Raw genomic sequence first — 71,651 nt, forward strand, 5'->3', positions numbered from 1 at the left:
TGGGGGGGGGCTCCTGTTCTCTTTATAGGGTGATCCAGAGCATGCACGAGTGGTTCCAGGTGGTCAGCAGGTGGTCTGGGTGTCTTTCCAAATGCCTGATACCCGGTCTGTCAGGCCCCAGGTCTGCCCGTAGAAGTGCCTGCTTGCTGATCCCAACATTGAGTATCACAATGCAATATCCAGATTGAAACCAGAGAGTTGGGGGTGGGGTGGGGAGACATTAGAATTTGAATGAACAAGGGTAAGGTGTATACATTAAAAAAAAAAAAAACATTGTACCAACATACTAGCCAAGCACAAAAGTCAAGGAATGGACAGAAGAGAGACTTTACTTCTTGAAGGAACTCATTGTACAGAAGCTTTGGTTACTTTTACCCAAAGTGGAAAGGTTTACTAAGAACTTTGATAGGTATTTTCTAGCCTCACAAATTTAAGAATATATTCCTGGCTTGTACTTTTAAGAAATGTATCCTTTTAAACTTTTTTGGTCTGATCACTATATATGCATAATATGATATACATAAAAAGTTAAAGAAGGGCTGGAGGGATGGTTCAGAGTTTAAGAGCACTGGTTGCTCTTTCATAGGTCCCGAGTTCAATTCCCAGCAACTACATGGTAGCTCACAACCATCTATAATGAGATTTGGTGTCCTTTTCTGATGTGCAGTGTACATGCAGGCGGAACAGCATACACATAATAAATAAAATTTTCTTTAACTAAAAAAAAGATTTATTTATTATATATATATACTGTTCTGCCTGTATGTACACAAAAGGCCCATGGGTCACTTTCTAACCAAAGTTAGTTAATAAGTTTATCAGCTTGAATATTAGATAGCTCATTTCTAAATTAAAAGGAAAGGTTTCATCCAGGCATGTGAATGACCTCTTGGGAGGCAGAGGCAGGTAAGTCCAAGGCCAGTCTGGTCTATAGTTCCAGACCAACCAGAAGTACATAGTGAGACCCTGTCTCAAGAGAGGTGGGAAAGACAGAGGTTTTAGCTCCAGTGTCCTTTCTCCCAACAGACATCTGAATAAAAGCGCTTCTTTTGCTCTAAGCCTCTGCAAGCCACCAAAGTCCAGTTAGACATCATGTTCTCTTGTTTATACCATCATTGATTTTACTCTCATTTACCATCGTTTTAAATCTATACTTTTTTTTTTTTCCTCAAGAGAAGACCTCTGTTCAGATGTCCATGTTGTTGACATTTTCATGGGAAATTCAGGACTTCTCCTTCAGATCATTTTCAAGCCTATGGTTATATTGAGTGAGTGAAGAGACACAAAACAGCATTCTCAAGTATCTACTTCTGGGACACTTCTGTGTGTAGCTCTGGTTCAGAGACTACAAGGTTTAGCATTGAAAACTACAGTTGTTTTTGGTTCATGGTGCCCACATTTGTATTTCAAGAATTCTGGAGACCAAGGTATGAGGGTCTTGAGTTTGAGGCTTTACACAGTGAGCTTTTTGCTAGACTAGAATATATAACAAGACCTTTATTTTAAAAAAATGATTAATAAATAAAAGCAAGGAAAAACATGAATTGTGGTCAAGTCATCCTTGACTACATAAGGATTTTTGAGGTCAGCCTAATCTACGCTAGAAAGTCAAAGTCTGTCTTAAAAAAAAAAAGAAAAAATAATAGAAGAGAGGGAGGAAAGAGGGAAAGGAGAGGAAAGAGAGAAGGAAGAAAAAAGAATAAAGGAAAAGAGAAGAGGCACCAACAGATGGCTCATTCAGTAGCACGTTTGTCCTGCAAGGATGAGGACCTGAACTTCTGATTCCAAACATCATGTAAGTAGTCAGGTCCAACAACACGTCTGTAATTTCAGTGTTTGAGAGGCAGAGACAGCAGATCCCTGGAGTTCACTGGCCAGCCACTATAGCGGAAATCATTGGATCAGGTTCAATGAGAGACCCTGTTCCAGGAACCAAGGCAGAGTAAAGATGTCTACAGTGAGCTCCTGGCGCCGCATTTAGCTTCGCACCTGGGTGAATACACCCAGATGAACTTATAGGTACCACAGATGCAGCATGCATGCAGATTAGCTTGAAAGAGGCCACAGACACTCACTAGCAGAACAGTCGCTTGGCATGTACAAAGTCCTAATTTCAACCTCCAGTACTGAAAATAAAGTTATCCTTTTTGTGTTCCACTGTCAGTATATTGTATATAGAATATATTTGTAGCACACCAATGAGGAGGTGGGGAGCAACTAATTTATTGGGATTACATATAATTATGTTTAACTTGGGAAGTCTACATAGTGAGAATAAAAAGAGTACATACAAAAATTGCACATAAGGCTGGAGTGATGGCTCAGAGGTTAAGAACACCTGTTCTTCCAAAGGTCCTGAGTTCAATTCCCAGCAACTACATGGTGGCTTATAACCATCCATAGTAATATCTGGTGTACAGGCAGAATGTTGTATAAATAATAAATAAATCTTTAAAAAAATTGCACATAAATATCAACATTTTCCAAAATAAAAGTTCAGTGACAAAAGTGGCATTAATTTGCATTTTTACAAAACCTTTAATGCATTTTCAATTCATGAGATAGCTGGATCTCTATCATCTATCACCTATTATTTATCTACTATTTATCTATCTATCTGTCACCTCTCTGTTTCTGTTTTGTAACAGGGGCTTCTGCTGCCCTGGGACCCTCTGTGTAGACCAGGCTGGCTTTGACTTTGTAGCATAGTATTCCTCTTGCCTTTGACTAGAAATTTCATTGAGTACTTTGGCAGAATAAGTTATCTTAGTTTGTTTCCTTTTGCTGCGATTAACACCATGATCAAAAGCAAGCTGTGGGGAGGAAAGAGTTCACTTGCCTTATAGATCACAGTCCATCATTGAGGGAAGCCAAAGCAGGAACTCAAGCAGAGCTGATGGAGCATGCTGCTTTCTGGGTTCCTCCCCGTGACTTACTCAGCCTCTTTTCTTAAACGACATAGGACAATCTTGCACAGGGGTGGCACTGCCTCCCAATCTTTAATCAGGAAAATGTCCCACAGGCCTACCTATGCTGGTCTAATGAGAGCACTTTCTCAGGTGACGTTCCCTCTGCCCAGCTGTCTGTGGCTTGTGTCGACTGTTGTTGTCTCTGACAACAACAAAAATCTAACAAGATCAACACAAAAATGTGGTTCTAGCATATTTATAAAAATGGCTTTGGTTTTATGAACTTCCCTGAAAACATCATGCAGATCCAAGACACATTCAAGTGTCTAGATCTTAAAAACATCTGAGAGCAGCCCTGCATCTCCTGCAGAGAGAGGGAGTGTCTGTGTGGGGCTGAATCAACCTGGGGAGAGTGAATGTGAGCATGAGCCACACTGACTTCAGGGTCCAGACGAAGGTTGAAATGGGTATGAAGAACTATGAAATTGTTCCCTGCAGTTTGAAACATTGATGTTGTAATAAAGTTTAAATTTTTTTTATTAATTAGAGTTTATTCACTTTGTATTCCAACTGTACACCCCTCCCTCCTACCCTCCAAATCCCACACTCCCTCCCTCTTCTCCACCCATGCCCCTCCCCCAGTCTACTGATAGGGGAGGTCCTTCTCCCCTTCCATCTGATCCTAGTCTATCACATCTCATCAGGACTGGCTTCTTTGTCTTCCTCCGTGGCCTGGTAAGACTGCCCCCCCCATCAGGGTAAGGTGATCAAAGAGCTAGCCACTGAGTTCATGTCAGAGACAGTCCTTGTTCCCATTACTAGGGAACCCACTTAGATACTGAGTTGCCATGGGCTACATCTATGCAGGGGTTCTAGGTTATCTCCAGGAGTGGTCCTTGGTTGGAAATCAGTCTCAGAAAAGATTCCTGTGCCCAGATTTTTTGGTTCTGTTGATCTCCTTGTGGAGCTCCTGTCCCCTCCAGGTCTTTCTATCTCCTCCTTCTGTCAGAAGATTCCCTGCACTCTGCCTAAAGTTTGACTATGATTCTCAGCCTCTGCTTTGACACGCTTCAGGGTAGAGTCTTTCAGAGGCCCTCTGTGGTAGGTTCCTGTCCTGTTCCCTGTTTTCTCCCTCTTCTGATGTCCATCCTCTTTGCCTTTCTGAATGAGGATTGGTCATCTTACCCAGGGTCCTCCTTTAGCTTCTTTAGGTGTATAGATTTTAGTATGAGTATCCTCTATTATATGTCTAAAATACACTTATTAGTGAGTATATACCATGTGTGTCTTTCTGCTTATGGGCTACCTCACTCAGGATGATCTTTTCTAGATCCTACCATTTGCCTGCAAATTTCATGATTTCCTTGTTTTTAATTGCTGAGTAGTATTCCATTGTGTAAATGTACCACAATTTCTGTATCCATTTCTCCATTGAGGGGCATTTGGGTTGTTTCCAGCTTCTGGCTATTACAAATAAAGCTGCTACTAACATGGTTGAGCAAATGTCCTTGTTGTGTACTTGAGCATATTTGGATATATGCCTAGGAGTGGTATAGCTGGATCTTGAGGTAACACTATTCCTAATTGTCTGAGAAAGCACTAGATTGATTTCCAAAGTGGTTGTACAACTTTACATTCCCACCAGCAATGGAGTAGTGTTCCCCTTTCTCCGCATCTTCTCAAACATGTGTTGTTACATGCTTAGCCATTGATCTTAGCCATTCTGATGGGTGTAAGGTGAAACCTCAGGGTCGTCGTTTTGATTTGCATTTCCCTGATAACTAAGGACACTGAGCATTTCTTTAAGTGTTTCTCTGCCATTCGATATTCCTCTTGAGAATTCTCTGTTTAGCTCTGTACCCCATTTTTAAATTGGGTTACTTGATTTGTTGCTGTTTAACTTCTTGAGTTCTTTATATATTCTAGATATTAGCTCTCTCTCAGATATAGGGTTGGTGAAGATCTTTTCCCAATCTGTAGGCTGTGGTTTTGTTCTGACAACAGTGTCCTTTGCTTTGCAGAAGCTTTTCAGTTTCATGAGGTCCCATTTATTGGTTGTTGATCTTAGAGCCTGTACTGTTGGTGTTTTACACTACGCTTTCTCCGACACCTTCCACACAGGTGATAGTCTTCTGAACAGAAGCCACACAGGTAAGTCATACCCTCCCTAGTGATTTGTATCTAAGACTCAGTGGGTTAAAGACAATCACAAAGACCAAACCACTTACTTCATCAAATCTATTGTATGAGCACAATCTCATCACATTCACAGTCTGCCCACATTCAGGGATCACACAATGAAGGTCATGCGAGGGTCATAGATTCTGACCACATTGTGATGGGACAAATGTTCCTGGAAAGCTGACCTCATGTAGCAGTCTGCAGTGTTCACAGAACACATAGAGCCCAAGAATGGATAAATGCAAAACCAGACAAGCTACTGAAAAAAAAAAGTGCAAATGTATTCAGATGATGGCAAGAGATAACAATTTGGCTACTTGGTAATAAATGAATGTAATACGATAGTAAATTCCTTTGTATATGTCCACACTATAGTCTCAGCAATACTGAGTAATCAATAAAGGTGTAATAATGTTCCAGACATTGCTTGGCTAGTGAGCCTAAAGCCTGGCTGCCCAGACCTCAGAATAAAGACATTATTTGAAGAAACGGTCTTTGCAAACAGAAGTTACGTTAAGATACTTTTCCATGTATGGTGGTGCACACCTTTAATCCCAGCACTCAGAAGGCAGAGGCAGGTAGATCTCTGTAAGTTTGAAGTCAGTCTGGTGTATTTAGTTTAGGGCAGCCAGGGCTACATAGTGAGACCCTGTCTCTAAAAACCAAATAATATGGATTGATTGATGATGGTGGTGATAATGGCATGCTTGCTGGGGGTGATCCTATGTTTCCCTGTAAAAGTATCAGGAGAAGTCAAAGAGAGAAGTCAGTACTTCTGAATAAGTAACTACAAAATCAGGCACTGCTTCAACAACCATCAAAAGTAGGAGAGAGCCAATGAGGTAAACACCAGAGCCTCGAAGGAAGGACCACCCCTCTGATAACTTGGTGGAGCACTATACTAAGGAATGGACAGATGTGGCCTAACCCCAGAAGCTGTGCGAACTGCTAAGACAGAATCCAGGTCAAAGCTGCAAGACAGAGCTGGTATTCTGCAACAAGTGTGACTTCTATGGGAAGTGACATCAGAAAATCCACGTTTTACATCTCAGGTCCTTTAACTCCACAACAGCAGTCCCGGCTGAGAATCCAGAGGCAGCCAGCTGACTGGGGATCCTGGAGGTGTGGGTGTCCACCATCTCTCCCCACCATGCACACTGGAGCAAAGGCAGGATCTAGGAGCTAGCAGACCTGTTTTTGAAAACATTTGGGGCAGACATGGCCAAATATGAGCCTTTTAAGTTTGTGAGATGGGTGGCCAGACGCCCTTTCTGTTCCCTGGGCCTTTCTAGATGACTGCAATGTTTGCAAGAAAAAATGCTATAGCAAAGGGATGTGCGCCAGGCTCCCAGCAATAGGGTTTTTCATGTCCAGACTCAGTTACCACCCCATTCCAGGGATGTCCTTTGTGGATTTCAGGCTCTTCCACCACCAGCACTGACTCTTTGGCATGATGGGGAGCAACAGGAAGAATGGGTCAAGAAAGTCACAGGAAAGTAGAAGAAATAAGAAGACGGGAGGAGGGGGCATCAAAATGCCTTGAGCTCTCCCTGGGTGCACTTTCCTTTGAAACTTAGTTTTAGACACTTTACACAGGGATCTCAGGCAAGCAAGTTTTTGGCTTTGCCATGCCTCCCTCCACTTCCTCCCATGCAACCTGCAAATTATAAGAGTTGGACCCAGTGAGTTCACTCATTCAAAGATCACTTCAGAATGTGTTAGATATGCTTGTTAATGTTATGATTTTTATTATTCTATTTTATTTTTATACCCTCAAATGTTTTTTTTTATTTAATTACTCATTCTGTTTATTGAATTGAGAGAAGGGAATACAAAGGACTGGGCAAGTGCTGTGCACTGACATGGAAAAGGTGTAATTAAAATAAAATTTAAAAATCCCAGTAAAGCAAAAAGTTACTGTAATCTCAACCAAACAAAAAAGACACTTAATATACCACACATTTATAGAATAAATGTCAACCAAATGTTACCAGAGTTCCTGGTTTTTGACAAACATTTGTTCAGATCAAATTAGTGAAAGAAACGCCCGTTTGCTTCTCCGAGTCACATTTCCTTGCAATAGTCTGCCGCTGATTCAACGTGGGAATTTAAACCCAGCCTGTATCAGGTAGGCTAGCTTAAACGGGGCTCCAGGAGAGAGGCACACATCAGCAAAGAGGAAGTGACTGAGCTTCAGTATTCTGCATTGTAGGGATATTCTTCCATGTTTGCTGTCCTGCAGCAACGAGTATGGGGCAAACGTTAGTGCTGTCTCGTAGTTGTTTGTTTGTTTGTTGAGGTATTTTGAGAGGATCTCATGTATCCCAGGCTGAACTTACAGAAAGGAGAACAACTTTGAACTTTATGATTTCCTACCTCTGCCTCGTGCCACCAGGCCTGGTTTTATTTTTTTTAATTATTTCTTTTATGTATTGAGATTATAATATAACTACATCACTTCCCTTTTCCTTTTCTTCCCTCCAAAATCTCCCATATGCCCTTCCTTGATATCTTAGGAATACACATATTTGTGTGTAACAGCAATGAAAGGAAAAGAAGCCATGAATTTGAAACAGACCTGGTTTGATGGACTATTTCGGTCCAACTCAAGGTTTCATACCCACCAGACAAGCACTCTTAGCTGAGCCCCTCCCCAGCCTAGGGAGGTTATATTACATGAGAACGTTCTTTCTACATGCTTTCCCAGGCTCTCCTCACTCCATTTCCCGGAGCTAAGACACATAAGCGGCTCCATATCAGGAACTTCCCCTTAAAATGATGAGAACATTTGATAAGAGGGCAGGGAAGTAGCCAGGTCGTCAGAATAAGGACATAATAATAGGTTACTAGAACCTGGCAGTTGGGCAGTGGTGGCGCACGCCTTTAATCCTAGCACTTGGGAGGCAGAGGTAGGTGGGTCTCTGTGAGTTAAGACCAGCCTAGTCTAGTCTGCAGAGTGAGTTCCAGAACAGCCAGGGCTACATGGAAAAGCCCTGTCTGGAAAAACAAACAAACAAAAAGAAAGAAAAGTGACACATAAAGGCTTCACAAATACTGTTTGATTCTTTCCATTTTATAGAAAAGTGAGAAATCATGTTGAAATCTACAGATTGGTTGCTGTATTATGGTTGCTGCATTAAACAAGGCAAGATAAGCCATGAGCCAGGATCTCTGATAAATCCTAGTTGTATTCAATGGATATTTGCTGTAACTGGTCTTATCACGCCTCCTCTGTAGATAAGGAAATGGGAGGACTGAAGTTTGGGTTAGCAGCCAGCTGGACTTACTTCTGAGTAGACCAATCCATTACCTCTACTCATTTATGTAACTTTCTCCCATTACCTAGACTGTGAACAAATGGCATCACAATCATGTCTCAAGCTAAATCCTTGACTTCTAAATGACAGTTCTGTCATTTTGAATTGCTCATACAAAAACAAAACCAACCAAGCAAAACCCTATTTGTTAACTTTTGACAAATTCAATTGGCTATTTTCTAGTGGCAGCCAGCTCCAATCATTATCCTTTCTTCCCTAGATTACCAAAGTAGGCTCCCTGTGACCACTCAAAGCAGAAGTCAGTGTGGAACTGTTAAGTAGTGTCAGATCATGCCAAGCTCTGTTCCTCTCCTGGCTCCTAAGTTCCTTCCACCTAAAATCAAAGTCTGTCTCATGGTCCATACCACCTGCATGCTCTTAAGCTTTAAGAGCTTTGAATTCATTTCTTCTCATAGGAGCCCTTACCTATTTGCTGCTGCTTCACTGGTCTCCTTTTTCGAGTGCCCTAAATCCACTACCTCAGGGCGTTTGCATCCACTGCTGTAACTGCCAAGAAAGGTGGTGCATCTCTTGCTTCTTTCAACTGTGACTTTATTAGCAAAACTGCCTCTGGGTCATTACATATAAAGTGTCAGTGACACTAGGATGCACTATTTCCTATACCTTTTACCTACTTTATTTTTCTCTGTGGCATTTCTTACTGTCTGGCATACATACTTAGAGCTACTTCAGATATTTTTGGAATATAAGATTGGGAAACATGAAGTTTATACATGAAGTTTGTATAAACAACTGGAACACAGCACATAGATAAGCAAGTGAATGAACGCTCTGGCCTCCTGCAAGGGAGCAGCCTGTTGCTTCTTAAAAATCTGTTGTTACAGGTAAACTTCAGAGAATTAGCATCACTTAGTAGTCATGACTTTCCATGACTCAAATTTTACTTTTACACAACTTCCAAAAAATAGTATTTGAGGGTAAAGGTTATCATCCTGGATGTCTTCCAACCCTTCCAGCTAATTCTCTTCATCTTCAGAAGGCTCAGGCATAACCCTACCCCACTTACTCAGGCAGCAGGAGGGCCCTCCAGTTTCTGTTGAAGCTGAGGATAGTGGACATCTCCTCATCACTCAACTGGAAGTCAAAGACCTGGAAAGACAAGAGTCCCAACACATCCTCAGCAAGGGAAGAGCTGGTGCCTGAGGCTGAAGGCAGCCCCTATGCACACACAGGTTTACACTGCATGCAAACCATTTTCTATAGGTTCAGTGTTCCAAAAATAGACCTTGGGCTTATAGTCACAAAATCTCAGTTTATACAGTGTCTAATCCTTGAGGGACACATGGACTCTTCCAGAAGGACATCCCTTCAAGCCCAGTCCATGCCTGTTCTCCAGCTAAAAGGTTGCTGTACAAGCCAGGACAGAATGCACTTGGGCAAGATAGTCTATGGCTCTTGATGTAAGTGCTCATGGGAAAACAAGAGTCTTTTTGGTGGCATAATATAATACATCTATGCTCAGAGCTGACAGGGTTTCTCTGAGCCCCATCCTCAGCCCATTTGTGGCTTACTGCTGATTCATCTCAGCTCTGTTGAGGCCAGCTCTCTTCACAAGAAGAGTTCACAAGATGATCAGAAGTTAGGGAATGACACACCAATAATCTGGGGATGGGATGACAGATCCTAATGAGAGTCTTCCTATCATACATACATAGCAGATGGTCAGCCGGGGCCTCACCTGGAAGTTCTCATATATACGTGCTGGTGTCACAGACTTGGGGATCACCACCACATTCCTCTGGATGTGGAACCGAATCAGAACCTGAGCACAAAAAGTGAATGCATATGTTCACTAAAAGAGGACTGTGGTGGTTTGAGGATGGCCCCACAGGTGCGCCCGTTTGAAAGCTTAGTCCCCAGGTAGTGGAACTGTTTGGGAATGGGAAGGAGGTGTGGCCTTGTTGAAGAAGATGTCCCCAGGGGCAGGTTTAAGGTTTCAAGGTTCATGTCATTCCTGGTGTGCTCTCAGCTTCCTGTTTGGGGTTGAGATGTGACTCTTGGATGCTGCTCCAGCACCATGCCTGCCTGCCTGCCACCATCGCTCCCCACCCGGACAAGTAATAGCTGCTTTCCCTCTGGAAATGTAAGCTCCAAATAAGCCCCTTCTTCTTGAAGTGTCTTATCACAGCATAGAAAAGACAAGGACAACCTTTGTAGCTCCCTCTAGCTCTTTTATCTCCCTTACTCTTGAGGGCAATACCATGATTTCTCTAGTTAGGAATGAGAACTTGGCAAAAAGCTAATGAGCAGAAGTGGTCCTTGTTTGCTACCAGCTGTGTCTCCTGAAGATGCAAACAGATTTACATTTCCCATTTCTTCCCCTCCAAGGGGCTAAAAGAAGGCAATACAAAGAATACAACAAGACTATAAAATGGATGGCAGGATTGGGGGGGGTGTTGCCATAGTTTACCTGGGCTGAGGTTTTCTTGTGCTTTGCAGCAATCTCTTTAATCTTGGGGTCCTCTAGCAGTGAAGGGTCCTCTGGCTTGGCCCTAAATGCAGAAAGAGAGCTGGAGTGAGTAAATCACCAGAGCTGTTACATAAGCATGACCTCCATTTCCATGACAGTATCAAGGCTGAGCATCACAGCCTTCTCTATATGCAGAACAGGCCAGGGAGCCACCTGGAAGCTTTGTGTCTTTCCTGTGGTCCCCTCCACAGGCTCTGAAGCCTCAGTCATTCGTAAAGGGTGCCCTAGCATTAAAAAGCAGAAACAAAGCACTCTTAAGAGGTAAGACATCCTGTCTCCTTTTTGTTTTTAAACATTGTGCCTTCTCACACCCCCTCCCCATCCCCCACTCCTGCCATCCTATTTGGATGTGTCAGATATACTGCTATAGGTACACTTTTTTTCCAGGTGCATATGAAATTTATACCAAAACTAACCAATTATTAAACAATAATTTTAAGAGTGATAAAAGAAAGTCACCACTCTGAAGCCTCACCAAGGCCTATCTGGGGAGCCCAGAGGACTGTAGGCTGTGATAGTGATGCCCTTGGAGTGACAGTACTGGATCAGTTTTTCCTGGGTGAGGTATGGGTGGCATTCGACCTGCAAGAGAGAACATCTCTGTCACTGGGGAAATAGGCCTTCCTGAGTAGCTGAGAGGGAATGCTAGACAACAAGAAAAGACCAATACAAAGGCCAGATACAACCCACTGACAGATGAGCTACAAACCAGACCCAGAGATCTGCCTCCCACCTCCCTGAGCATCCCGAACACTGATCCCTGAAAGAAGACTTGGTCCATTGGCCTCCCAGGGCTGAAGCAGGCACAGAGCAGGACCCTGCACCAAACAGAATGTACCTGGTTGGTCACTGGCTTATGTTTCAGTCCAGGCTTGTTCAGGAGCCTTTCAATCTGGAAGTGGTTGAAGTTGGAGACGCCCAGGGCTTTCACCAGCCCCTGGTCCACCAGTTCCTCCATGCCCTGTCACAGTGAGGAATATCATTTAGGTGGCTATAGGATACAGGGATGCTGGCTTGGGTTAGTCCTGAAATGAGAAGAATGGCTAAACATCCCTCCAGGTTTTAGGTAACCTGCAACACTAGCAGGAAATGTCAGTCCAGACAGCTGACAGCCATCAAGGGGCATATGTTACCAGGCGTGGATGCCACAACCATGAATGTGCGTTAACCCTGTGAAATGTACTTATTAAAATAATGATTTTTTCCCCCAGAATGAACAATTTAAGGTTTTGTCAAATAATGATATGCCTAATACTGGCAGCCACAAATTCAACATGCCTTTATGATTCATTTAGGAGAGGTCCCTGCAGAATATAAATGTGCAGTGTACTTCTTTCACTGAGCTGCCAGTCTTCACAGTAAGGCTGCTTGGGCTCATTTGACAGTTTGCACAACCCTGAGCACCAATACGGAAAGACCTTTAATTTTTCCCTGTTCCACCCTAGTCAGAAAGCCTCAAGAAAATATTCAAAAGCGACTACAGAACTACAGACAGCTTTTGAATTTTATTTTTCTACTGTCACTGTTCTGGGGATGGGATCCAGCGCCTTGTGCTTAGGAGGTAAGACTGCCACTGAACTGAATCCACAATATATCCCTCTAGACTTTCTTGTAAAAAGTTTTCAGTTACTCGTAGATGTAATTAATGATTTACCTGTCAAGAATAATTCCTTTCCAATATATCTCTAGGTGTTAACTTATTTATCAAGGAAATATAAACATTGATTCACCCCCGATTGGGGTGCCAACAGCAGATCAACAAAGAAGCCCACATCCTTTGGGGTTACCATCCAAGTCTCAGCTGTTAGAACAAACCCTTTAACTGAGCTTCTCACAGGACCATGAGTCAGGAGCTGCCTATAGGAGCAACTTTGGGGCTACTACATCTCTCTGCAACCATCAACGTTTTACATATCCACATTCGAGAGGAGGGGCCTGTGTGCTAGCTCTTGAGCTGTTCCAGAGCCCCTGGTGGTCTGCCTCCTGATCCTCATGAGTCCTCTTCCCACCCCCTTTCCATGAGGGAACACTAGTGGGCCCAGTCTTATGTTTACATGAGACTGTTCTGATTACAGGAAAGCAATGGCCATGCTATGGCCAGAGCACGGCATTCCACAACACTAGGATTGCCATCCACTCTAAAACACTGGCTGCTCTGCTTCGTTCCCTTCTCTTCCACTCTCATTCACTTTTCTCCTCTACGTATTGCTGCCTCCAGTTAAAGTTCAAAGTAGCAAGAGCCCTGTGGAGGTGGATAAACTAACCATAGAAGACTTGCATTTAATGTCATTACATCAGTTCCCTCCCCTCAGGAAAACCAGTAGAAAGACACAACACAAATACAGGGCTGCCAGGAAAACAGCACCCAAGTCTTTAAATCTTTATTATGGCTTAAAACTAGCATGCTCACCTTCTGTTGACATTTGCAAGAGGACACAGTGGCAGAGTTTTGCTTGTTTGTTTGTTTGTTTTAAGAGAAACACATCCATGACTTATTCGGCTTTTGAATGTTAATTACGCACATCAAGTATTGGTCTGAGTTCTTCAAAGGAACAGAACTGATAGTGAATTGTTTAATTTTCAAAAGAAAATACTTGTTTTTTTCTGATGTTTACATATACATTCACTGTTTGCCAAGCACTGTGCCAAAGGTTCTGGTAAGTGGACGAATGAGTCAGATCTGAGCCTAATCTTAATTGTATCACATCACCAATCCATAACCTGACCACTTCCCGATTCTCAAAATTATTGGTTTCATCATTTGCACCTGGAAAAAGCAACACTCCCTGATAGGCCTGGAGACTAATGTGCTGTGTGAGGCTTCGGATGTTGGCTCTCTTCATCCTTATCACACCCTCAAGGACATGTATCATTTGAATGTATAATGTGAGTATGTGCATGACATGAGTGCATGCAGGCATGCAAGTGCATGCAAGTGTGAAGAGGTCAAAGGACAACCCCATGTGTTGCGAGACAGGGTCTCCTTGTTTTTCATCTTGTGTATACTAGACTAGATGGGAAGGCAGAGGCTGATGGGTTCTGTGGCCTCCGGGCTAGCCAAGTATACACAGTAAGACCCTGACTCAAAACAAAAATAATAATAAAGTAGATGATTCTAGATAAGACCTAAATCCAAACATGGTGAGGAGTTAGAAGAACTAGAAAGAAACAGAGACAGAATTGCACACAGGCATTGGGCCTGTCCATACCACAGTGACAGTCTCGACGGCATGGCAGATGCTGGAACCTACCTCCCAGGCATCCAAGAACGTTATTTTGCTGGTGAGGATATTGCCTTGATCGTCTTTGGGGAATAGCTCCTTTCCAGGCTATAAATACGAAACAAAATGCCGGTTGGTTGCATCTGGTCCTATGAAGTGAGGCTCTACGTTAGTGAAATACCAAATATCCACACCTGCGTAGCACATGGTTGGCTCTGGAGGCCACATCTGCAGACATCAAACTTCAACAGCATCTCTTTCTCAACCTACTGTGGTTATGTAAGTCCTAAATTACAGAAACTGCTGGACCCCTTTCCAAATCTGCTATTATATGTCATAGACATGATGAGGAATTTCCGTCACCTTGGAAGGAAATGAATGCAGTGTATCTGCTATCTGGACTCACACAAACCTGGAGGAAATTTAAATTTCAAGATCAGTAGGCAAAGGCTAGATCTGAAGGATGTTGTTTGCTGAAGAGAATAACCATGTCCTGTCCTTGAAGCTTCTAGAAGGCCAAGAGCTTGGATAGCTACTATCAGAGTGGCTGTTTATGAGGGGAACATCCTGAGAATTCACATCCCTTCAACCTGTCAGCAACAAGCAGCAGCAAGGTTCCAGGCACTGGGTAGGGGTTTTGTTGTGTGGTTGGTTTTGGTTTTTTACCCAGCGTCCTCATGTCACCAAACTTGGCTTAGCCACTCCCTACACATGGTTCAATTGGCAGGAGTGCTGGACCCTGAAACACAATACACAAGAACATCCCAAGACGTTTCGAGATGGCATCACTGGACATGATCAGCAGGAAGCTGACAGGATCACATGCCCCCTTTATCACAGGCCCATCTCCGCAGCTATGGACTGAGAGAACAGCGCAAACCTGAAGTCCCTGCGGCCAGTGAATCAGATAGAGGTCCAAATAGTCCAGCTTCAGATCCGTGAGGGTCTTCTGAAAGGCTTCCTTTAGCAGTTTTCTCTCAAAGCAGGTGGGCCACAGCTGCAGAGTATGACAGCAGGGACATCAGGAAGAAATGAGAGAAAGAGCCACACTCTGCTTGACCTCCCTGCTCAGAGATTTGCAGTCTGATCTGACCTCAGGAGAGACTACTTATATTTAACCAAACTGCCTGATTAATGATTATATACACAATTAATATACATGATCTTTACGCAAGGTTCCTAGGGCTCAGTGACTCAGATCATTTCCTCACTGTTGAGGGTGATCTACTTTCCCAGGCTTGCAGCATCCTGTGCATTTCTTAGCTCACTTGGCATTCCGATGTTATTTGGGGAATAGTCCCATATTCCCAAGAAGCCAGGCCCTAATGGTGAATTAGGAGGAATTAGTGGTCACTCTGTACAATGAGTCTGTTTGTCACACCACATGCAATTTCCAAGTGAGTAGTATTCCAGCTGGTTACAGCCAATCAACAACCTCATACTCTACATGCCCCTCTCCTTTTTTAAAAAATAATACTTTATATTCACCCTTATTGAGATAAAAAGATATTCCTATGTAACAATAAAAAATGTTCTCTCTACATAGCCACCGAAAACATAGTACTGAGTGGTATGGCTCAGGGCCCATCCTTTTTGAAAAAAGATTTATCTTATTTATTGTTAATGTGTAGTGTGTATGTATACGTGTTTATGAGTGGGTAGCTGTAGAGGCGTGAGGAGGGTGTTGGATTCTTTGGAGCTTGAGTTACAGAAGTTGTGAGCTACCTGATGTTGGTGCGAGGAACCAGATTTGGTCTTCTGCAAGAGCAGTTAGCACTCTTAACCTCTGAGCCATCTCTCTAGCCCCAAGACCCTCCCTTGAGGGTACCCCTAGCTTCTGATTGGGCAGAAGGATCTCACTGACAGAGCATGAAATGCAAGAGTCCTGGAATCTCAAAGGAGCCATCCTTGTTATGGGAAAGGTAACATAGGAGGGTGGGCCAGCAGCAGAATCTTTTCAGTACTGCCTGGGAATCTGGATATTTACACCCACAGGTATTATTACAAAAGCAAGAAAGAAGTTAGGAGAGGGAGAGAGCTCTTGGTGTGGATCAGATCCTTCTACCTGCTTTGAAGTTATATCCGCCAAGGGGCTTACTGTACCTTGCTGACAATGAAGAGGTCCTCTCGCGTCACAACTTTCTCTTTGATCTTTTCTTGGATGGCTTCTCCAACTTCATTCTCGTTGTTATATGCATATGCACAGTCGATGTGGCGATATCCAGCATCAATGGCCACCTTCACAGCTTCCTTCACTTGGCCTGGGAGAGACTGAAAGCCAATAGAAAAGGCCGTTGGGTGTTCTTACATCAAGACCTCTTTCAACAGGCTCCATACAGCCCAGCAACACCAAACCACTGCATTGCTGGGGACACTGAGGAAGAAATCAAGCTTTTCAAAGGAGAAAAAAAGTCACTGGAGATGTTCACCCATTCCAGGCTCCATCTGAGCTAGAAGTTAGTTTATCTAATCCCCCTGATCTTAAAAGATCTCTTAAGACCTTGTTTCTGGGATGACAAATGGCTCCCCCTGCAAATTGCTAAAAGCCAAACTCAACTCTGAAGGGACCCAGAGGAATTTCAGTCCCAGACCATGATAAGAATGTGAACAATGACCACTGTATGATAAATCCGGGCTCTGCCATGTAGCAGTGTATAAGACTTCACTCACGAATTAAATACAATGAACATTTTTTAACCACTGGGTATACTGGCCCATGTGTGTAATCCCAGTACTGAGGGAAACAGCAGGCAGAGGGATTGTGAGTTTGAGGCTAGCCTGGGGGACATTGTCCTCAAAATAAAATGTAAATGCAAAAAAGCTTTCAAGGTCTCTACAGATAAGATCAGACTCTTTGATCAGATGTGAATACCACATCTTTATTGTGAAAACAACTCCCTCATCAAGGTCTCCATTTGATTTTTTAATTTCTGAGAGTTACTTCTGGAAAGAGTGCTTGACTTCTTGGTAGACAGTGAAATTTCTAATTTGGAGCAAATCCAAGTAAGATTTTAACGCAGTGCCAAAACAAAGAGTCCTCCATCTGTTCCAGGAACAAACGAAAAAGACAGAGCAAAGAATGAGAAAGCAGGGCACAGTGGCACACGCCTGGAATCCCAGCACTCAGGAAGGCAGAGGGAGGGGAATCTCTGTGAGTTCGAGGCCAGCCTGGACCACAAAGTGAGTCCAGGACAGCCAAGGTTGCACAGAGAAACCCTGTCTTGAAAAACAAACAAACAAGTACAAAAATGCCATTATTAAAGAATGAGAAAGAGGCTACGTCACCAGAATGAGAGACATGGGCTCCAAAAACAACTCCTGGATGTGGCTCCCACCTGTGATAACCTCTGGAGGCTGAGGCAGGAGGGTTGCGCAGTCAAGGCCAACCTAAGCTACAGAGTGAGTTCTAGGGCAACCAAAATTCAAGTTGTTAAGTTCCGTCTCCAGAAAACAAATAGAGGAAACAATCAGGCCACTGTCATGTTATCACCAAGGGAAGGAAATACATGCAAAAGCAGAGTTAGGAGATGGGACAGTGTCAGACTTGTCTCAACAGAGGCTGGGAAATCTGCTTCACCAGAAAATGGGATGGCCCTTGGGGCATTCTGCCAGGGAGTAACACTGCCAGGCAGGAGGAGGGCCCAGGCTCCGTGGTCTTCATGCTTGGAACCTAATGTGTGCAAGAAGCATGTGGAGTCTTGGTAAAATGCAGGTGCCGGTAGCCTGGGCTGGGGTCTGAGACTGCCTTTCCCGCAGGCTCCCAGGCAGACGCTGCACATGGAGTCCTTGCCCGTGGGCGGCAAGGGGAGTTGGGTCATTTGGAGCGTGTCCTGGCTCTGAATGACTCAGCCAGAAAATAACCAAAACAGTCAAGACTTATAAAATGTTGAGTGTCTTATAAGATCAGAGGAAAGTTTGCTAAGAGGGTAACTGCCAAGTCTGGAGACAGCTTGCAACCTGACACTTGTTAGGGAAAAGCCTGTTAGACCTTTGAGGTCTGAAGCAGCTCAAGAGCCAAAAGCAACTTGGGTCCAGGCTCCAGGGTTCCAACCCCCCACCTCCGCCCCTACCCCCAAACCCCTCCCGACTTGAAAGAAGCAGATACCCCAAGACTGTACACTCACCCTCCAGGTGCCCAGACCCACAATGGGCATCTTGGCTTTGGTACTGAGCTCCAAGAAGGTGGCCATGATTGCTGCTGGGATCTTTTTGAGAAAGCAAAGGTCCGTAGCCTGGTTAAGGGGACTGGTGGAGGCTTTATGCGCTGGGTGAAGAGGCAGTCTCTTGCTGCCTGAGCAAGCAGCCACACCCAGGGGCGGACACTGAGCAGGAAGTTTATCTCAGTCTTTCGTGAGAGTGAAGAGTGTGAGGGCAGGTTAATCGTAGCCCAGTGGGAAGTCTCCCGACGCACAGAATGAATTACTTTGGGAATGCTACTTAGAGGTTTCAGAGCCTAAATAACATGGGTAAAAGATCCTTCCAGCCCCATCTCTAGATTTGTTTGGGTTACCACAGTGCGTGGAGAATAGCGAACCCTGTAGGTATTCCAAGAGGCTGAAGCAAGCAAAAGTTTTCAGAGGCAAAATCAGGAGGCTTATGTAAGTTATTTTGAGATAACTGTTGTTGGTCACACACACACACACAAAAATCAAACGACAGAGACGTGTGTCTGAAATGAAAAGACAGCTGGTTCACGGGAGAGAAACAGGAGGGAAAGAGCATGGAGGAGAGGAGAGAGGGAGGAGAGAGAGAGGCTTTGAGCAAGACTATAGTGTTCTGGGAGTGTCTATTTTCTAAGCATCTTTTTAAAGTTTTACTTATCTAATTGCTGGATGATTTTGTGAAAAACAAATTTCTCCTGTTAGCCACCTGTTAGTTGATAATATTCTTTCTCTCTCTCTTTCTCCCCTCCTTCTATAATTTGAGATTTGTCCAGCTGTAATTATATTGAGCTTTTACATTTTTTGTGCCTACATTTAAAAACCAGACTCTTTTGATTATAAATATTATATATCATTATGGAAAATGTGAACAAGAAAGACAATTATAAGATAGAAATGTAAAACAACTTTATTCCTGTCACTCAAAATCTCATTGCCCAGTGCTATTTTCTCAAATTATTTTTCTGCATGTATTAGTTTTTTTGTTCTGCAATAACATTTTCAAAGGTGACATCATAAGAAAAGCTTTTCTACACACTTATAGTAAACCATTTAAAAATTGTTTTTATGCCAAACAGTTTCATATTGTGTTCTATTTTGAGATCATTTATTCTACCATTTCCACTATTCTTGGGTATATAATTGATTTCCAGCTGGTTTCTATTTTGTATAAATAATATTTCAAGGTATATCATTGCAATGAGGCATTGGGCTGGGTGTCCTTAGGACAGATCTTTAGAAATACGAATATATACTCAAAGGAAATTTATTTCAGTTCATCATGTGAGGTCTCAGGCCAAACTGTTATTTTTTTTCTAAATGGGAATTTCTCTTTTGTCATTTATAGAATAATACGTTCTCAGCTGGGTCTGGTGGCTCACACCTGTAATTCCAGCACTCTTGGAGCCAGAGGCAGGCAGATCTCTGTGAGTTTGAGGCCATCCTGGTCTACACAATGAATCCAGGATAGCCAAGGCTGCACAGAGAAACCCTGTTTCAAAAAACCTAAAACTAAAACCCAAAAACAACAGAACAAAACAACCCCACAAAAAAACCAAAAAAACCCAAATCAAACCAAACCTGTTGGGATCCATAAGCCGTCATCTCTATGGCCAGCCCCAAGGGACCTGACCAACCAGGTATCAGGCATCTGTGAGGCCACCTAAGGACCACCCGCAGACCACCTGAAACCACCTGTGCATGCTCTGGGTCACCTTATAAGAGAACTCACACCACCTCCTCTCCTCCCTCTCCCTCTCTTTTCTTCTTCCCCTCCCTGTCTTCCTCTTCCTTCCCCTCCCTCTCCCTTTCCCTTTCCCTCTCCCTCTTCCTCACCTTCTCTCCCACCCTCCCTCCTACCCTGCCCAGAGATAGTCTATGTGACCCCCTCCTCCTTCCTTTAATAAACCTCCCACATGGAACCAGTCCTATGGCATGATTTGTGAACCCTCTGTGTAACTTTGCTGCACAATCCTAACCAAACCAAACTAAGCCAAAACAAAAAGCCATTCTCACCCCCATATTTACAATTCTTTAATAATCATGTACAAATGTTCTTGACTTTTACTTTATTGATATTACAAAAACAATCATGCTCTCTATAAAGAGGAAAGACTCAGAGTAAACAAAAGATTTTTCAAGAGTTGTAAAAGAACAAACATTGTCATATTTCCCGTTTAGAGATATTTATCATTAACAACATTGGGGTACAACTGGAATACCACGCTGATTGGAGAAGTCCCAGCTCAGAGGAACACTGTACCCCATTTTCTAAGGTGAGACTAGGACAGAAATATCAAGCCCAGGATGGAAGCCCTGACCCAAGGATGCTCACAGTGACAGTGGCAGGTAGCCAGGTGTGTGCCTAAAGGCATCTTCAGTGCCCAGAACACCACAGAGAGGGGAGCTGGGTTGTCTGGGGAAGCTGACTGAGGACAGACACAGACTGCTTAGAAACATTCAGAATCAGCATTGTTAATGTGGCAGTGTACACAACTTACCATATTCAAAAGAGACAGAGACAAGGCAGAGGCTCTATGTCTCAGGATTTGTTGGTCATATGGACATCTTAGTTAAGCTGTTTATAGCTGGAATTAGTTCATAAGATGACAAACTTGAGGTAGACATCACAATGAAACCCAATTCACACTGTAACATTTTTTAAGGAGTTCTCATATGCCATTGAAACCCACCGACACCTGGAGAGAGAAAATCCTAAATACAGTAGATTTTAATCCATACATAAAGGGAAGTAAAAATGAAATACAAGTGTCAGCAGCAAGCTAGACTGAAGAAGCTACATGGATTTATCCTAAAGATGCTGTACACTTTTTCATGTTGGCCAACTAGGCAACATTGTGGATGAGGGAATGTTGCAGGTCAAAAGCCAGTTCTTTAGGCTGCCTGCAATTAGTTTTTCAGTCAACTTTTTGATCTGACCTAATATCCAGACTTCTAAAACACCAGCTATCTCAAAGCTTGGTCTACTTCTAACATCCCAATGTCAGCCTCAGAATGGACAAAGCCATGTCTAACTCCCACGGAAGAGAACCCTCTGCCTTGCTGTACCCCACATGCCTGAGGCTTCCACCAGCACAACTGACAAGGTTGACTAGTGGGTTGCTCCTTAGGCTTTTCTCTTTCCCTTTCTCTTTTCCCTTCCTTCCCCTTTCTTTTCTTTCCTTTCCCATGCAGCCAAGGCCTGCCTCAAACTCATATGTAGACGAGAATCCTGCCTTTCTGGTATTGGAATTATAGGTGTAGACTGCAGAAGCTTTTGTTTCCTGCTCTTCTAATTTCTTAATCTCCAGAGTGTTCCAGGCTGGAGACATGGCTCAGTAGTTAAGACCGTTCTGCACCCACATTGGGGATGGGGAGGGACTCATGACCACCTTGTAACTCTAGTTCCAGGGAACCCAACATGCTTTTCTGGACCTCTTGGGCATCTTCACGCTTGTACATATATCCACACAAGTACACATAATTACAAATCAAATACTTTCAGCCTTTCCAGATTGTCATTCCATAGTATAACCAGGTACTGCTAGGGGACTTTTGTCCCATTAGTAGTTTGGAGGCTCATTTCTGTTTTCCTAATTACTATTCCATAGTCACAAGTAACAACACAGTTGCTCATCCATTTCCTTCTAGAAGCACTTAGAGCGTTCTTCCAAGTTGATTTTGGCTCGCCATGAGTCAGCAATATAACCATGCTGACTGTTGGAAGGCTAGTTAATGTAAAAAGGAACTTGCTCACTGGGGAACAAAAACAAGGGGGACTTTTTGGCTTGTTGGGTGTTTCCAGAGCAGAGGAGAACAGGGTGTTGGCTGTAAAAATTGTCATTCAGGGTTCAGTTCAAGTGAAACTGAAACAGTTCTGACCTGACTGGAGCTTGCCCTAGTAACCCAGGAAAAATGATGTGGGCTTTGCCATGATGTGACGTCATTTTGGGTTGACACAGCAAGGTATTTCTGTGTGTGGGTTGTGTGTAAATGGTAGTTTTGGTTTTTTCTTTTTAAGATTTTATTTATTTAATGTATATGAATGTTTTCCCTGAATGTATGTCTGTGTACACATGCATGCCTGATGTTCTTCGATCCCCAGGGACAGGAGTTACTGATAGTTGTGAGCCACCATGGGGTTGCTGGGAATCAAACTCAGGTTGTCTAGAAGAGCAGGCAGTGTGCTTACCCCCGGAGCTGCCTCTCCAGCCCCACATGCTGAATAAAGTTTATATATATAAAGTTTAACAAAGTATTGCTTAGATACTTTCTAGTTTCCTTAATTTTCCAATTTACTCCTGGTTCATAGTTGATTTTTAACTTGTCTATTGTTGTTATGTATGTGTGCACACACATGCATGAGTGTGAGTCTATGTGTGCCAGAGTGAACACGTGAAGATGGCAACTTTCAGGACTTGTTTCTCCCCTTTAGGCTTGCCCAGCCAGGGACAGAACTCTGGTCTGGGAGAATCAAGAACTCCCCATGTCTAAATGCTGGTGGCCAAGCCTGACAATGCGTCAGACATCATTATATCCCTCACTTGCTGGGAACGTTTGTCCTGCCTCTTTGCAAGAGCTTAGTCTGTTGGAGGGGGAGTCTCCAACTTCAACACGTGTGCTCAAACATGCGTGTATTTGTTAAATACATGAGTTTAACTGAGAAATACAAACCAAAAATAGCAATAGCAACAAAACCATAACACAATAGATTTCTCATATTTAATATCACCTTAGAACTCAGGAACGTTACAGAAAACTAGAATGACAGGAAGGCCTGACAGCTCCAGCAGTGTGCTTTGCAGACAACTCTTCACTAGACAGCTAGCTCTGATGCTGTAGGACAATACAGAAACCTGTGGGTGAGCCTCCTCTCCTAACTATAACCATGCAGTTTTGCTTCGTCGTCATCTTTTTGTTTATTTAAGTGAGATTTGCCACGGCCTGGAAACTCACTACGTAGCTCAGGTTGGCCTGAGGCTCCTATCTCAAGTCTCCTGTGTGCCAAGATGATGGCTGTGAACCATAGTACAACTTCCTTCATCACCAAATCTGGTACCAACTAATCTGCAGTTATAAGGAATGGTCTCAGAGGCTGTTCCAAATAAGGTTGTCTCTGAGGGTGAGTGTGGCCGAAAGAGCTCCTTAGACATTCATATCATGAGTTGTTTGTCTTCTGTCTTTGGGTAGGATTGTCCTATGTTCATTTATTCAGTTTTTCACTGAAAACAGGCTGAAAGGAAAGCTCTGGCGTGTCCCCAATTGCTGTCCACAGCATGGACTGCCCAGTGACTGAACAAAGGGGAACAGGGACTGTCTCTGACATGAATTCAGTGGCTGGGACTATGATCACCTCCCCTTGCAGGGTGCAGCCTTACCAGGCCACAGAGAAGGACAGTGCAGCCAGTACTGATGAGACCTGATAAGCTAGGGTCAGATAGAAGGGGAAGAAGACCTCCCCTATCAGGGGACTAGGGAAGGGGCATGGGAGTAGAGGAAGGGAGGGTGGGACTGGGAGGAGATGAGGGAGGGAGCTGCATCAGGGATACAAAGTGAATAAACTGTAATAAATAAAATTTTTAATAAAGCAAGAATGTGAAGAGAGAATGAAACAAATAGGTTGACCTCTGACTTTTGGTCCTTGAGACTTCAGACATGAGACCAGCGTCAATGTTTGGGTTCATGGAGCTGAAACTGCTTGTAAATAGCTCAGAGGTGAGCTAGACAGTGCTCAAGCTGATAAACCCAATAAAGGACTCACATTAAGCAGCTGCCTATGGGCAGGGTTCCCTAAGAAATCCAGGAAAAGATTAGTAATCAGCTAATGGAAACAGCGTGACAGATTCCTTGGGTGAAATGTCACTTATGCTTGCCTGCAGAGCCTGATTGCTTATATCTGACATACCTACTCCTGGGAACTCTGATGGGGATCGGAAAGTTCTAGGCCATAATTGAGGATAGTTATGCATCCCTTTAATGAATGTCATAGGGAGTTCAAGGCCAGCCTTGGGCTACAAAATAAATGAGTTCTAAGCCAGCCTTGGCGACTTATTATGATCTGGTCTTGAACTTACAAATAATTTAGAAGAGAGTTGTTGATGCTGAGAGCTTCCTTCAATGTGCCAGGCCAAAGTTCAGTCTTTCCTACTGAAAAGTTATTTTTTACATATGCCAGCATATTAAATGTTGAACACAAAACAAAACAAAAAAGTTGTAAGACATCTGTGAAGGAGTGGAGGGACCGTTGGGAATGCTGGGCTGCAGATAATGGACAACTGTTACACACTGCTCAGCACCCCTGCAACCTCAGAGAATCAAAATCCAGCCACTTGCCTTGGTGGTTAGAAGATGCACTCCAGTGTGCGTACACAAAGCAAATTCCACCAGGGGCCCCTGCCTTTCACCTACCCTCTGAGAAGTGGGACGGGCCAGCCAGTGGGTTTGAAACGACCAATGCAGAAGGCAGCTATGGAGGGATCTGCCTCAAGACAAGCACCTCACCTGAGTGCTAATCATTCTTTGCCTACAATGCAGTGCACCATTTTGGGACATTTTTGTTTTGTTTTGTTTTGTTTTGTGTTTGTTTGCTTATTGAGACAGGATCTCTTATGTAGCTCTGGCTGTCCTGGAACTTGAATTTATGGAGATATGCTGTGCATCTTATCATGGGCTGAGACTAAAGGTATGTGCTACCACCGCCCAGCAGGGACAAATTTTAAGCAGTCTAAGGTGAGTAGGTGCGTCTGTCTTATCTTGGAAAGCAGTATTTGTTATTTGTTTGTTTGGAGAAAAGGCTGTGGCTCACTACATTTATCCTGAGATAATAGATACAACCCTAGAAGGAGCAGGAGGGTGTGGAAAGCAGAGCAGTGGCCCTCCCAAGATTCTTCTGTCCCAGGCTTTGGCACCAATGAATACTTTAGGCTGTATGATAGCAATTCTGTTTGCAGTTGGAATTACAACTGCAGATCTGCTAATTATGATAAGAGGGGTGGCCCCCTGAGCGAGTCCACAGCCGAGGAATGCGGGTGGTGGCCTCTAGAAGCTGCCATAGGCAAGGACACCAGACCAGGACTTCCCCAAGCTTTCAGAAAGAAAGCCAGATGCATTTGAACTTCTTTCCTCTTTTGGTGCTTAAGTTTGAATCCAAGGCTTTGCACATTGCTAAACAGGTGCTCTAGCACTGAGTGACACTCCTGCTTGACACACTTGTTTGTTTGTTTGTTTTGTTGTTTCCTTTTCCAAGACAGGGTTTCTCTGTGTAGTCCTGGCTGTCCTGGTACTCACTTTGTAGACCAGGCTGGCTCTGAACTTACAGAGATCCTCCTGCCTGGGCTTCCTCAGTACTGGAATAAAGGCCTGTGCCACCACCTCTGACCTGACATGTTTTTAACCCAGGAGAACCACATCAGACTTCTCAGAAACCTGTGAGATACAAAAATGTCCTGTTTCAGGTTGTTAATTGTGAAATGATTGGGTGCAGCATCCACAGGACACTGCTACGTCGATCATGTTCAAGGGTGGAGCTGTAGGAGGGGCTGGCAAATTAGTCTGTAACTCCATTTGATTTATATTGTAATCATGTCTGCTAAATAATGGCTGCTAGAATATAGAAAGATTAGCTAAGATTAGTGTGTAGATATCTACATTAATATTAATGATGTAAATCTAATTAATATTAGATGTAGAGTCTAATAAAAATTTTAATGTTGATATCAATAATCAAATTCAGAGGAAATTGGATAAGGATCCTGTACTTTATTATTCTTGTAGGGTAAAATAAACTAAGGGAGATTAAGGTTGGTTAACTGGAGAGTGATGACTGCCCTTAATCACTTCTCAGATACATTGCACGAGGTACAGACAGCTGCAGATTAGCAAGTTGCAGGTCTGCAAAATTGCTGCAGAATTATCAGAAAGTTGGTGTGAGTTTCTTAGGCAACTGGGCTATCTATTTGATAGCACACCCTCTCCGGCTGTTGGATGTTTGGGCCTATATGAACATTTTGATGTCTGATTGGTCAATGTTAGGAGGCTCACGTTTCCCGTCAAGCTAAGAGTGGTTTTGAGAGATCACTGCTCTGCCCCACTTACAGCTCATCCTGTCTGCTTCCTGCTTGCAGCTGCAGACGAGATCTCAGTTTCCTGCTCATGTCAGCCACATGCTGCCTTGCTACCCTGTCATGAAGGACTCTCATTCTCTGGAACTGTAAGCCCAAAATGATTTTCTTCCATGATTTGCTTTTGGTCATGGTATTTTTTTTTAACATATATTTTTTTACAGCAACAGAAAAGTAACCAATACACAGATTAATCTTATAAAATGAAACATAATATTGGTACTGGTGATCAAATTTGGGGACTATTGAATTATAGATCATGTGGGATATTATCTGTTAGAAGAAAATTAAGAAGACTAAGGCTGTTAAGTGTACATTGATGATTTTCTTTTCAATTCTGGAGATTGAAGCTGGGCTTTGCTCAGACCAGGCAAGCATTTTATCAGAACTGTATACCCAGCACTGTCCTTTTCTGTTTTCATTTTGAGACAGGGCCTCAGTAAGTTGCCTGTGCAAACCAGACTTAAAACCTTCTGCTTTAACCTTCCAACTAGTCAGAATTACAACGTGCCATAATGCCTGGCTTAAAGTGGTTCTTAACCACTCAATAGATGGTACAGATAATGTACATATAGCTATAGGTCAGGAAATATAAAATTTGTAAAATTACTATAAAAGTATGGACAAGTTTGTGTGGAATTGTTGGAAAATTCAACAATTTAAACAACTGTTAGATTTAAACAACTATTTAAATCCCTTTCTGACTATTGAAATGTTTTCAGTCTGTATATTCATTTAATTTTTTCCCCCTTGGGCTGAAGTGATGATTCAGAGGTTGAGAGCAGTGGCTGGTCTTCCAAAGGTCCTGAGTTCAATTCCCACCTACCATATGGTAGCTCATAATTATCTATATTGAGATTTGGTGCCCTCTTCTGGCCTGCTGGCTCGCTTGCAGGTAGAATACTGTATAAACAATAAATAAATCTTTAAAAAAAATTGTTTTCTTTGAAACGGGTTATCACTATGTAGCCCTGGCTTCCCTGGAACTCATTCTGTAGTCCAGTTAGCCTTGAGTTAAAAGAGATTCACCGCTTCTGCCTCTCAAGTACTGGGATTAAAGACGTATCACCAAGCTGTGCACATCTTTCATCCCAGCACTAAGAAGGCAGGGGCAGGAAGATCTCTGTGAGTTCAAGGCCAGCCTGGTCTACAAGGTTGAGTCCAGGACAGCCAGGGCTACACAGAGAGATCCTGTATTAAAAAGACATGGACCACCACACCTGGCCCCGTGTGGCCATTTTTATGTCTGTTGATTCAGTGTTAACAGGTTCACAGGTGCTGTCAAACTAAGAGTGATTTTTTTTTTCATTGTGAAAAGAGATTGATAGGTCCAGTGAGATGACTCAGTAGGTAGACGAACCTGCCATCAAGGCGGTAGCCCGAGTTCAATCCAAAAGATCACACGGTAGAAGGTGAGAACCAACTCCAGTCAGTTGTTCTTGGATCTCCACAAAAAGGGCACACACACACACAAACACGAGTAAATGAAAATGTAAAACAAACAAACAAACAAACAAATTAAAGGCCGTGGGCCTACCTTGGGCTGTGTCACTAGAATAAATTCCAACAGTCCTGGAATTTGCTTCAACTCTTATTTTCTGAATTCAGAAACTGTAAACCCGTAATAACATGCACGACATGGACCTATTGTCAAGACCCCCAGAGGAGTCTCACGTGGGGCTGATGGGTTGTCGTGTGGTCACGAGGTGCAGGCCTGGCCTCCCTGAGCACCTGAGAACCGAAGCCTTGCTCCCCATTCCTTGGAGAGCCGTGGTTGCGGCACAACAGCCAGCACCGCTTTCGTAACTGCAGAGAAACTTCACATGAGTATATGACAGTGCAGGGTGACAGGGGGAGGTGATAGGACACCTCTCTGTCTTCCTTGTGCATGTCTCCAGATACGCAAAAAAGATCTTCAGGTTAGCTTTTTAATCATTGCTCCAGTCAGTAGAAGGGGAACTTTGTTGAAGTCTCATGGGGCTAGGATCCCAAGAAAGGCTGTGCAAGGCTTTATTTGATTTCCATCTAGTAGCAGGGATTTGTGTGGCCTCCCTCTTTGTGGCCGTTGATGACACAGAGTACAGGCAGCCCTAATGCTTTCAGCAGTTTTGTTTCTGTGCAAGCTACTAGGCAGGGGAAGGCTGGGTGACGCCACTGGGTAAGCAGAGCTCTGCATGCTGCGGTCCAGGAGAGTGCGTCTGTCCCAAGCTGCTTGCAGACAGGCATCCGGCTGCCAGTCCCCCGGGGTGCCTGTCTTGGATTTTGGCTTTGACATTCTCTGTGACATCCCCAGGCTTGATCTCCACAGGAATGGTGTTGTCTTGACAAACTCTGAACTAAGAGCCCACCCTACCCACTTGCTGAAGCTACCTCAGCTAAACTGGAAGGGAAGGTTTTGGCAGTATCAAGAAGACAACGGTTTTGAAAGAGGGTAGGTGGCAAAGGACGGAGCAGCGTCATTCTTTTGCTCTCTACAGGGAGGACGCTGTTTTGTTTGCTCACACCCGGTGGGGCCTCAGTGAACACTGTGGCCTCCATGCTGGTTTGCACGGTGAGGGACTCTGATTACAGGAGAGAATCTTGCCCCCTTTCCTTGCTTGGAGTGGACAAGGCCGTCTCCAGGTGGTGACCTGAAAACTCCACCCTTCACCAAGTGGGCGGGTCTATTGTGTGAGTGTAAGTCGTGACCAGCAGAGGGCAGCACAGACCACACAGCGGGCTTTCCAAACCCATAATGTAATCCATCCCCTGGGGTCCTCCTCCCTGGGGTCAGAGAATGAAATTAACCGCTCAGAGCACCATCTGGAACCCAAGCCCAGGCTGACCAGAGCAATTTTCAGATGCTGACAGATGTCTTCGAATCCTCATCAGCCTCTGTTCTGTGGGCCTCCTCTGCTTCTCCAAGCAAGGTTAGAAGCTGGCAGCCCAGTGGCATCGGAGTGTGGCAGAAAAGCGGGGCTTCTGTCCTGGACCTGCCGAGGCGGAATCTGGATGCTTATGACGTTCCTAGGTGACTGCTGTTGATAGAGGGTTTGAGGGGTTTGTCGTGACCACCATCACCTCTAGATGCCTGATACCCACAAACCTCCATTCCTGATCTCCACCCTCTCCCAGGCCTGCACCCTGAAGCAACACAGGAGAATGTTCTGGGTGGTTTCAGGCTCCAAGAGAGGAAGGCCAGCTGTTGGTGTGGGCTCCAGTGGGAAGGTTGACATTTCTTTTGCAGGGGACTCCCAAGGCGTCGCAGAGAGCTTCCAGCCATCCCCCTGTATTTGTCATTCGGTGGTGGCTGAGCAAAGGAATGCTGGGGCAAGATGCCTGGGGGGGGGGGAGAAGGAGAGAGGGGAGGGGTGGGAGGGTGGATTGTATAAACCAGCAAGTGCTAGTTTGTATAAGTACATGACTGTGATTTTTCAGCATGAAATGATTGTTCTCTTTATTGCATCTGTTAGGTAGCTGTTTGAAGGAGTAGAAAGAAATGTCACTTCTTTTATGGGTTAAGAACAAAACAAAAACTTTTGCCCAGAGTGACATGTCTCCCTGTTCAAATCCTAGGTTCTAGGGGAAGTTAGTTTGCTGTTGAGAAGGGACAGCACACCGGTGTGTCTTGGGTGGGAACTGAGTGCTGTGGATTCTTTCTGAGGTCTGAATCCTGCAGCCAAGGGCCTTCGAGTGTCACCCAAGTTGTAGTGGCTGGCATCCCAGAGTCCTCTGATGGTCCTTGTGGGGTCCTTGTGGAAGAGGGGCTGCGCTGAGGGGCTGCGCTCAGCAGTGCCAGTGGATGACTTGGGCTCAGAAACAAGCTGCTTTGCAGGGGAACAATTGCAGCCCACAAGGAGAGGGCCCCTTGGCTTCAGGAAACAGGTAGAAGGCAGGGCCTGCCCGCAACCCACAGACTGTCCACTCTGCCCCGCCCCCACCAAGGCTTTGATCTTCTTTTCCAGATCAGAAGAAGCTGTGGACCTCCAGCTCCCTGAGATAGGTGCTTTTCTAGCTCTCCCTCCCCCAAACCCGCCATTCGCTGCCTTCTTTCTCTGTCTCCTTCCCCTCCTCCACCTCTGTTCCCTGCTCAGTTCCGCTGTGTGTTTCAGCTCAGCCTCACCAGGCACTCTCTGCTTTTCTCGGCGCTAAGAATCAGCCGCATTAGCACAGGCCCTGTGCTGTCTGCCCAGGCTCGGCCTCGGCCTGCATCTTCCACAGTCCTGTTTTCACTGCCCCTTAGGCTGGCTCAGATCTCCCGAGCCCAGACCAGGCCCTGTGGGGTTATGTTGTGCAGGCAGCTCAACTGTCCTGGCCTTAGGGACCTTTAGGGTCCTGACAAGGTCCTGTGTCAGTACCTGCATCCTGTGACATCAACTGGAACTGGTACTTAGGTTTAACCTGTCTGCCACTCCCTCTCTTTCTTCTCTTTGCTCTCTCCTTTCTCTGTCACCCCACCACCCCCGTGTCTCATGTCTGAGTACCCTTCCTCCAGAATCCTGTTAAGATCAGTTGAGCCAGATGCATCCTGACTGCTGCCTCCTCCTCCTGTGATTTTCCGTTCGCCAGTACTAAACTGCTCCCAGGCTGTCAGTCTTCACTTAGGCCCCAACTCTCTTCTGCTTTCCTCCCCCCAAATAAACTCTTTCATAAGATCTGTTGTGTGCATGGCATTTTTTTATATAAATGTTAACACATGGATTTTCTACTCCCTTCTTCTAGTTTAACCCACAGAGAACTCAGACAATGACTTTTTGCTTGGCCAAACTGGCCAGGCTTCTGAACACCTTCTAGGTCTTTCTGAGAACTTCCTTGAGAATCCAGTTTGGCAAAGAACTCTGTGGAGTCAGTTCAGTTAGAACTCCCCGTCCTTCATATCTGCACACCCTCCATATCTGATTAGCTTCCCACTCTCCACCATCCCCCCAGGGCTCATGTCTGAGTACCCTTCCTCCAGAATCCTGTTAGATCAGTTGAGCCAGAGGCATCCTGACTGCTGCCTCCTCTTCTTAGTGATTTTCCATTCGCCAATATGAAACTGCTCCCAGGCTGTCGGTTCTCATTTGCTCACTGTAGACAGTGTTGAGACAGCTCTCTCTTCCCACGGGTAGAACCTTGCTCTGGGTCCCTATACCTTTTGAAATGGTTCTGAATAAAACCTTCTGTTGCACTGTTGCACACTTTAGCATGTATCACTAAGATTTTCTTTGGCATTATTTACCTTTTTTGGTTTTGTTTTGTTTTGTTTTCTAGACAGGGTTTCTCTGTGTAGCCTTGGCTGTCCTGGACTCAGTATATAAATCAGGCTGACCTCGTACTCACTGAGATCCACCTGCATCTGTCTCTAGGATCAAAGGCTGCCACCACCACCTAGAAAATTATTCACATTAAACTGAGTGGTCTGTGGACCCACCAGCTACCTCTTCAGTGTACTTCCTGGAATGCTAGTGCTGATCCCCTTATCTCACCTCCCCTCTCTCATTCTCCTCTCCCTACTACTTCCTCCTCCTTTTCTCTCTCTTTTTTTTAATTTGGAAGGTTTTTTCCCCCAAACTTTCCACTGATTCTCTGTGACCTTCACACCATGCATGCCAGCCCCACCTATCTCCCTGAATCCTTTTATCTACCTTTGCCTTTGGCAACATCCCCCCAATAAAAAACAAACAAACATATAAACAAATAGCAAAATACCACAAAGTATAGAAAACATCTCCTTGTGGGAAGCTGTCATAGTGTGTGCTGCAGTATATACCTCTGTCCACACAACTTCACTTTTAAAAGTTCATTGCAGTAAGTCAATGGCCTGGTTTACAATCTCTTGCTTCTGTGACACCATCAGTATTGGATCCTCCTCAGCTCTTCTCCTGGTTATCCAGCTATTTCCCTGTGTTGTGGAGATCCTGCAGCTCTGGATCAGCAGGACTGGCCTCTTCACTGATGGCAATCTTTCTCAGATGATGTAGATTTTGGGGTGGTCCAATCCCTGGCTCTGGGGCTGGGTGGTAGCCAAGCTGGTCACTGGTTTCCTTTATCTACACCACCAGGGTGCACTCACTGTGTGCTAGGCCACACAGTACCTTCCTGAGTAGGAGGCAGGGTCAACTCTCATGCCCTCAGGGCCTTATTCTCATTCATCTTCTTTGTTGTCTTCTTTGCTTTTGTTTTCTTGCACAGGGGGGCAAATGCCCTCCCATTGAGCTTTGAGTTGAGTTTTTGAGGTTGAATGAGTGGAGAAGGTTCAAGAGATGATATTCTATTTTGCTGTCTTATTCTGTCTCTGGAGGAGTCTGACAATGGGGAAGTTGTATTGGAAAAAGAATGTTGAATCTGTCACACAACACCAGGTTATTGGCCTTTTTATATATTTCCTTCTGAATTTTCCCACCTGGAAAAAAGTGCTGGGCATAGGAGAGGTGGTCATCCAAAATTTCAAATGAAATATATAGCTCAGTGTCATCAATACTATAAGCTTAGGGTCTTGGAAGTATAAGAACACAGGAAATGGCTGATACTATTGACACTGAATTATTGATAGGACATCAAGAACATCTGGTGATTTCGCACAGCTGTATATTGAGGCTGGCCTCAGCTTTTAGAATCTAAGAAGCCTTTGTCAGTATGAGCTCATCTCTTATAATCAAGTTGAACTTAACTTCTTTGTAGATATAAGAAAAATTCAGAGACTCATTTTTAGTGTTTGCTACATTCAACATTGAATGATGACAAAATATCATCAAGACAAAGGAAGGCTTCTGGCACTCAAGGTGAATCTAAGCTGTGGCTCTTGTTCCAGTTACTCAGATTTGCAACTGTTGGTTGGCATTGAGCAAGGCCAATGACAGACTCTTTTTGCCAGGAACAGAATGCTGTGTTTCTAGATTCCTCCAGGGGGCCTGGACAATGTAATGTGTAGCAACTATAGAGCAAGAGCCTGTCTCAAAAAATTGAAACCAACCAAACAGCCAAAAACTAGATTTATCTAACTTCTTGACTCAGTTTGATCATCTACAAATAAATGGGTGTAGCCAGGTGTCATCTACATTCACTAACCAGATTACAGTCCTTAGAATGTTTACAAAGCCAGTTAGAGGTCTCAGCAGGTGTCTTGGTTAGGGTTTTATCGCTGTGAAGAGACACCATGACCAAGGCAACTCTTACAAAGGCAAATGTCTACTTGAGGCTGGCTTACAATTTCAGAGGTTCAGTACATTATCATCAAGGCAGGAAGCATGGCAGTGTGCAGGCAGACATGGTACTAGAGGAGCCTAGAGTTCTACATCCTGATCCACAGGCAGAAGAGGGAGACTGTGTCAAAAAATGGGCATAGCCTGAGCATGTGTGACGTAAAAGTCTGCCTCCAGAGTGACATACTTCTTCCAACAAGGCCACACCTCCTAATAGTACAACCCTCTATGGGCCAAGCATTCAAACACATGCATCTATTGTGGCTCAGCCTGGCAACCCGAGTTCAGTACTCTATGGTGGAAGGAAAAGAACCAGTTCATGCCAGGTGCCCTTTGGCCTCCACATGCAGGCTGTGGGACCTGCATACACACACACACACACACACACACACACACACACACACACACCACAATAAACATTTTTAGAGAAATGTTTGCTACAAAGGGAAAGTTTATAGGTAAAACCAGCAAAATTGGACTCAAAAAAGTTGACAAGAAGTAGCAAAATAATTTAAATTTCTTGAATAAAATTCTTGCTGGGAATAAGAGTTACTCGAGGAAATAGGCATCCATGTTTGCCTAGACTTTGGGGGAGCTTCCAGATCATAGGAATTTGATCTTCAAACCAGGGAAGTCCCAGGAGAAACAGGATTTGGCCCCTTTATTAGGACATGAGATGCCCAAATAATATTATATGGGAAAAAAATAAAAAATATGGAGTGAGAACTAAATAGTCACAGAAATAACTTGAAATTCAATAAATAAAAGTTATAATTTTTTTTCAGGACAAGGTTTCTCTGTATAGCCCTGGCTGTCCTAGAACTTGCTCTGTAGACCATGCTGGCCTCGAACTCAGAGATCTGCTTGCCTCTGTCTCCTGAGTGCTGGGATTAAAGGTGTGCACCTCCATTGCCCAGCTAAACAATTTGAAGAACTGCATGCCATGCCGGGCTTCTGAACACCTCCAGCTCCCTGTAACATTGCTATTCAGGCCTTATCATCTAAGAACATCACACTCAGTTAGATGGAAGACTGGCCAACAAGCATATAGTTAGGCCTTTTTTTTTATATATATGTAAAATCAGGGAGTTCTCTTATCTCACTGTCTTCTCCACTGACATTGCTGTCAGAGCTTCTCTCTTCCTGGCCTACATCAGAATGGCATCTTTGCTGAGAACTTTTTATACTTCTGGGACTACAGGTGTAAGCCACCATATCCTGCTATAATCTCTTTAATAGAGATACGGATTGCGGGTTATGAAAGCATAATTGAATTGATGCAACTTCATCTTAAATATAATTTTCAGTTCTAGGGGCCACATTTGAAAAGAGATTTTGGTTAATTTAAGTACAACTAAATAAAAAAAAACAATCACTAATTGATCAATGAGGCCACTATGTTACATTTTCAATGTATTTTTTAAGAAATATATATTAACCTGAAGAAAACCTGGGAAGACTTTAAAGTAGTTTATGAATATTCAAACTGCTATGTTATAGAACAAAGAATGCTATAGTGAGATATATTCTAGCAAGAAGAAGTGAGGCAGTAAGGAAAAGTTAATAAAGCAAAAGGAAACTCCACCTCCTTTCCTGGAGGCCATGTCAGTCTGCCCTGTGCCCTCCAACTTCCCTTAAAACACAACCAACAGCCGTAAACTGCACCCCATCCTCTGAGCTCCATATTCTGGCCTGTAACTCTGTCTGCTTTCCCAGAGGCCACATCCTTCATCAGGGACCCAAGAAGACCTCTGCTTTTCCAGAAAGGAAAAAGAATAGTCACACCAGTTCTAGGGACCCAAGAAGCTACATTGGGACCAAAAACCCCAGAGGTCATGCAGGCTACAAAACCCCAGTGGAGACACCCTTCTGGACCTGAAGACTCACTGGTCACCGTAGCCACTTAGGCCAAAAGACCAGAGAAGAAACAGAAACCGAGGGGGTTGGGGAAAACATCCAAAAGTCACCAATCTAGCAAAGATAAACTAAAAAATCAGTATGTAAACCTATAACTCTAAAACATAGATAACTAGAGGCCTAAGAACACAATCACTAAAATCCTGACACCACCAGAGCCCAGATGTCCTACTACTGTAATGGATAGTCCATTACAGTAATGGATAATCCAACACAGTGAAGCACAAGAAAGTGACCTTAAATCCAATCTTATGAAGATGTTAGAGGCCTTTAAAGAGAAAAGGCATGAATCCCTTTAAGAAATTCAAGAAAATACAATCAAACAAGACAAGACCAGAAAATAGAAATAGAAAATAAAGAAAACAGAAGCTGAGGTGTTGGTATACTATTCTTTTGAAATGTATACAATTTACCCTTGTTCATTCAAATGCTGATTTTTCTCCCCCACTATCTGGTTTCAATCTGGACATTGTATTGTGATGCTTAGAATAAGAATCACCTGTCTCAAGTTTGTGTAAACATACCACCGTTTGTTCTCTATATTGTCAATTAAAACAACCAGCCACAATGTTGAGCAATTGAGAGGATAGGGTGAGACATCCTGGTCCAGAGTAGGAGGGAGAGGAAGGAAGCAGAAGGAGAGGAGAGGAGGAGAATCTGAAGGAGAGGTCTTAACTGTGGAGAAATGAACTGGACCTAAGATATCACCAAAAGCAAGTATAATGGGTGAATCTGAATGGTAGGGAACTATGCAGGCTTGGAGGTTTAGGATGGAGTAACTATTGCCCAGCATTGTGCTCTCGGTTAATTGGACCATGCACCAACCAAGGTCCATGCATGGAGATAATCTAGAACCCCTGTACCACTGTAGCCCATGACAGTTCACTGTCGAAGCAGGTTCCATAGTAATGGAAACAGGGACTCTCTCTGACATGATCTGATTTGCCTGCTCTTTGATCACCTCTCTCTGAGTGGAGAGCAGCCTTACCAGGCCACAGAGGAAGACAATGCAGCCACTCTTAATGAGACCTGAAAGACTAGGATCAGAAGGAAGGGGAGGAGGACCACCCCTATAAGTGGACTTGTCTCTGTGTGGTAATTTGGTTATACAGCTGTTTAGGAATAACTGCTGCTTAACTAAAAGATATATCAATAGTAAGTATTATAACCAACAACACTGAGGAAATCCTAAAGAAGAAAATCTAAGTAAGCTAACAGGAACTACAGATGCAAGCATCACCAAAAGAATAGAAAAGATGGAAGAAAAAATCTTAGATGTAAAGGATATGATAGAAGAAATTGTTACATTGGTCAAAGAAAATGTTAAATCTAAAAAGTTCCTGACACAAAACATCCAGGAGATCTAGGACACTATGAAAAGACCAAACCTAAGAATAATAGAAATAGAAGAAAATTCCCAGCTTCAGGGCCTAGAAAATAATATCAACAAAACCATTGAAGAAAATTTCCCCAACCTAAAGAAAGAGATTCTTGTAGATGTACAAGAAGCTTACAGAACATGGAATAGATTGGACTGGTAAAGAAAATCACCTCTGGCCACATAATAAATATTAAAAGTTGCAATGGAAAAATCCCAAGTCACATATAAAGGCAGACCTGTTACAATTACACCCAACTTCTCAATAGAGACTCGTAAGAGCCACAAGAACCTGGGCAGATGTGTTGCAGACTCTAAGAGATCACAGACTACTATACCCAGCAAAATTTTCAATCAGTATTGATGGAGAAAGCAAGATATTCCATGACAAAACCAAATTTAAACAATATCTATTCACAAATCCAGCCCTATAGAAGATACTAGAAGGAAAACTAACCCAAGGAGGTTAACTACACTCAAGAAAACATTCAAGAAATAAATAATTTCACACCAGCAAAACCAAAAGAAGGGATACACACAGAGACACAAACACATGCAAACACAGACATACATGCTACCACCACCAAACTCAAAATAACAGGAATTAACAATCATTGATCATTAATATCTCTCAACATCAAATAGACTCAATTCCCCAATAAAAAGGCATAGGCTAAGAGAATGGATGGGAAAACAGGACCTATAATTCTGCTGCATACAAGAAATGCACCTCAGCAACAAAGATAGATATTGCTCAGAGTAAAGGGCTCTAAAAAAGATTACCCAAGCAAATGGACCCAAGAAGCAAGGTAGTTTAGCCATTCTAATATCTAACAATATAGACTTTCAATTAAAATAGATCAGAAGGACATTTTCATACTCATCAAAGAAAAAAATACACCAAGATGATGTCTCAATTCTGAATATCTATGCCCCAAATTCAAGGGCACTCATATTTGTAGGAGAAACATTACTAAAGTTTAAATCACACATCAACCTCCAACCATTAATAGTGGAAGACTTCAATACCCCATTTTCACCAATGGACAGAAACTAATCAGAGAAATAATGGAGCTAACAGATGTTATAACTCAAATGGACCCAACATCTATCTAGAGAACATTTCATCCAAACACAGAAGAATATACCTTTTTCTCAGCACCTCATGAATCTTCTCCAAAACTGACCATGTTCTTGATCACAAAGTAAGTCTCAACAGATAAAAAGAAACAAAAACAAAACAAAACTGAAATAATACCTTGTATTTTATCGGACCATCATGGACTAAACCGGATTTCAAAATTTCCCTAACTTAAAGAACAGAAACAACAGAAAGCCTAGAAACTCATGAAAACTGGACAACTCTCTACTCAATGACCACTGTAGAAAGAAAGAAAGAAAAAAAAAAAGAAAGAATTTAAAGACTTTCTAGAATTCAATGAAAATGAATGCACAACATACCCAAATTTATGGGATACAAAAAAGTAGTGGTAAAAGGAAAGTTTGTCACACTAATGCCTTCATAGAGAAATTAGTGAGATTTCATACTAGCAACAAAAAGAAGAAAAACATATTCAAGAGGAGTAGATGGCAGTAGATGCTCTAGAACAAAAAGAAGAAAACACACTCAAGAGGAATAGATCGAAGAAAATAATCAAAATCACGGATGAAATCAATAAACTAGAAACAAACAGAACAATACAAAGAATCAATTAAACCAAACACTGGTTCTTTGAGAAAATCAACAAGATAGACAAACCCTTAGCCAAATTAACTAAAAGACAGAAAGAGAATATCCAAATTAACAAAATCAGAGATGAAAGGGGAAACATAATGACAGATACTAAGGAAATCCAAAGAATCATTCAATCTTACTTCAAAAACCTATACTCCACAAAATTAGAAAATCTAAAAGAAATGGACAATTTTGGTAAATACCACTTACCAAGGTTAAATAAAGATCAAATGAACAATTCAAACAGACTTATAAAAACCCTAAGTAAATAGAAGCAGTCATTAAAAGTCTCTTAAAAAAAAAAAAGGAGCTCAGGGCCAGATGGGTTTAGTGCAGAATTCTACCAGATTTTCAAAGAAAAGATAATACCAATACTCCTCAAATTATTCCAGAAAATAGAAACAGAAGGAACATTGCCAAATTCATTTTATGAGGCCACAGTCACCTTAACACCTAAACCACACAAAGACTCAGCAAAGAAAGAGAATTACAGACTAATTTTCATCATGAAACAGATGCAAAAATACTAAAAAAAAACAACAACAACAACAACAAAAAACACTTGTAACCCAAATCCAAGAACACACCAAAAACATCATCTATCATCATCAAGAAGGCTTTATTCAAGGGATGCAGGGATGGTTGGTTCAACATACAAAATATATCAATGTAATTCATCATATAAACAAGCTGAAAGAAAAAACATGATCATCTCATTAGAAGCCAAAAAAGTCTTGACAAAATCCAACACCCCTTCATGATAAAAGTCTTAGAGAGATTAGGGATACAAGGCACATACCTAAACATAATGAAGGCAATATATAGCAAGTCGATAGTCAATAGCAAATTAAAGGGAGAGAAACTTAAAGCAATTCCACTAAAATCAGGGACAAGACCAGGCTGCCCACTCTCTCCGTATCTGTTCAGTGTAATACTTGAAGTTCTAGCTAGAGCAATATAATACCTAAAGTAGATCGGGGGACACAAGATTGAAAGGAAAATGTCAAAGATCACTGTTCACAGATGATATGATAGTATACAGAAGTGACCCCCAAAATTCTATCAGGGAACTGATAGCCGATAAACACCTTCAGTAAAGTGGTTGGATACAAAATTAACTAAAAAAAAAAAAAAAAAAAATCAGTAGCTCAAACTATATACAAATGATAAATGGAATGAGAAAGAAATTAGGGAAACAACATGTTTTACAATAGTCACAAATAATATAAAATATCTTGGTGTAATTCTGACCAAGCAAGTGAAAGACTTGTATGACAGGAACTTCAAGTCATTGAAGAAATAAGTTGAAGAAGATATCAGAAGATGGAAAGATCTCCCGTGCTCATGGATTGGTAGGATTAACATAGGAAAAATGACCATCATACCAAAAGCAATCTACAGATTCAGTGCAATTCCTATCAAAATCCCAACACAATTCTTTACAGACCTTGAAAGTGCAACCCTTAACATGGAAAAATAAAAAAATCCAGGATATCAAAAACAATTATGTACTATAAAAGAGCTTCTAGAGGCATCACCATTCCTGATTTCAACTGTACTACAGAGCAACAATAATAAAAACTGCATAAAAAGTGGAAAGGCTGATCAATCAAGTAAATCTACACAACTATGGATACTTGATTTTTGACAAAGAAGCCAAAACCATACAATGGGAAAAAAAAAAAAAAGATAGCATCTTCAACAAATGGTGCTGGTTTAATTGGAGGTCTGCATGCAGAAGAATACAAATAGATCGATATTTATCATCCTGTAAAAAACTCAAGTCCAAGTGGATCAAAGGCCTCAACATAAAACCAGATACAGTAAACCGAATAGAAGCGAAAGTGGGGATGAGCCTTGATGCATTGATACAGGAGATAACTTCCTGAACAGAAACACTAATAGTTGAAGCACTAAGATCAACAATTAATAAATGGGACCTCATGAAACTGAAAAGCTTTGGTAAGGCAAAGGACACTATAAAAAGGACAAAATGGCAGCGTACAGAATGTGAAAAGATCTTCATTGACTCCACATCTGACAGAGGGCTAATATATATATGTAAAGAACTCAAGCAATTAGACATCAACAAGCCAAATAACCCAGTTAAAAATAGAGTACAGAGCTAAACAAAGAATGTTCAATAGAGGAATATCTAATGGCAGAGAAGCACTTAAAGACATATTCAACATTCTTTGTCATCAGGTAAATGCAAATCAAAACAACTCTGAGATTCTATCTTATACCAGTTAGAATGGCTAAGGTAAAAATCTCAAAAGACAGCTCATGCTGGTGAGGGTGTAGAGTAAGGGAAACACTCCTTCATTGCTAGTGGGAATGCAAACTTATATAGACACTTTGAAAATCAATTTGCCACACAAAGAGAGCAACAGAACCAAGAAATCTGGGCACAGGGGTCTTTTCTGAGACTGATATTCTAACCAAGGACTATTCAAGGATATAACCTAGAACCCCTGCTCAGATGTAACCCATGGCATCTCAGTATCCAAGTGGGTTCCCTAGTAAGAAGAACAGGGACTGTCTCTGACATGAACTCAGTGGCTGGCTCTTTAATCACCTCCCCTGAGTTGGGAGCAGCCTTACCAGGCCACAGAGGAAAACAAAGCAGTCAGTCCTGATGAGACCTGATAGGCTAGGGTCAGATAGAAGGGGAAGACGACCTCCCTTATCAGTTTACTTGGAGAGGGGCATTGGAGGAGATGAGGGAGGGAGAGTGGGATTGGGAGGGAATGTGGAATGGGGCTACAGCTGGGATACAAAGTGAATAAACTGTAATTAATATAAAAAATTAAAACAAAAAATCAATTTGGTGGTTTCTCAGAAAAATCAATAATAGATCTACCTCAAGATCTAGCTATGCCACTCCTGGGCATATACCCAAAAGATGCTCCCCCATACAACAAGGACACTTGCTCAACTACTTTTATAGCAATTCTATTCATTATATAACTAGAAACTGGAAACAACCTACATGTCCCTTAACTGAAGAACAGATAAAGAAAATATGGTACATTTACACAATGGAGTATTACTCAGCTATTAAAAACAATGACATCATGAAATTTGCAGGTAAATGGATGAAACTAGAAAGGATCATCCTAAGTGAGGTAACCCAGACCAGAAAGATAAACACAGTATGTACTCACTTATAAATTGATACTAGCTGTAAAGCAAAGGATAACTATGCTACCTACATTCCACAGACCCAAAGATACTAAGTAACAAGAAGGGCTCAAATGAATCTCACTGAGAAGGGAAAATAGAATAGACATTGTGGGTGGAGAGAGGGAGGGGCTAGACAGTGATGAGGGTGGATATGGAACAGGAGGGATCAGGTTGGGGGAGGATGGAGAAAAGACTAGAATAGGACAGCTTTGGGACATGCTAGAAACCTAGGGCAATGGAAACTCCTAAGAATCTATGAGGGTGATTGTTGGGATCAGTAAGCAGGCACTTCTACGGACAGCCCCAAGGGACCTGACAAACAGGCTATCAGGCATTTGTGAAGACACTCTGACCACCTGGAATTACCTGTGCATGCCCTGGGTCACCCTATAAGAGAACTGGAGCCCTCCCCCCCTCTCTTTTACTCCCTTTCTCTTTCCCTCCTCCTCTCTCTTTCTCTCCTCCTCTCTCTCTGCAACCCCCTTTCCCCTAATAAACCTCCCACGTGGAACCGATCTCGTGGTGTGATTTGTGAACCCGTGTGTAACCTCCACAGGCGCACATTTCCCAACATTCCTACATTTCCCAACATTGGTGCGTTGGTCCTAACATTGGTGCGTTTTGGCCGGGATAGGTCCCCTCCAGTAGACACACGGAGCGGGTAATGCCGGCACCCTGCCGGGGCTTCTGGAGACCTATTTTTCTCCAAATCCGCCCAAGATCTCCACTTTCTTGCTACCAGTTTGCTGCGGAGGCATCCAACACTGGCTGCATTGGTGGTTCAGTGGTAGAATTTTCTCCTGCCATGCGGGAGGCCCGGGTTTGATTCCCGGCCAATGCGCCAATGTTAGGACCAATGCACCAATGTTGGGAAACGTAGAAATGTTGGGAAACGTGTGCCTGTGGAGGTTACACACGGGTTCACAAATCACACCACGAGATCAGTTCCACGTGGGAGGTTTATTAAGGGAAGGGGTAAGGGGTCGCAGAGAGAAGAGGCAGAAGAGAAAGAGAGAGAGAGAGAGAGAGAGAGTAAGAGTAAGAGAGTAAGAGAGGGGGCGAGGGGGAGGGATCCAGTTCTCTTATAGGGTGACCCAGGACATGCGCAGGTAATTCCAGGTGGTCAGAGTGTCTTCACAAATGCCTGATAACCTGTTTGTCAGGTCCCTTGGAGCTTTCCGTAGAAGTGCCTGCTTACTGATCCCAACAGTGATCCTAACTAAGACTCCTTGTAATAGGGCTATAGAGCCTGAACTGGCCATCTCCTGTATCCAGCTGGACTTCCAATGGAGGGGTTAAGCCTCCAACCCAGCCACAAAACCTTTGACCTTCATTTTGTCCTGTCTACAAGATGTGCAGAGGGTAAAGATACAGCAGAAACTGATGGAGTGGCCAACCAATGATTGGCCCAGCTTGAGACCATGCCATGAGAGGAAGCCCACTCCTTACACTATTAATAATACTCTGTTATGCTTGCAGACAGGATCCTTGCATAATAGTCATTAGAGAGGCTTCACCAAGCAACTGATGAAAACAGATGCAGAGACCCACAGCCAAACTTTTGGGAAATCTGTGGAAAGAAGGGGAGGAAGGATTGTAGGATACAGAGGGGTCAAGCACACCACAAGAAAACATACAGAATCAACTAACCTGAGCCCATAGGGGGCTCACAGAGACTGAATCACCAACCAGGGAGGATGCATGGAACTGATCTTGGCCCTCTGCACATATGTAACAGTTATGTAGTTGTATGTGAGCCTGCCGGCAGAGTCCAACAGTTCTTGAGTCAGGAGTGAGGATTGAAAGAAAATTAATAAACCAACACACTACACATGGGATCTGTCCAAGAGGGCTTCCAGAAAACTAGTCACCCTGGGTTATTCCAATAATCCCTATTCTAGTCAGAGCAAAAGCACCTCAGTACAATGAATGGGTTTACAGAGAAGTCAAGCTTGTCTACCTTGACCATCTGACTGTGTGATCCTCACACAAACAAAAGGTGTGAACTTGACAAGACAGCCCACGTGCTGTCTCAAACAAAAGGAGGTGGACTTGGCAAAACATCCTGCTTATCATTGACTCCAGGTGAAGGCCAGGGTGAAAACAAGTCTTTCCACTGAGGCTCAACAACAAAGTAGCCTGACAGACCAATGGCTCCCTACATAAGTGGGACTCCTAACAGAGGGAGCAGGGGCTGTCTCTGACTCTGCTACCTTTGGAATCCTTTCCCCCTATTGGGCCCCGTTTTCTAGCCTCAACAGAAGATGCAACTAGTTTTACTGCAATTTGATATGCCAAGCCTGGTTGATATCCATAGGAGGATTCCAATTTTTTGCTTTATTTTTTTTTTCTGTGTACTCCTGGCTATCCTGGAACTCTGTAGACCAGGCTGGCCTCAAACTCAGAGATCTACTTGCTTCTGTCTCCTGAGTGCTGGCATCAAATGTGTGTACTACCATGGCTCCGCTTTTTAATTTCTAAAACCCTTCAGAATGTGTGGCAAAACTTATGACCTTCCTCCACAAAACAATGCCTTTCCACACTCACTCACATTTATGTTTGCATACCTATACACACACACACACAAACACATGTAAACACACACTAAAATACAATTTTAAATTAAACTTATAGGATTATTTCATTTGGAATAGGGATGGCTGTACTCTCCTGCCTTAACTTATGAGCCACTTTGAGTAATTTGATCTTTTTGTCTGATATGTAAATGCACCAAGAAGCTTCCACTTGCCATATGATGAAGTCAATGGGGTTTGAGTCAATGATTTTTATCAGAGACATCCCTCTGATGTCCAAGATAATGATAACTACTTAGAATACTCAGTGTTTTAAAAAAATAGATAGTAGTGGTGCTGAGAAAGATTATTTACACAATATTTCCCCCTGGTGTGCAAAGCCAGTGAGAGATTTATTTTTAATAGTAACATCAGTTTTTTTAAGGTAATATTTTTTCAGTTCAGTCTGTAGAGAAGTGAGTCCATTTCTCCTATTGTTCTGTAACACTGGGTATGCGAGGTCATCGTTTGTTATTTAACTTTTTTCTTTTAATGAAATGTTAAACATTTACTAGTTGTCATTGTTTAACAATGACAGACCCATGGATGACATGTTAAATATTATATCCCAGATCCTTGTTTTAGGAAAGGAAGAAGATAGCAACAGAAGAAAGTTCTGTCACTTTGGATTTATGAGATTTAAAATATATTTGGGGAGAAACCTATATCTGAAGCATGGTTGGAGCTTCTCTGTCAGTTGATTGAACAGAAAGAAGGGACCTAATTCCTTGAGAAACTCATCATCAAGAGAGACAAGAAGGCTGGAGGGATCATGGGCTAAGCATGCTTGCTGTGCTTGAAAGGACCTGGCTGCAGTTCGGTACCCATGTATTCTTTCTCTGGCTTCCATCATGTCCCTGTATGCATAAGCATGCACATCACACACAGACAAACACATAATTAAAAATAAAATAAGTCTTTGTTGTTGTTTTCGACACAGAGTTTCTCTGGGTAGCCCTGGATGTCCTGGAACTTGCTCTGTAAACCAGGCTGATCTCAAACTCACAGAGACCTGCCTGCCTCTAGAGGGCTAATATCCAGTATATATAAAGAACTTAAGAAGTTAAAAAGCACCAAATCAAGTAATCCAATTAAAAAATGGAGCATGGAGTTAAACAGAGAATTCTCTGTAGAGGATTATAGAATGGCAGAAAAACACTTAAAGAAATGCTCAACAACCTTAGCCATCAGGGAGATGCAAATCAAAACGACCCTGAGATTTCACCTTACACCCATCAGAATGGCTAAGATCAAAAACTCAAGTGACAACACATGCTGGAGAGGATGTGGAGAAAGGGGAACCCTCCTCCACTGCTGGTGGGAATGCAAACTGGTACAACCACTTTGGAAATCAATCTAGTGTTTTTTCAGACAATTAGGAATAGTGATTCCTCAAGATCCAGCCATACCACTCCTAGGCATATATCCAAAAGAGGCTCAAGCACACAAAAAGGAAATTTGCTCAACCATGTTTGTAGCAGCTTTATTTGTAATAGCCAGAACCTGGAAACAACCCTGATGTCCCTCAGTGGATGAATGGATACAGAAATTGTGGTACTTTTACACAATGGAATACTACTCAGCAATTAATAACAAGGAAATCATGAAATTTGCAGGCAAATGGTGGGACCTAGAAACGATCATCCTGAGTGAGGTATCCCCAAAACAGAAAGACACACATGGTATATACTTACTTATATAGACCTATAAGATAGGATAAATATATTGAAAACTATACACCTAAAGAAGATAAACAAGAAAGAGGACTTGGGGTAAGATGACCAATCCTCACTTAGAAAGACAAATGGGATGGACATTAGATGTAGGAGAAAACAAGTAACAGGACAGGAGCCTACCACAGAGGGCCTCTGAAAGACTACCTAGCAGTGTATCAAAGAAGATTTTAAGACTCATAACCAAACCTTCGGCAGAGTGCAGGGAATCATATGAAAGAAGGGGGAGCTAGTATGACCTGGAGAGTACAGGAGCTCCACAAGGACCAAATATATCAGGGCACAAGGGTCTTTCATGAGACTGTTTCTCCATCCAAGGACCACATATGGATATAACCTACAACCCCTGCTCAGATATAGCCCACAGTAGCTCAGTATCCAAATGGGTTCTTTAATAAGGGGAACGGGGACTATTTCTGACATGAACTCAATGGTGAACTCTTCGACCTTCCACCCTACCCCCACCCCCGAGGGAGGAGCAGCCTTGCTAGGCCACAGAAGAGGACATTGCAGCCAGTCCTGAAGAGACTTGATAAGCTAGGGTCAGATGCAAGGGGAGGAGGTCCTCCCCTATTAGTGGACTTGGAAATGGGCAGGGAGAAGATGAGGGAGTGAGGGGAGCATTGGAAGGGAATGAAGGAGGGGGCTACGGCTGGGATACAATGTAAATAACCTGTGATTAATATAAAAAATAAATAAATTTAAAAAGAAATCAACTCGAAGGGTGTCTTTGGATTACAGTTTCAGGTTACAGTCTATTGCTCTGGAAAAGTCAAGCCAGGAACAGAAAACACAGTCAAGAGCAGAGTGTTGTAGGTGGTGATTAATATTTACTATTGGTTTATCTTCTAGTAAAGCTTTCTGTTAATCTTAACAGCTGTATAACCAAATCACCACACAGAGATTGGGTTTTTAGTTAACCTAGAACACAATGCTGGGCAATATTTACTCCTTCCTAAACCTCCAAGCCCTCAGCTTCCTAACATTTAGATTTCCCACATTATACTTGCTTTTTGTGAAATCTTAGGTCTGGTTCATGCTCCACATCCTCCAAGATCTCTCCTCCAGCTCTGCTCTTCTTTCGCACCTTCTCCTCCTTCTCCTCCCACTCCTCTCCTGCCTTCTGGCTCCTCCCCTCTTTCCTGTCCTCTGGCTCCTCCCTGCTCAACATTGTGTCTAGTTGCTTTATTTTGTTCCTGTTTACACAGGAGTTGAGACAGGATGCTTAGAATGAGTATCACAATGCAATATCCGTATTGAAACCAGAGAGTTGGGGGTGGGGTGGGGGAGAAATCAGTATTTGAATGAACAAGGGTAAGGTGTATGCATTAAAAAAAAAAAAAACAAACAACATTATACCAACAGCAGAGAAAGAATAAGTGCATGGATACTTGCTTGGTTACTGCTTAGCACTCGGCTAGTTTTTTCCACAGTTATATCTTCTAGGGCCTAGCCTATGAAATGAGGCCATCCAGAAGGGACTGGGTCTTCCCACATCGTTTAGCCATTAAGATAATCATTTACAGACATGTCCACAGGCCAACCTGGTCTAGAAAACTCTTTATTAAAATGCTAGGTTGTAACCAGGCATGGTGGCACATGCCTGTAATCCCAGGAATCAGGTGGCGGGGGGGGGGGGCAGAGGCAAGTATCTCTGTGAGTTCAAGGCCAGCTCACTATACAAAGTGAGTCCAGGACAGCCAAGGCTACATAGAGAAACCCTGTCTCAGCAAAACAAAAACAAACAACACCACCAACAACAAGATACTAGGTTGTGTCAAGGTGACAGACTCAGTCTCAAGTTATACCTCCTGAGTCCCAAAATTATGTTCTCCAGTAAGAAAAGGGGGAAGCTTTGTCCTTGGCCTCATTTCTTTGGTGAACAAGAAAGCTTGCAACTGAATGACACAAACTGTAAAGAAACAATCTAGAAGGGATTTTTAGAAAATTTCCATAGCCTGTTCTACCTAGTGAGTTTTCAAACCAGCCAGAGCTTCAGAGTGAGACACTGTCTAAAAACAAACAAAGGAAAACCAAAGCTCAATGTTTACACGCTTATGTGGCTGCATCTTAAAATCTAATAAGAGATAAAGATGGAATCTGAATTCCTAGAACCCGCATAGCACCTCACAATCATCTGTAACTCCAGTTCCCAGGGTTCTGACATTTTCTTCTGGCCTCTGAGGGTACCAGGCATTTATGTGGTACACACACAGACATACATGCAAATAAAACACTCAAACACATCATCATCATCATCATCATCATCAACATGAACAATACAATAATGATGTTGGACTAGCAAAATGACTTAGTGGTTAAAAGTGCTTGCCACCAAGATTGGTATTTTGGGTTTGATCCCCGAGCCCTGCATTGTGAAAGACAGAAACAGACTCTTGAAAGTTGTTCTATGACCCCCACACACACATGCACGCACACGCACACACACACACACGGGGGGGGGGGGGTGAGAAGGAGGAAAAGAAAATAAATATAATTTAAAAATGTTTAAAGAAGATCGATCTCAAAGAACTGCCCACACCCAAGCTCTATCATGAGATGTCCATATTCATTCTTTTCTCTTTTTTTTTTTAGATTTATTTATTTTTATTATTTATATGGTACTCTGCCTTCATGTACCCCTGCATGCCAAAGAGGACACCAGATCTCATCACAGATGGTTATCCTCTACCATTTGGTTGCTGGGATTTGAACTCAGAAACTTTGGAAGAACAGGTAGTGCCCTTAACCTCTGAGCCATCGCTCCAGCCCCTCATTCTTTTCTCTTGACTGTCACTTCTCTCAGCTCCACAGAGCTTCTCCATGTCTTTTTTTTTTTTTTTCCGATTAAGAACCAACCCCTAGGTTTTTTTTTTTTTTTTTTTTTTGCCAGGAAAGTAGCAAAATGTCCACTCATGGGACAATTTTGAAAAATAAATGAACTGCAATTTACATGCTATATTGCAGTCTCTGGGTTATCATAAACACACATCAACTTATTGTTAATGAAAATAACAATGCAGCAGTAAAAAGTATGCAGTTACTTCATTAGTAGTAGAACACTTACATACACACAGTTAACAAAAATACAAAATACACATCTAATGGAGAACTTGCGGGCATTAGAAATGTATTTTTCTAACAGAAATCATCAGGAATAGAAATTATTTGTGGCTAACCTGACAAATAGTGAAGTTGGCCAGACTGTTTTTAATAAGGATCCTTTCTGTTGTTTCCGAGTAAGAGAGAACATGTCCCAAGTCCATCCATGTGCCTCTAGGCCTCTGTACACTCAGCGCTTTCCTTTGGTGTGTGTTCTATTCCTTAACAAAAACGTCTTGGAAAAAAACGATGACTCAGAGTCCTCATTCTGATGAAACTGATGACTCTCACAACAGCCAACAAGACTTCTTTCATGAGTTTCATTCTCAGAGTACTTGAAAGGCCTCCTAGGAGGCTGAGATAGCCCACCCCTGTTCCCACGCAGCCTTCCTTCCCTTGCCCCATGTTAACTCTTACAGTGCTGTGATCACACCAGGAGAAGCAGCGAGAGGTGAGGTAAGGTGGGGCACAAGATCTTGGAACATCTGTGACAACGAGCTGGAGGATGACAAATAGTGCAAGTGTGCTGGCTGGCAAAGCGTCAGCCTCCCCGGCCTCACCTAGGGTGACAACCACCTGCAGAGGTCCTCTGTGGTTTACCCACAGTCTCCTTGGGGAGGCAGGATAGCGAACATTTTGTCTTTGTAGATCTACACACTGCTTTTGAACTAGAAAATTTCCTCCACATCACATCAATGCCTTAGCAGTCAGCCAGCAACAGAGACTACCACACCATGTTCCTCATGTCTAAAAAGCACACATCAGAATGTGAATTTTATTCTGGAAATCAGGCATCATGAATTGGGGAGTGGGAGCCACACACTGAATCAAAGTTCTTTGCATATAGTGTAATAGGGCCCAAGGATGGACAGGAGCAGTCCTTGCTCATTGCTATACTCGGAAAAGCTTTGGGAACCTATGTTTTTCATCCCTATACCTCTGCGCTCTTCAGGACTAACTTCTCTGTCTCCCAAAAGGTAACACTTTGCTAAGTGACACAGTTAAGAACTCTTGGGTATTCTATTGGCACACAGCCTTCATCTTTTAGACCCTCTGATAGAGAGTTGCCTTGCCCAATGTCACATTTCTTCCAATGTGACCCACATTCAATGCACAGTAAATTTCATGGTTTGGTGAATTTTATGGTCATCTTGGTACAACCAGGGGCATCTCAGAACTATGATAACACGATAGTTCTTAGTGAATCAGTCAAAACTGCATTGGACCTATTTGAAAATGGATTCTGCCCTTTGCTTACTCCTTTTAAGACCCTTCCCTTTCATAGTTACTCATGCCAAGCATCCTCCTGGATAGACATCCTACATAATGGATTCCATCTCAGCCTGCTACACAGCAAACACATGACATCACCCATGGCCTGGACCCTCTTAGAACACCACAGGGCATGACTAACTGGTCTCTCCACTTTTTCTTTTGTACCTTACCCCCAAGTGTAGGCTACACACGGCATCAAGACTGACCATTCTATACTGTATATCAAAACATATTTCTCTGTTGAAATCTTTCCACATTTCTGTTAGCTACATTCAGAATCAAACCCAGCCTCAGGTTGGGGAGACAGCTGGGTAGGCAAAGTGCTTCTACAAGTATAAGGATCCATGTTTGAATCCCATGTCTGTGATCCTAGCCCTTCTACACAAAGTCCATGCTGGTGGGGAGAGAGAAGTTGCTTCATGGTCCACATTAAAATGCCAAGGCACCAGAGCTGGGAGACGAAACACTTGTAGGCAAAACACTTGTCACACAAACACTGGGACTCGATTTTGATCTCTAGCACCAACACAAACAAACAGGCGAGGTCACATGCACTTGTAACCCCAGCACTGTGGAGGCAGAGAGAGGCAGGGCCCTGCCTGTGCCGGGTCAGCCAGCCTTGCCTAACCAGCGAGCCCCAGCTCTTGCTGAAAAACCCTGTCTCTAAAAACGAGATGGTGATAACTGAGGAATATGTGAGGCTAACTATTGACCTCTGCACACCCTCACACACAAACACACACACACACACACACACACACACAATCACACACACACACACACACACACACACAATGTCATGATATGCTGGCAGTTCTGAAGTCAAAAACATTTTGGGCCTGGCATGGAGGCACATGCTTTTAAGCCCTGAACTCGATAGGTAGAGACAGTTAGGTCTCCATGAGTTTGAGGTCAGCCTGGTCTACAAAGAGAGTTCCAGGACAGCCAAAGCAACACAGAGAAATATTGTCTCAAAACAAACAAAAAAACAAAGCAAAACCACTTTGTTTTTGCACCTAGCTTAATGGCCTCTAACACTTCTGCTCCCACCCAAAGACCAGCACCTTGAATTAGTACAAAGTTCTGATAGTCTTCCCATGCCATTCCTAAATGAGAGCGCAAGGTATGTGTTGGGACTGATGCAAGATCTGTTTTCCTGCACCATTACATAAGTCTCTTCCCTTTCTGTTACCTTGGGACACCTGAGGATCTTAGCCACAGATCCACAACCCTTTGAGCACCCCAACAGTTGTAAGTCCTAGACATACCTCCTGCATCTCACAAATTGTCCATCCTCTCTCCTAAAAGCAAATAAGTAAGTGCAATTTAAAATTTCAAAGTTTTCATGGGCTGATGAAAAGGCTCAGAGGGTAAAAAGCCTAAGTTGGATCTACAAGATTCACGAAGAAAAAAATCAGTCCTACCATTGTCTTCTGACCTCCACATACACCCTGGGACAAGTGTGCTGCCATTTAAAAAATTAACGTAGTTTTTCAATGTCATCTGAGTTGAAATTGCTTCCTTTACCTGCTCTTTCTAGAGCTTTCATGATTAGAAGCTGAAGGGAATAATGCAGACACATACAGGTGTTGACTCCTAGTAATATGACAGCCATAAATTATTGCTAGGCAGTAGTGATTGCTCAGTGTCAATAGCCCTGCTATTGTCACTTGGATTTTATTCACTTTGATAATCAAGGTGGCAGAGGGCAAGTGGGATATTTTCTTCTGAGAAAACTTAAAGGGTTAGCAGAAGACCCACAAGTTTCAATAACCAAGCCAGGCATGATACACACACTTGCAAGTCCAGCACGTGGAGGTTAAGGCAGAAGGGTCACAAGTTCAAAGCCAACTCTTGCTATATAGCAAGACCAGGCTCAAAATCAATTAATCAATCAAGTAAGGCAAAAATCAAGATGAATAATGTTGTGATGTAACTTTAAAATTTTAATGCAAAAATGATTCAGGCTGAATAAAATACCAAAGCTTAAGAAAAAGCCATTTAATAACTTCTTGGTTTGGGGCAAATTAAATCATCAAACCTCAGTGTATTCATTCTGAAAACAGGATGAAAGGACTATGGGTAGTTGTCTTTGAGGGAGCTGGCAGGAGTAATGTGTGTGAAACCCTTGATGCTAAGAGCAATGGAGCAGATGACAGATGATGTCATCCACAAAACTTGCCACAATCAGGGTGAGACTGACAAAATTCACTTGTTGGCTAGTTCATCCTTTACTTTTTGTTGTCCTCTCCTATCTGGAAGGAGGAAATAATACTAACAGTTAACTCACTGATGTTTGTCCTTTAAACCTGGCCTCACAAATATTGACACATTGGGGCCAGCACTCCAACAGACCCATTTCCTGTATCTCCAACTCTCACCTTCCACAAGGTTGGAGCTAAGGCTCCCTGAGCATTCTGTGTCCTCTATCTTCCTCCTCTCCTTCCATGACCTGTATCCCTGTCCCTAAAAAGCCCAACAGTGTTCTCATGACAAAACTGATGGGTAAGTGGAAGTAGAGAAAGCTCCAGTAAGAAAATCACTGTGTTAGTTACTGTCATATTGCTGTGAACAAGCTGCCTGACAGAAACAATGTGAGGGAAGAAGGGTTGATCTGGGCTCACAAGGATTTCAGTTCACCTTGGGGAAGCAAAGTGAAGTAGCTCCATCCAGGGCAGCAGAAGTAGGAGGCAGTAGTTTGCCACTGGTGAAGCAGGAAGCAGCAAGAGTGTCTCAGTTTGCTTTCTGTTGCTGTGATGAATACCATGACCAAAAGCAAGCTGGAGAGAAAATGGTTTATGTCAGCTTACAGTTTATAATCTGTCATGAAGGGATGCCATGACAGGAACTCAAGGCAGGAACTGAGGCAGCAACCATAAAGCAATACTGTCACTGGCTTGTTTTTCATGGCTTGCTCAGTACACACACACACACAAGCACACACACACATCTCCCAGGACCACCTGCCCAAGGTGGCACTGCCCATAGTTGGGCCTTTCCACATAAATCATTAATCAAGAAAATATCCCACGTCTTGTCCGTACATAAGACAATCTGTGATGGAGGCATTTTCTCAATTGAAGTTCCCTCTTTCCAGGTGACCCTGGATTATGTCAAGCTGACAAACAATCAGCACAAAAGCAAGCCAGAATCCTGGGCAGGAATAATCTTTAAGAGCCCACCCCTTTCTCCAAAGGCCCACCCCTTATATCATGCTTTCACCAGCTAGGCCCCACCTCCCAAGGGCCCCACAGCCTTCAGGTTAGCTTCATAAAACATGTAGCAGTTCTTTAGTGGATTCTGAAACCTCATGTTCTGAATGAATTGAGCTCAGCACTGAAATAAAAAGAGAGAAAGAGAGAGGGAGAGAAGGAAGGAAGACTAGAAGGTATCACACACACATAAAGAATAAACCACACAAGTGTTATATACCTCTTAAGGTTTCCTGAACTTTACACTTATTTTATGTGCATTAGTGTTTGCCTGGATGTATATGTGTGCACCACATGTGTGCAGTGCCCAGTGAAGTCAGAAAAGGGCATGGGGTCCCCTGGAACAGAAGCTACAGATGGTTGTGAGTTACTGCATAGGTGCTGGGAACTGAACTCAGATCCTCTGGAAGAACAGTCAGTGCTCTTACCCACTGAACCACCTCTCTGGCTCTTCTTAAGGTATCTTTATTCACACTTCTATATCTCTTTTTATTTTGTTTTGTTGAGACAGGGTTTCTTTGTGTAGCCCTGGCTCTCCTGGAACTTACTCTGTAAACCAGGCTGGCCTTGAACTCAAAGAGATCCCCTTGCCTCTGCCTCTTAAGTGCTGGGCTTAGAGGCGTGTGCCACCACCGCTGCAACTGCCACATGGCTTAAGATATAACTCTTACTGTGAATCATGAATTAACGAACTGGAAGTCCCTGCTGTAGTAGTTGAGAGATGAGTTCTGTCTTGGTTTGCTTATCTTTGGTAAAATACTCTCACAAAAGCAACTTAAGGGAACAGAGGTTTGTTTCTGCTTACAATTCAAGGTTGTTTACAGAGCATCTTGGCAGGGGAATCAAGGCAGCAAGAGCTTGAAGCAGCTGGTCACATAGTCTTCACAATGAGAAAGCAGAGGGTGGTGAATGCTTACATACTGGTGCTCAGGTCCCTGTGTTTCCTGTCTCCACTTTACAGCCAGGATTCCATGCCTAGAGAACGGGCCTACCCACAACTGATGGGCCTACCCACAAAAATTCATGTAATCAAGAATAGTACCTCTCCCCCACGATGGCATGCCCTGAGGCCCATCTGCTAGGTGATTCTAGATGCTACCAAGTTAAAAATTAAAACTAGTCATTGAAGATTTTATGGGTCAGATTCCTTGGGTTCAAATCGTGACTATACATCTAAGCAAGACATTGACAATTTATCTCACCACTTGATGCCCTAGCTCTGTTATGGGTCACATGTATTAATACCAGTACCCACACAATCAGTGACAATAAAGACAGAAGCATGTACATACTGCTCATGGAATAATGCTGGAAACTCGGCAAATAGGTGACCACTGCTGGATTATTATCACTGCTGGTATTACAATGGGCAACAGCATTCCCTTCAGGTAACATTTGTATAGTGCTTACTACAGTGCTTGAAGTATGCTGAAAGCCCAGTAGTTGTCAGAGCGGAAGAGACTCATGGCCCTTCCCATACCCAGGTAACCCTGCCTTCTAATACGTAATGGTGACACTTTGTCAGACCGTTGCAGATGGGCAGAGTGCAGTGGTCAGTTTTTGTCACCTCGACACAAACTAGAGTCAGGTGGGAAGAGGGACCCTCAGCTGAGGAAGTGCCACCATCAAATTGGCCTGTGCATGGAACATTTTCTTGATTGACAGTTGAAGTGAGAGGGCCAAACCACTCTGGGTGGTGGCATTAGGCAAGCGGTCCTGGGTTCTGTAAGGAAGAAGGCTGAGCAATCCGTGGGAAGGAAGCCAGCACCTCTGTTCCTGCTTGAGCTCCTGCCCTGACTTCCCTAAATGACGGGCTGTTGTTGCGCGGTGTAAGCCAAATTAACTCTTTCCTCCTCCGAGGGGTTTTGGTTGGTGGTTGTCACAGCCATAGAAAGCCTGCCGGCCAGGTCTGGCCAATGTAAAAAAGTGATGTGCACCATTTCCAGACATGAACAATTCATGCGACACTCTTGCCCCCTTTGGTTCCCCCTGGACAAATGCTGAAGACGTGGGTTGGACCGACACACAGCCAGAGGAAACCTGCACACCCTAAGTCCTGAGTGACCATGAAGCTTATCCTCCCAACAGCTCACCCCCAGCAGCCCAGGTGAGCTGTGCAACATGTAGCCTTGGCTGCTTTGTGCATTGCTGCTTTATTGGGGGTATAATTCATATGCCTTATAATTCATTTTTTAAAAGCAGTAATGCAGTGGCTTTTAGTGTAGTCACAGAGTTGTATCAGATTTGATAGTACTGAATGCTAGCATAAGTAACTCAAGATTTATACTGTGGGCATTTGGCAGCTAAAAAGAGGTTGCCTTTTTAAAAATAGATTTTTTTTAAGATTCAATTTTTTTTTATTTAACTGTGTGTCTCTATCTCTCCCCCCACTCCTCTCTCTCTCTCTCTCTCTCTCTCTCTCTCTCTCTCTCTCTGTATGTGTGTGTGTGTGTATGTGTGTGTTGATATATGCCATGTATGTATAAGTGCCCGCAAAATCCAGAAGGAAGCTCAGGAGTTGCAGTTACAGGCAACTGTAAACCTCATGCAGGTTCTGGGAACAGAACTCAGTTCTCTGGAAGAGCGGCAAGTACTCTTTACTGCTGAGTCACATTTCTATCCCTGGGTTTTTGTTTTGTTTTACTTTATGTATATGGGTGCTTTGCTTGTATGTATGTCTGTGCACCACATGTGTGCCTGGTGCCCTCAGAGGCCGGAATGCGGAGTGGAACTGGAGTTACAGACAATTGTGAGTCTCTGTGTGGGTCCTAGGAATTGAACCTGGTTCCCCTGGAAGAACAGCCAGAGTCCTTATCCACAGATACATCTTTCCAGCCTTGGAGGTTGTCTTTTACTTGCAAAATGTTATATGTTTACAAAGAAAATAGTCTGAGCAACAGTCTCCTCATTTCCTATGGCTTCTTCCTTTCTCAAAAGTAATATGTCTTTTCCTCTGCTTGTCATTAACTGCCATTTACATACTTTGTGTCTGTTTTTATTTTAGTGTCATTTCAAACACACTCTTTGTTTCTGTTCTGTCTTCACATTTAATAGCTAAACTTTATTTTTGCTGTTGTTGGTGTTTGCAGATTGACTTTATATGCACTGCATTGATGTCTGTATGTACTTTCACAGATGTCTGTACGGTGCTGGGAAGAAGTAGGGGCAAGAAAAATGCCCTGGGGGAAAGTCTCAGGCAGAGCCACCTCTCTCATGAAAATGCACACCTGTAGACTCTCCCCCCTTCCTCCCTTCTTCTCTCTCTCTCTCTCTCTCCATGTATGTGTGTGTTCTTAAGTTATATCTCAAGAAATAATTCCTGTGGTGGGAATTCATTGACAGAGCATGATAAACTTCCTAGTACTAGAATGTTTTACAGAGAGGTGTTCAAAGGATGTTCTATGGAACTCACAGAGATCCTTCTTCTGCCTCCAGAGTGCTGGGAGTAAAGGCCTGCACTATCGTGCCTGGCTATATTCTTATTTATTTGTTAATTGTTTTCTTTCTTTCTTTCTTTCCTTTTTTTTAGAGACAGGGTTTATTTATTTATTTATTTATTTATTTATTACAATTTATTCACTCTGAATCCCAGCTGTACCCCTTCCCTCATGCCCTCCTAATTCCACCTTCCCTCCCTCTTCTCTTCCCGTGCCCCTCCCCAAGTCCACTGAAGGGGAGCTCCTCCTCCCCTTCCATCTGACCCTAGCCTATCAGGTCTCATCAGGACTGCCTGCATTGTCTTCCTCTGTGGCCTGGTAAGGCTGCCCCCCACACCCACCTCAAGGGGAGGTGATCAAAGAGCCAGCCACTGAGTTCATGTCAGAGACAGCCCCTGTTCCCCTTACTAGGAGACCCACTTGGATACTGAGCTTCCATGGGCTACATCTGTGCAGGGGTTCTAGGTTATATCCATGCATGGTCCTTGGTTGCAGTATCAGTCTCAGAAAAGACCCCTGTGTCCAGATTTTTTGGTTCTGTTGCTCTCCTTGTGGAGCTTCTGTCTCTTCCAGGTCTTTCTATCTCCCCCTTCTTCATAAGATTTCCTGCACTCTGCCCAAAGTTTGGCTATGAGTCTCAACATCTGCTTCAATACCCTGCTGGGTAGAGTCTTTCAGCGGCCCTCTGTGGTAGGCTTCTGTGTAACAGCTTTGGCTGTCCTGGAACTCACTCTGTACACCAGGCTGGCCGCAAACTCACAGAGACCCACCTGCCTCTGCCTCCCCAGTGCTAAGATCAAAAGCCTCTGCCACCATCTGGTTATATTCTTCTTTAAAGAATAATTTGATACAAAGATTATGGAGGCAACAGGAGTTACCAGGAGACTATAGTAACGGCATGTCTCAACTTTAGCACTAGGATTGCTAGGAGAATTCCACACGTGTGTCTTTCCACATTTGAACAGCCCAGGCAAAATACTGAATTTTAGACAATCAAACGTTATATTTAGTTTTCTTTGCAACAACAAAGCTTTTGCTACATAATGCCTTTCCTAACTGGTGATGAGCCTTCTTTGTGTACCACCTGTCTGTCACTAAAGACACTCGCTTTGTCGTTGGTGGTATTGTCTCCTTTATCTTTTGAGACAGGATCTCATTAAACAGCCAGGCGGACTAAAATGTCTCCATCCTTTTGCCTTAAATGTTGAGCCCTGAGTAGAGAGACGCGGGCTACCACACAGAGCACCACATTGCTTCACAAGACGTCAGCTCCTTGTGTTTGCTTCACAAGGCGTCAGCTCCTTGCGTTTGCTTCACAAGACGTCAGCTCCTTGCGTTTGCTTCCAGGGGGTTCAAATGGCAGCGACGCCTCTATGCCAAGGGGATTTTTGAGAGGACAATGGCGAGCCACACCATCTGCTACCTTACACAGACCAAGTTCCCAGCGCCAGGCTCAGGCCAAAGTCTGTTACGTAGAGAACAATCACACCAGAGTTTCCACATGCCAACAGTTTTTCTTTTTTCTTTCTTTTCTTTTTTTTTTTTTTTTTTAATAAAATTCAAGTGGAAAGTATCTGTTTGTTTTTTGTTTTGTTTTGTTTTGTTTTTAATATAAATATTCCCAGGGATGGGGGTGGAGGAATGCCACTTTTTCAGAAGGCCCCGACTGGAAAATCACCAGAATGGGACTTAGAGAGGTGGGGTTCCTGACTCATTCCTCGGCAGATGCAGCTGTGTGTGTTACATAGCCAGGGGGCGACTGGAGCATGACCCAGCAGAACGAGGCTGGGATGAATGGAGCATCACTCAGAGGGGTGTTGGAAGAGTACCAACACTGCCTCCAGGGTTCTTGGGGCAACTTGAATAATCTTAGGAAAGGTCTTTTTTCTACCTTATACAACTGATTAATTTATCTAATGCCTCCTAATTTGGAATCATTGCAATGTGAGAGTGGACTTTTCCTTCTGTGGAATTCTGCCTGTTCAATTTTCTTCCAGAGTTTGGCCAATCTGCTATACTGGAGCCTGCCAGTTCAACAGACTTTCCAAAATAATTTGTGTGTTCTGGATCAAGTTTAGGAGGGTTTCATTACCTAACGATTGCTAATTTTGATATCAAGGCTTTTTGAACCAAATCGGCCATGCATAGCCACCGGTAGTGGCAGAAAATACTACAAACGGGTAGGGTAAAGTTCGTAGTACTCTGCAAAAACCGGTTACAAACATTTTAATCTAAGAAAAAAAAAAAGCGCTCTTGAGATCATCTGAAACCTATCTGCTTCGTCAGATTACAAAAAAAGACGTTTAGGATTCCAGGAGAGTGTCGTCCTGAGATTGAAAAAGGACACAAACGTCTTCTTCTGGGCTCTAAAATGAAACCAAAGCTTCTTCCCATCTCCTTTATCTAGTCTGCGGGTTATTTTCAGAGCCTTCCCGTTCCGGCGCGACAACAGCAGGCAAACACTGCCACGTGGGGCGCAAGGACAGCAGCTGGAGCATTCCGTGCCGCTAGGACCTAGCGAGAGAAGCATCCCCGCCGACCCCTTAAGGACCGCGGCAGCGGCCAATCAGGAGGCGCCTTCCCTCAGGCACGCGCCAATCGCCGGCTTCCTTTCTGCAGGCCGTTGGGGCTATTTAAAGGTGCGCGCCGGAGCCGGCACCGCACAGTTGCCGGTCAGCGTGTGTAACTTGCTGCACTCATGGCTACCCATCTGGAACTCAACAACGGCGCCAAGATGCCCACCCTGGGCCTGGGCACCTGGAAGGTAGGTGCGCTGAGGGGCGCGACCCGCCCCACGCTGGGCGATCCTAAGCGGCCTGCGCTGAGCGGGGCTCGCGGGGCGGGGCCTGCGTGCATCCGGGCCGCGGCCCCGTGTGTTGGGCCCCGGGCGAGCAGCGTGAGAGTGCTCGTGGGCACCGCAGGGAGAGACACCCACGGGGTCCCGGGCGAGAGGAACGGAAGTCGAGGCGCAGCTGTGTCGTCGGGCACCTGTGGCGCCCCAGCCTCACGCGTGGGTTGTCCTCACCTGGCCCTGACGTTGTTGCCCTCTTGGTAATGAGCCAGCTGGGCCAATGGGCCTGAGATAATTAAATTAGGAGGCGAGAGTTTGCCAGGAACCCGCCTGTTCCTCTGTCCCCTAAGGCGCTGTGTGCAGCTCTTACTGGGTGCTGACGCCTCGAAAATTAATCTGGCTTCCGCTTTGCTGGATGCCACCGACTGATTGAAGCCCCAGGCGGGACACCCCAAAACCTCAACACAACACAGCAGGGTTGAGAAGAGGGCCTGATACATCTGAGTGATATACAGAAAGAAAGAACCGATAACTAAAAGCTAGAGCGATAACTTATTTGATTATCTGGCAGCTGAGGAACCAGTTTTGGTGGTATTGCTGAAGTAGAAAAGCTCAGTTCCTGCGATGCTTTTAGGGAAGTTGTAGGTCTGTTAAATCCCACTGCTATGACCTGGATCTTAACCTTGAGTGTGGATGAACCTGGAGAGTCAGCGCTTCGACTCAGTGAAGGAAGAGAAGAACGGGCAGGGTTGAGTTCAAATGATTTGGAACGGGACAGAGTCTGTTTCTACCCAAACTGTAGTTAACATGGGTAATGTATGATGAATGAGAAACAGGTCATACATAGACTTGTCTTTTCTGAACATCTTTCTAGGCCAGTAGATTAGCATGTGAGGTTGTGTTTCCTTCCAGAGGTTCCCTGGTGACTAGAAAGGTGTGATTGAATTACAACCATGAACTCCCTACATGGAAAGATAGTTTCCCTGCTGTAGTAAACATAGCTACAGGGCCCAGCACACACAGGCACAGTAACTACAGTAGAAGTTTTGAAAGTAATGCCTGGCCTTACACTCTTCCCTGGAGGGGCTTCAACTCCCTTTTCTCCTCAGAGGACATGGAATTTCTTTCTGGCTGGCTTGCCTGCCCACTTGTCCTAAGTACACTCATAGTATCGTATGCTCAGCAGGCCTTTGAGGTAAAGCTAACCTTTGACACAGACTGGCATCCTAGTACTGATAATGTTTTGTTCTAGTTGAAAATCTTTGTAAGGACACGACGGTTGTTTCTTCCGCTGTGTTCTCAGTTGTCTTCCAGTTAATGTCTTCTGTGCCTTGCAACCATGAGTCTCTTTTGGCCTAATTGTACCCCAATAAGATTTTGATATCTCAGGTAAAACTACTATATATGTGCACATGCCTTGTAGCCTTTCATAGGGTCACGTGCCATTCGTAAGCTGTGACAGGTTATCTTTGTTTGCTTTTCAAGTCCATTTTTTGCCTCTTTAGGGTAGAACTTGCCCAAGATCCTGGTGTCTGACCAGACGACACTCTTCAACCTTTCCATCTTCAAGATCAAAAATAGTCAAATAAATCTTGCCTGTGGAGGGCCAGTCCTGGATCCACATCTCTATGGAGTGGAGATACGTCTGAAAGTCAGGACAGGTTTATTGATTGGTTACAGTAGAACAGGATTTATTAGTGTTGTTGCCAAAGTAGGGTATGGGCTTTTGGTGTGATAAGGATGGGGGAAGGGTCATTCTTGAGGGTTCCATGTTTAGCCCTTGGAATTAGTGTTCAGGTTACAGAGCTGTAAGATGAACTTATGTACCATCCAGCAAAGGAAAGTGCTCTTTGTGGTGCCTGGGTAGGGCATAAAGGCTGCACATTGCAATCATTCTGTGGGTTTTTGTCAGAGACTTGTGAATGTGGCAGATTTCAGCCTGTGTGGGGAAGGGAGCCCCCGGAAGCACCAGCTCTTTGTCCTTGACCTTTTGCACTTCCAGCCTTTATCTGTCTTTGTCTTCCCATGAAAACATAACACAGATTTTTCTGTGGATTTTAGTTTACTCATCAGCTGTCCTGCAGCTTTGCTTAGTGTTGTCTGCACCCTAGCTCTGAGGAACAGAAAAGGAAAGTTAACCTTAAGGAGAAAACAAGCAGAAAAGTTGTATTAGGGTGGGGCTCATTGGCTATACCCGTGACAGTCACTAGGTCCACGCTTGGGATTCCATTTGGGTTATAAGTTAGGTCACTAGGATCCATTCGTTCTTGGCCCCATTCTCTCAAGGGGTTGCAAGCCCTCGTTCTCCAAGCAGAGGACTCCAGTTGAGGAGAGCTCCTTAGGTCAGTGCAGGGCCTGAGATGGAGTCTCAGCCTGTTCCTGCTTATGCATGAGTAGCTGTAGCAGGTGTTTGGCTTTGCCCAGCCTGGACCTTGTGCCCAGAACTCTGTATAAAGCCAGGTGCTGCCAAGCCCTAAGCAGGGCTACTACAAGGAAGGCAGAGGGCTTCTAAGAGGAGAGTCAATGAAAGTGCCCTGTATCCTGGCAAAAGTTCCTTGTGTGCCGTGAGGCAGAAGAACCCCAACTTGGCAGGCCCCTCTTGTGTTGTCTTCTCAGGCAGCAGGTAATGCCCTTGGCTGTAATCTGTCCGGTCCCAGGGCACCTTCCCACAGGCCGCCCTGCACAAACAGCCTGGCTCCAGCCACCACCCGCCTGATTCCAGAATCCCAATCCGAAGGCGGAGGTTTGGCTGTGGACACCTCATAGCTAGTATCAGCCACGGCTGTGTCTGGGTGCCCCAGAGAGCCTGTGGTAGGAGAGCCCACTCCTGCATCGCCCGAGAGAGTCCTTCAGCCAGAGAAGTGGGGCATGCCACAGGTGCACTCTTAGGTCCCAGAGGGAAATGAAAGATTGTCTGGCAGTCTAAAGGCCTGCTGGCACCTAACAATGGCATGGCTCCTCTGCCTGGCAGGTTTCTCCCTGCTGGGTGTGGAGCAAGCACCCCTGGCTAGCCGCACGGGTGATGGACTTGTCTGGTGTTTCATGGTTTTCCCTAGACTTTTGTTCATAAGGCTCCAGACAAAACAGATGTTGGCGGCTGCTGGCCCTGGGGAGTTTTCTTTTCATTTGCTTCTGCCCCAGCTCTCCAAAGGAATGCGCTGTGTTCGTCCAGCAGCGCCCAGTGCAGTGTCTTGTTCAACTCTCCAATCTAGGCAGGAGCAGCCAGGAGATGGGGCACAGTGCCATGCAGCTGGGGGCTGGTGAAGCTCAGGGCCACACAGGGTCTTTCTCCTTCTCAGTGGCCAGGCTTCTTACGTTTGTTGTGGGACTCGGGTGGTACTCTTCCGTCTTCCCTTCCCACTCACTCCTGTCTGCTGAGACCTCTGAGGGGCCCTCTACTAGACCGGGTCAGCATCAGTTGAGCTCTTGCTGTATGATAAATATCCTGAACTATTTGAATGAAATCTAGTGGGTTTGTTTTGTTTTCTTGTTTTTTTTGACAAGGCTTCATTGTATAGCCCAGACTGGCCTCAACTTTCATGCCTCTGCCTCCAGAATGCTGGGATCATACCTAGGCTTCGTGTAATCTGTGCGGCTGGCAAGCTGGCAAGTGGCGGTCAGGCTCTGCTAAAGTGAAGTTACGCACCATTCACCTTGGTTGCCCTTTCTGGGGGCTGACTGGAATGGAACCACAAATGCATGCTGCCCTGCCTTGGCCCAGTCTCAGCACAGGACGCTGACCCAGGACCATAGATCCCACTGTTCTTCTTTGGTTTTGTGCAAACTCTGCCCTGTTTTGTTTTTAATCTAATGACTTATTTCTTCCTTTTCAGTCCCCTCCTGGCCAGGTGACTGAGGCTGTGAAGGTTGCTATTGACATTGGGTACCGCCACATTGACTGTGCCCAGGTGTACCAGAATGAGAAGGAGGTGGGAGTGGCGCTCCAGGAGAAGCTCAAGGAGCAGGTGGTGAAGCGCCAGGAGCTCTTCGTTGTCAGCAAGGTATCGATCTGTGAGGATTCTGGGCTCCAGTTCATTCCTAGCCACGGGGCCCCAGCTGCCAGTCAGGTCCACACTTCACATGATGGCAGTTAGCTCAGGGTAGGTGTAGCACCTGCTGCATGTCCATCTCTGTATCTTTCTGTTGGACCTGTAGGTTAGAGCTGTGCTGCTGAGACTGGTTGGGGGTTAACTCCCCCTTTGTGAGGAGTGACTTTAGGGACAGAATTTAGTTCCCTTTACAAAATGGGTTTCACTCATGGCCCGTACTTTTAGCTAAAGGCTGTGGATGCACAAAGGAGTACAGGTTGGAGGGGGAGGCTGGCTCCACATGACCTGGCTTGCCAGAGAGGTAGACCTGAGCCTGTGCTTAGCACCTCCCTGTTTATCGTTATGCCTTGTTTGGTCTCTGTGAGGTGCCATTGACCTGACCGCCCTACTTGCCTTTGGGAAGTTGGGATCCACAGTATGAACTGGAAACTTCCAGCTACTCCCAGCATCCTGGTTATGGGGAGATCTACCTCCGCCTTGGAGCTGTGTGGCTCCCAGCTGGGAAGAGGCATTTGCATGGCAGGGGTAACATGTGCCTTTGCTGGCTCCAGCTGTGGTGCACGTTCCACGACAAGAGCATGGTGAAAGGAGCCTGCCAGAAGACACTCAGCGACCTGCAGCTGGACTACCTGGACCTCTACCTTATTCACTGGCCAACAGGCTTCAAGGTGAGGGACTTGAATCCCTGTGGTTCAGGTACTGTCTTCATCTTCCTTGTGAGTACATTATGGGTGTTAACTCGCCTTGTCTCCGCTGCGTGGGGTGTGGGCCTTGGACCAGCATCAGCATAGAAGCCAGCCTTGTGCCTCTCCTACACCCTCAGATGCAGCCTTTTTCCCTCAGTCTTCTAGAATTTAAAGCCGGCGATAACTATGGCTAACATGGTTACTGTGTTCCCTGCTGCACATGGCTGTCGGTGCAGCCAGCCCCCGCTGCCTTTCCTCCTCCAGGCGTGTGCATGCAGTGCTCATACATACATGAGTTTGCCCCTCCATTGCATGCCCTTCTCATTTGTGTAAATACATGTTCACAACCTGGTTCTTTGTGCTGCAGAACTCAGAATCACTGCATTTTCTACCTCTAGCCCATGGCTTGTTTTTTTTTCTGCATGGTTACCCAGATTGAAAGGTCCTGGGTTTTATTCTACAGCTCTGTTTAACTCACTGTAGTCTCTTGGGGCCTGAGGGATTTGATTTCCACACTTTGTTTTTTTACGACAAGTCAGCAAGAGATGGGCAAAGTGATAGCTTTATAGGCCTGAGAGCTGCTGAGATGTGGGCCCCGAGATTCCCAGCCTTGAGCATCTTCTCTGTCCACACACTCTTCTCCGTGGCAGGATTGGTGTCAGGGACTTGGACAGCCAACCTCTCAGCTCCAGTCATGACAAGGACCCCCTCAGGGTCACTTTCTGTTTTCCTTTTCATCCTGGCTTTTTACCATCTTCCACAGTGTTTGTAATGCTGTGAGATGTAAGTAGGTCTGTGAAGAACAGCACTGATCATTTTCTGTGTGTTCCTTGTTTATGACAGCCTGGGAGTGACTACTTCCCACTGGATGCATCAGGGAATGTGATTCCTAGTGACACGGATTTTGTGGACACTTGGACGGTGAGATGACCCTGCTGAGACCCTTATTTATTCTGGTGTTGTGTTAATCGCCTGTGAGGCAGATGTGAGCAGCCGGCTTTGCCACCTCTTCCTGTGCATAGGCTGTTCTATCTGCATGCTTATCTGTTAAGTCTAAAGAAAGCCAGTCCAGCTTTCTGGTCTTTCTCTCGGCCTCTGAAAGGTATAAGGTGCTGGCCATGGATGGGGGGAGGGCATGGCTGTTAAACACAAACATGCTTCTAGTCCTTGTTCTTTTAGGGTTCATTTTAGCACCCAGATAGACCTCTCTTTTCTTTTTAGGCCATGGAACAACTAGTGGATGAAGGTTTGGTGAAAGCGATTGGTGTCTCCAACTTTAACCCTCTTCAGATTGAAAGGATCCTAAACAAACCTGGCTTAAAGTACAAGCCTGCGGTTAACCAGGTGAGCCTCTGCCAGGGAGGAAGCTGGCATACTGTTTCATCATCTAGTCCTGACTCTTAACCTGTGGTCCACATCACCCAGGGAGAGGCCAGTGTTAATCATGACAGACATAGCCAGGAGTGGAAGCTTTGAGGGATCGAATTTGGGGCTAGCCAGCAAAGCTGTGGCTTCACATGAGCGGTGGGCAGCTAGTGAGAGCTGCAGGCTTTTATCTGTGGATAAATAGCCAAGGCCACAGGAATACCTTACAGGCTTATGGCCCTGGAGCACTGGTAACAAAATTATTGTTCTGAATGTGAAGGCTACCATCTGGGAAATGGAGAGAGTTGTTACAGCTTATCTGACAGGCAGCCATTTCGTGTGGGGAGAAAAGGGACATTGTCTACTCCCACAGTCAACCCTCTTGCTTGTGTTGCAGATTGAGTGTCACCCGTACCTAACTCAGGAGAAGTTGATTGAGTACTGCCATTCCAAAGGCATCGTGGTGACTGCATACAGTCCCCTTGGTTCTCCTGACAGGCCCTGGTGAGCTTCTTGGGGGGTCACTGTTGGAGATTAGAAATGACTAAAGGAAATGGTTGAACATCACAGAAAATGCTTCTATGCTGCCATGCAGACCTTGTCTGGAACCTCTGGGCTTTTTGGGAGGTTGTTTCTAGGAGCAAAATGAACATTCTTTTGCAAAAGGACAGCAGGTGGATCATGACCCAGCTTCCGTCCAGCAGCCTGGCCAACCACTCAGAAGTCAGTGTGTGGGTCAGGGCTAGAGTAGCCAGGTGCCTAGAGTGGCGGTGGTAAAGATTCTTGATCTTACCATCTCTCTGCTCCAGGGCCAAGCCTGAAGACCCTTCTATCCTGGAGGATCCCAGGATCAAGGCAATTGCAGCCAAGTACAATAAAACTCCAGCCCAGGTACGGCCCCTCTCAGGTACTCGTGACTGTTGCCTAAGCTCTACACATCTGGTGGTCCCTGTTGGGCAGGAGCAGAGGGAGGTGAGCCCTTGACACCCTCTGTGGAAGTGTGGTTTGGAATCTTAGAATGCAATATTAAGGGCACAGATACGGGATTTAGACAATTAGTTGCCGTGTGGTCTCACATAATAGTGCCTGTCCCTGCAACACAGACATTCACATGGCATTTGCTGGCTGTTCTTGGAAGCCCATCCTTGTACAAATAGAGGTCTCAGCATCTGTGGTATGGGAGATGTTATCTTCTGGGGGTAGTGTGGGTCCCAGGTAGTGACTTACTGTGGCCTTGTAAGGTGCCTGGAGCCCCCGACAGAGCAGGACCCTGGAGTCAGATTTGGAGCAACTGGTGGACGTTACTCGACCTCTCTGAACCTCTTTACTTGTGCAGTTGTAGACTGTGAGATGATAACACAGCGTGTGTATACACTCATCACCTCTGGGTCCACAGGTGCTGATCCGATTACCTATACAAAGGAACCTGGTGGTGATCCCCAAGTCTGTGACACCAGCACGCATTGCTGAGAACTTTAAGGTAAGATTCCAACTGGCAGGCCTGGCTTTCCTCGGTGACATGATGGAGGTGGGAGTTCTCAGGTTCCTTTTTCTACCCCAGCCGTGTGACTGCACTCAAATAATATAATACCTGTACCTATGTTAAGGGCTCTTTTGAAGCTGAAATTTATGATGCACGCAGCACTTGATAGTGCCTGATTCCATCAGAAGTTCTCAGGAAACTTTGCTGGTGTTGAGCCCATGGACTGCTCAGGCCTTCCAGAACACATACTGTCTGTCAAGTGCCTAAGCAGTCATGAACAGGGTTTGGGAATGTCTGCACATCAGGAGTGGGCATTCAGAATGTCCCCAGGAGAAGCTCGGGCTACCTGGTGAGAGGGCCCTCTGGGAGAAGAGCTGTTCCAGGATGGTCCTAGTATCCCATGAGCCTCTGCTCTCTTTAAGTAAAGGAAGGCTTTGCTGAAGAGGTTCAAAGTCAGCCCCACATAGTCCACAACAGACAGTAGGTCATGACGTTTAGGGTGGTTCTGATGACATAGCAAGCAGCTAATCCTACCTCGCCCTAGTGACCATGACCATGCCACTTACTGGGTAAAGAAGTGGAAAGAAAGGCCTGTGCTGTAGAAATGGGCTAATCACTCACCTCATATTTCACTTCAAAGTATTAGGAAAGAAAATGAAGACAGGCAGTTGGTGGCGCATGCTTTTAATTCCAGCACCTGGGAGGCAGAGGCAGGGGATCTCTGTTGAAACCAGCCTGGTTTACAAAGCAAGTTCTAGAGCAGCCAAAGCTACACAGTGAAACCTTGTCTCAAAAAAGAAAACAAAAGAAGAAAAAATGAAGGGAAGGAAGGAATATCTTTCAATGACAAATGTCAAAATACTAACCTAGTGGTTTTTGTTTCTGGTTTTCATCTTACTGTGCATTCTGTGCTTATTTTTCATGCCTGTGATCACAAGAGTGAATAGCAGAGTCTTGGCCTGCACATTTTGTGATCAGGAGCCTCGTAGAATGGGTTGTCTGAGTATGCATCTATTTCCAAGCCCCAGTGCTGCTGAAGGCCATCTGGCGGAATTGTCTACATGCCCCCCATGTACCCCAAATTCTTTCCTGTATTCTGTGGTGGGGTGTTGACCAGTGAAGACCACTCAGACAGCCAGTGGCCACACTGGGTGTTCGGGAATCTCAGTGTAGTCCCGAGGCTTCCTCAGGGTGAGGTATTATGCACAAACCACATCTTGGGTGGCACACTTAACCAGAAGCAGAACTATAGAGCCAAAAGGCAAGGTTAGTACATTTAGAGACTTTCCCACAACAGTGGGCTTTGATGTAAATGAAAAGAAATAAGTGACCAGGAGGGGAAAGGACATAGCTGCTCCTTGGTGTAGAGAGGAGAACGTTTATTATAGAGGTGTGGAGAGCATAGCCAGAGGCAGACACATCCGGGAGAGTCCAGAGTGCTCAGGGCCTTGAGCCATGAGGGAAGAAGGGGAGGGGAAGGGAGACAGGAACCAGACACAGCCCCGAGGCCAAAGGTACAAAAGGAGCAAAAAAGAAAGTAGGTCATTAAAATGTCTAGATTATATAGGGAAGAGCCTCTGGGGGCCACTGGGCTCAAAAGTTCAGGATAGAGGTTGGGGTATGCCAGCCTTACCCTGTAACAGGTAGGGACTGAAGGATGCTGGGAGAACCTGGAGGCTAGGTCTTCTTTGATGTGTTAAATCAGCACCTCAGCTGCTTGGGTTTGAAAGTTAACAGATGAATTAAGTTTTCATTATGGCTGGTGCTGCTATCAGCCTGCTGGGTGTTATGACCTGAATGGTACTTCCATCATGGAGTCGGTGTGCTAAGGCCTGAGAGCCTGTTACATATTCCTGTGTTAATTCTTTTGTCTTCATGGAAATGATGCTGTTATCCCAGTCTGCCTTTTCTGCTGTGTATGTCAAAACCTTAGGTATTTTCTTAGAACATTTCACGTGCTGCTCAACAAGGCATTATCTTTCAGTGCGCCGCTGAAATACATGCTGGTGCCTCTAGACAGTCAAGAGGCTTTTTCCGTCTCACACAGGGGGTCACGGATTAATGAGTGTTCCAGCTGTTGAAGCATCTCCTTCCTATGCTCCACAGTGAGTGGAAGCAGTCAGGTGTTTATCACAGTGGAACTCCTTAGGAGTGTCACAAGAATGACCCAACAGATTGATTCATGATTCTTCTGTGCTTGGGGATTCTGGAAGGGAAAGACCTTTCATAAATGGTCAAAAGTCTGGGCATTTTTTGGAGAGGAATTAACAGTCTTCTTGAAGTTCCATTCATTCTCTTGCCCTCTGCACACCGGGCAGTGGGAGCCATCTGGAGTCTCCTAGTGTTGCCTATTTTCATTGCAGAGCTTATTGGCTTTTTTCTTTTTCTCATGTTTGTGTAAGGTCTTTGATTTTGAGCTGAGCAATGAGGATGTGACCACTCTACTCAGCTACAACAGGAACTGGAGGGTGTGTGCCTTGATGAGGTGAGTGAGTCCAGCCTGTTCTATATCACCAAATATTGTAGAGTAAGAGGCATCTCCAGGCTGGTCCTCAACCGCTTGCAGCCCACTCTGCTTTCATACAGACCATATCTTCTAATTCATGTAGAGCAAGAGAAGCACTGCACAAAGCCAGGGGGAGGATAGCTGCCAAGAGACAGGTCCTTGTCCCTTCCTCCTGCCTGGGAGAACCGTTGGCCCAACTTTGAAATTTTAGTTGCTCTTTGGAACTCAAATGACCCAAGGGGCTCATCTGCTATTCATTTTTCTAGAAGAATTTGTATGTGACTTACTTGACTTAATGACCCTAATAAGGAGTTTAGTAGGAAGATCCTGGTACTGGGCTCAGATAGCCCCATCTCTGGCAACAAAAGGCCCGTGACTCTAGAATGCCACTCAGTCAGCAATGGCCTCTTCAGCTTTGTCTTGGCTGGTTTCTTGCCTTTCCCTGACATAGGGTTTGGACTCCAAGTCCCTGGGAATGTGTTTGCTTTAAGAAGCAACCTGTGTTCCCAATGCTTGCTTTTTCTTCCTAGCCTTGATTCTCACTCTCTTGCCTTCTGCACAGCTCAGGGTCTACATGGTGGCTGCGACCTCTATCATCAGTGTGCCTTAGGCAGTAACATCTGTAATTCAGACTGTGATTACCTGTTCGCACGTCACTATCACAGGGTCCTCAGGTTTTAAGTAGGCTGTAGGCAGGAGTCCCAAACAAACAGGGCCCTTTCTAATATTTTACTAAGGACACTTAACCTTTTAATATGAGAATTTTTTTTTATGTTGAGTCTCATGGGCAGGAGAGAAGAGACTCACCTGCCTCTGGCATCCACTCAGTTCTTAGACCCTGTAGTAGTCCCTCAGCCTTGCATTTCCCTGCCACCGCTGTCCACATTAAGCTTTTGGGGCAGGCAAAATGACCCAGGGGTCTAAGTGACCCCTTCATATCTGCTTGCCGCCTCTGCACCTATTCTAGAAACAGCTGGATACTAGCAATACTGAGTGGGTGTAGGTTGGGGTGGGTGGGAAAAGCCAGCTCTAGTGCTCTTTTTCTAACTGTCCACATGCTAGCCTTCCCATTGAAACACACTGGTACACTGAGCTGGCGTCTGACTCCAGGATGCAGACAAAGGCAGCTCAGGAGAGAGAGAGCTTGAGTGAGTGTTCAGTGAGTTCCGTGCTCCAGGCCTGGCTCACCCTCATCATCCTTTTATCACAGTAGAGCTGCTTTAGGGGTTTGGAAAGAAATAGTGAACAGTGCTCTTTTGCTTATAAGTTCTGGAAGGGAAGGACAACTTCAGTCATGACAAAAATGAGCATCTTCTGAGGAGTAACATAATAGCCTCTCGTAAATTTTATTTCCCCACTGGCTCTCTCTCCTCCACCCAGGATTTTTAAGTTTTAATTTTTTCATGTCATGCATGCATGTATGTGGGCATGTGCACGCATACGTGTATGCGGGCTCTGACACCCTGCCTGTTCAGCTTTCCCAGTGCCCTTGCCATTTTGTTCCCATTACAAGCCATTGGTCCTAGGAAATAGACTGAGCCTTGGCTTTATGCCAGTCCCTCCTTGGTTCCTGCAGTAAAAGTCCAGCTGCTGTTTGGTGCTCATTTCCCTCCAGATAACAGAGGAGTGCCCTCTCCTCTCCTGGGAATGGCTGATGCTTT

General features: G+C 44.3%; 2 protein-coding genes and 1 non-coding gene across 3 annotated transcripts in view; 2 read left to right on the top strand and 1 right to left on the bottom strand.

Moving 5' to 3' along the window:
* Nucleotides 1–6,815: 6,815 nt before the first annotated feature.
* On the bottom strand, nucleotides 6,816–18,426 carry Akr1b10 (aldo-keto reductase family 1 member B10). The gene is made up of 10 exons (XM_021635133.2): nucleotides 18,244–18,426; nucleotides 16,223–16,390; nucleotides 15,000–15,116; nucleotides 14,150–14,227; nucleotides 11,737–11,859; nucleotides 11,374–11,480; nucleotides 10,839–10,920; nucleotides 10,107–10,190; nucleotides 9,435–9,517; nucleotides 6,816–7,326 (listed from the first exon to the last, which is right to left on the bottom strand). Exons 1-10 carry the CDS (start codon nucleotides 18,307–18,309, stop codon nucleotides 7,284–7,286), a joined length of 951 nt encoding a protein of 316 aa, XP_021490808.1. The 5' UTR covers nucleotides 18,310–18,426; the 3' UTR covers nucleotides 6,816–7,283.
* A 24,122-nt stretch (nucleotides 18,427–42,548) lies between these two features.
* On the top strand, nucleotides 42,549–42,619 carry Trnag-gcc (transfer RNA glycine (anticodon GCC)). The gene has a single exon. It is a non-coding gene; the product is annotated as a tRNA-Gly (tRNA).
* A 17,098-nt stretch (nucleotides 42,620–59,717) lies between these two features.
* Nucleotides 59,718–71,651, top strand: part of Akr1b1 (aldo-keto reductase family 1 member B) — a 13,136-nt gene continuing 1,202 nt past the window's right edge. The window contains exons 1-9 of the mRNA XM_021635115.2: nucleotides 59,718–59,874; nucleotides 63,735–63,902; nucleotides 64,502–64,618; nucleotides 65,480–65,557; nucleotides 65,858–65,980; nucleotides 66,399–66,505; nucleotides 66,811–66,892; nucleotides 67,398–67,481; nucleotides 69,887–69,969. Coding sequence (XP_021490790.1) covers nucleotides 59,809–59,874; nucleotides 63,735–63,902; nucleotides 64,502–64,618; nucleotides 65,480–65,557; nucleotides 65,858–65,980; nucleotides 66,399–66,505; nucleotides 66,811–66,892; nucleotides 67,398–67,481; nucleotides 69,887–69,969 — 908 coding nt within the window. The 5' untranslated portion in view covers nucleotides 59,718–59,808. The remainder of the gene's footprint in view (nucleotides 59,875–63,734; nucleotides 63,903–64,501; nucleotides 64,619–65,479; nucleotides 65,558–65,857; nucleotides 65,981–66,398; nucleotides 66,506–66,810; nucleotides 66,893–67,397; nucleotides 67,482–69,886; nucleotides 69,970–71,651) is intronic.

Source organism: Meriones unguiculatus, chromosome 3 (assembly GCF_030254825.1).
Source record: "Meriones unguiculatus strain TT.TT164.6M chromosome 3, Bangor_MerUng_6.1, whole genome shotgun sequence".
Classification (NCBI taxonomy): domain Eukaryota; kingdom Metazoa; phylum Chordata; class Mammalia; order Rodentia; family Muridae; genus Meriones; species Meriones unguiculatus.

Coding starts and splice junctions, on each gene's coding strand:
- Akr1b10 (XM_021635133.2), bottom strand. CDS start 18,309: ATGGCCACCTTCTTGGAGCTCAGTACCAAAGCCAAGATGCCCATTGTG. Junction 11,860..14,149: donor CGTTCTTGGATGCCTGGGAG/GTAGGTTCCAGC, acceptor TCACTGTGACAG/GGCATGGAGGAACTGGTGGA. Junction 10,921..11,373: donor GGCTCCCCAGATAGGCCTTG/GTGAGGCTTCAG, acceptor TTCTGCATTTAG/GGCCAAGCCAGAGGACCCTT.